Source organism: Takifugu rubripes, chromosome 13 (assembly GCF_901000725.2).
Source record: "Takifugu rubripes chromosome 13, fTakRub1.2, whole genome shotgun sequence".
Taxonomy (NCBI): domain Eukaryota; kingdom Metazoa; phylum Chordata; class Actinopteri; order Tetraodontiformes; family Tetraodontidae; genus Takifugu; species Takifugu rubripes.
This window is the reverse complement of record NC_042297.1, coordinates 6276721-6346900: the sequence shown is the minus strand read 5'-3', so window position 1 is coordinate 6346900 and position 70180 is coordinate 6276721. Positions and strand designations below refer to the sequence as shown.

The following is a 70180-nucleotide window of genomic DNA, read 5'->3' as shown; positions in this document are numbered from 1 at the left end:
CCACTAGAAAACGTCAGAAACGTCATAATGTGACCGCAGCATGTTTTCAGGTGATCATGTTGCATTCACCTCTGTTTTGAAATAAATGTATCTCCTGACCAAAAGTGATGGTTTCCCCACGAGAAAACGTCAAAAACGTCATAATGTGAGCGCAGCATGAGTTTTCAGGTGATCATGTTGAATTTACCTCTGTTTTGAGAAACTTGTATATCCTGTCCAAAAGTGATGGTTTCCCCACGAGAAAACGTCAGAAACGTCATAATGTGACCGCAGCATGAGTTTTCAGGTGATCATGTTGCATTCACCTCTGTTTTGAAATAAATGTATCTCCTGACCAAAAGTGATGGTTTCCCCACGAGAAAACGTCAAAAACGTCATAATGTGAGCGCAGCATGAGTTTTCAGGTGATCATGTTGAATTTACCTCTGTTTTGAGAAACTTGTATATCCTGTCCAAAAGTGATGGTTTCCCCACGAGAAAACGTCAGAAACGTCATAATGTGAGCGCAGCATGAGTTTTCAGGTGATCATGTTGAATTTACCTCTGTTTTGAGAAACTTGTATATCCTGACCAAAAGTGTTGTTTTCCCCACTAGAAAACGTCAGAAATGTCATAATGTGACCGCAGCATGTTTTCAGGTGATCATGTTGCATTCACCTCTGTTTTGAAATAAATGTATATCCTGACCAAAAGTGATGGTTTCCCCACGAGAAAACGTCAGAAACGCCATAATGTGACCGCAGCATGAGTTTTCAGGTGATCATGTTGCATTCACCTCTGTTTTGAAATAAATGTATCTCCTGACCAAAAGTGATGGTTTCCCCACGAGAAAACGTCAAAAACGTCATAATGTGAGCGCAGCATGAGTTTTCAGGTGATCATGTTGAATTTACCTCTGTTTTAAGAAACTTGTATATCCTGACCAAAACTGTTGTTTTCCCCACTAGAAAACGTCAGAAACGTCATAATGTGACCGCAGCATGTTTTCAGGTGATCATGTTGCATTCACCTCTGTTTTGAAATAAATGTATCTCCTGACCAAAAGTGATGGTTTCCCCACGAGAAAACGTCAAAAACGTCATAATGTGAGCGCAGCATGAGTTTTCAGGTGATCATGTTGAATTTACCTCTGTTTTGAGAAACTTGTATATCCTGTCCAAAAGTGATGGTTTCCCCACGAGAAAACGTCAGAAACGTCATAATGTGACCGCAGCATGAGTTTTCAGGTGATCATGTTGCATTCACCTCTGTTTTGAAATAAATGTATCTCCTGACCAAAAGTGATGGTTTCCCCACGAGAAAACGTCAAAAACGTCATAATGTGAGCGCAGCATGAGTTTTCAGGTGATCATGTTGAATTTACCTCTGTTTTGAGAAACTTGTATATCCTGTCCAAAAGTGATGGTTTCCCCACGAGAAAACGTCAGAAACGTCATAATGTGAGCGCAGCATGAGTTTTCAGGTGATCATGTTGAATTTACCTCTGTTTTGAGAAACTTGTATATCCTGACCAAAAGTGTTGTTTTCCCCACTAGAAAACGTCAGAAATGTCATAATGTGACCGCAGCATGTTTTCAGGTGATCATGTTGCATTCACCTCTGTTTTGAAATAAATGTATCTCCTGACCAAAAGTGATGGTTTCCCCACGAGAAAACGTCAAAAACGTCATAATGTGAGCGCAGCATGAGTTTTCAGGTGATCATGTTGAATTTACCTCTGTTTTGAGAAACTTGTATCTCCTGACCAAAAGTGATGGTTTCCCCACGAGAAAACGTCAAAAACGTCATAATGTGAGCGCAGCATGAGTTTTCAGGTGATCATGTTGAATTTACCTCTGTTTTGAGAAACTTGTATATCCTGACCAAAAGTGATGGTTTCCCCACGAGAAAACGTCAGAAACGTCATAATGTGACCGCAGCATGAGTTTTCAGGTGATCATGTTGCATTCACCTCTGTTTTGAAATAAATGTATCTCCTGACCAAAAGTGATGGTTTCCCTACGAGAAAACGTCAAAAACGTCATAATGTGACCGCAGCATGAGTTTTCAGGTGATCATGTTGCATTCACCTCTGTTTTGAAATAAATGTATCTCCTGACCAAAAGTGATGGTTTCCCCACGAGAAAACGTCAAAAACGTCATAATGTGACCGCAGCATGAGTTTTCAGGTGATCATGTTGCATTCACCTCTGTTTTGAAATAAATGTATCTCCTGACCAAAAGTGATGGTTTCCCCACGAGAAAACGTCAAAAACGTCATAATGTGAGCGCAGCATGAGTTTTCAGGTGATCATGTTGAATTTACCTCTGTTTTGAGAAACTTGTATATCCTGACCAAAAGTGATGGTTTCCCCACGAGAAAACGTCAAAAACGTCATAATGTAAGCGCAGCATGAGTTTTCAGATGATCATGTTGCATTCACCTCTGTTTTGAAATAAATGTATATCCTGACCAAAAGTGATGGTTTCCCCACGAGAAAACGTCAGAAACGCCATAATGTGACCGCAGCATGAGTTTTCAGGTGATCATGTTGCATTCACCTCTGTTTTGAGAAACTTGTATAGCCTGACCAAAAGTAATGGTTTCCCCACGAGAAAACGTCAGAAACGTCATAATGTGACCGCAGCATGAGTTTTCAGGTGATCATGTAGCATTCACCTCTGTTTTGAAATAAATGTATCTCCTGACCAAAAGTGATGGTTTCCCCACGAGAAAACGTCAAAAACGTCATAATGTGATCGCAGCATGAGTTTTCAGGTGATCATGTTGAATTTACCTCTGTTTTGAGAAACTTGTATATCCTGACCAAAAGTGATGGTTTCCCCACGAGAAAACGTCAAAAACGTCATAATGTGATCGCAGCATGAGTTTTCAGGTGATCATGTTGAATTTACCTCTGTTTTGAGAAACTTGTATATCCTGACCAAAAGTGATGGTTTCCCCACGAGAAAACGTCAAAAACGTCATAATGTGAGCGCAGCATGAGTTTTCAGGTGATCATGTTGAATTTACCTCTGTTTTGAGAAACTTGTATATCCTGACCAAAAGTGATGGTTTCCCCACGAGAAAACGTCAGAAACGTCATAATGTGACCGCAGCATGAGTTTTCAGGTGATCATGTAGCATTCACCTCTGTTTTGAAATAAATGTATCTCCTGACCAAAAGTGATGGTTTCCCCACGAGAAAACGTCAAAAACGTCATAATGTGAGCGCAGCATGAGTTTTCAGGTGATCATGTTGAATTTACCTCTGTTTTGAGAAACTTGTATATCCTGACCAAAAGTGATGGTTTCCCCACGAGAAAACGTCAGAAACGTCATAATGTGACCGCAGCATGAGTTTTCAGATGATCATGTTGCATTCACCTCTGTTTTGAGATAAATGTGTCTCCTGACCAAAAATGATGTTTTCTCCACGAGAAAACGTCAAAAACGTGAAAAATGTCATAATGTGACCGCAGCATGAGTTTTCAGGTGATCATGTTGCATTCACCTCTGTTTTGAAATAAATGTATCTCCTGACCAAAAGTGATGGTTTCCCCACGAGAAAACGTCAGAAACGTCATAATGTGACCGCAGCATGAGTTTTCAGGTGATCATGTTGCATTCACCTCTGTTTTGAAATAAATGTATCTCCTGACCAAAAGTGATGGTTTCCCCACGAGAAAACGTCAAAAACGTCATAATGTGAGCGCAGCATGAGTTTTCAGGTGATCATGTTGAATTTACCTCTGTTTTGAGAAACTTGTATATCCTGACCAAAAGTGATGGTTTCCCCACGAGAAAACGTCAGAAACGTCATAATGTGACCGCAGCATGAGTTTTCAGGTGATCATGTTGCATTCACCTCTGTTTTGAAATAAATGTATCTCCTGACCAAAAGTGATGGTTTCCCCACAGGAAAACGTCAAAAACGTCATAATGTGACCGCAGCATGAGTTTTCAGGTGATCATGTTGCATTCACCTCTGTTTTGAAATAAATGTATCTCCTGACCAAAAGTGATGGTTTCCCCACGAGAAAACGTCAAAAACGTCATAATGTGAGCGCAGCATGAGTTTTCAGGTGATCATGTTGAATTTACCTCTGTTTTGAGAAACTTGTATATCCTGACCAAAAGTGATGGTTTCCCCACGAGAAAACGTCAAAAACGTCATAATGTGAGCGCAGCATGAGTTTTCAGGTGATCATGTTGAATTTACCTCTGTTTTGAGAAACTTGTATATCCTGACCAAAAGTGATGGTTTCCCCACGAGAAAACGTCAAAAACGTCATAATGTGATCGCAGCATGAGTTTTCAGGTGATCATGTTGAATTTACCTCTGTTTTGAGAAACTTGTATATCCTGACCAAAAGTGATGGTTTCCCCACGAGAAAACGTCAAAAACGTCATAATGTGAGCGCAGCATGAGTTTTCAGGTGATCATGTTGAATTTACCTCTGTTTTGAGAAACTTGTATATCCTGACCAAAAGTGATGGTTTCCCCACGAGAAAACGTCAGAAACGTCATAATGTGACCGCAGCATGAGTTTTCAGGTGATCATGTAGCATTCACCTCTGTTTTGAAATAAATGTATCTCCTGACCAAAAGTGATGGTTTCCCCACGAGAAAACGTCAAAAACGTCATAATGTGAGCGCAGCATGAGTTTTCAGGTGATCATGTTGAATTTACCTCTGTTTTGAGAAACTTGTATATCCTGACCAAAAGTGATGGTTTCCCCACGAGAAAACGTCAGAAACGTCATAATGTGACCTCGGCATGAGTTTTCAGATGATCATGTTGCATTCACCTCTGTTTTGAGATAAATGTGTCTCCTGACCAAAAATGATGTTTTCTCCACGAGAAAACGTCAAAAACGTGAAAAATGTCATAATGTGACTGCAGCATGAGTATTCAGATGATCATGTTGCATTCACCTCTGTTTTGAGATAAATGTGTCTCCTGACCAAAAATGATGTTTTCTCCACGAGAAAACGTCAAAAAAGTCATGTGACTGCGGCATACGTTTTCACATGATCATGTTGCATTCACCTCTGTTTTGAAATAAATGTGTCTCCTGACCAAAAATGATGTTTTCTCCACGAGAAAACGTCAAAAAAGTCATAATGTAACTGCAGCATACGTTTTCACATGATTATGTTGCATTCACCTGTTTTGAAATAAATGTGTCTCCTGACCAAAAATGATGTTTTCTCCACGAGAAAACGTCAAAAAAGTCATAATATGACTGCGGCATATGTTTTCAAATGACCATGTTGCATTCACCTCAGTTTTGAAATAAATGTGTCTCCTGACCAAAAATGATGTTTTCTCCACGAGAAAATGTCAAAAACGTCGTAATGTGACTGCAGCATGAGTTTTCAGATGATCATGTTGCATTCACCTCTGTTTTGAAATAAATGTGTCTCCTGACCAAAAATGATGTTTTCTCCACGAGAAAACGTCCAAAAAGTCATGTGACTGCGGCATACGTTTTCACATGATCATGTTGCATTCACCTCTGTTTTGAAATAAATGTGTCTCCTGACCAAAAATGATGTTTTCTCCACGAGAAAACGTCAAAAAAGTCATGTGACTGCGGCATACGTTTTCACATGATCATGTTGCATTCACCTCTGTTTTGAAATAAATGTGTCTCCTGACCAAAAATGATGTTTTCTCCACGAGAAAACGTCAAAAAAGTCATAACGTGACTGCAGCATACGTTTTCACATGATCATGTTGCATTCACCTCTGTTTTGAAATAAATGTGTCTCCTGATCAAAAGTGATGTTTTCTCCACGAGAAAACGTCAAAAAAGTCATAATGTGACAGCAGCATACGTTTTCACATGATCATGTTGCATTCACCTCTGTTTTGAAATAAATGTGTCTCCTCACCAAAAATGATGTTTTCTCCACGAGAAAATGTCATAATGTGACTGCAGCATACGTTTTCACATGATCATGTTGCATTCACCTCTGTTTTGAAATAAATGTGTCTCCTGACCAAAAGTGATGTTTTCCCCACGAGCAGACGTCAAAAAAGTCATGTGACTGCGGCATACGTTTTCACATGATCATGTTGCATTCACCTCTGTTTTGAAATAAATGTGTCTCCTGACCAAAAGTGATGGTTTCCCCTTGAGCAAACGTCAAAAAAGTCATAATGTGAATCGAGCATACGTTTTCATATGATCATGTTGCAATCACCTTTGCTTTGAAAAAAATGTGTCTCCTGACCAAAAGTGACGTTTTCTCCATGAGCATACGTCAAAAAAGTCTACATATGATTGCAGCATTATTTTTCAAATGATCATTTTGAATTCAGTTTTGTTTTGAGAAAAAGTGTATCCTGACCCAGATTGACGGTTTCTCCATGAGTAAACGTAAACGAACGAAATGTGATTGCAGCATAAGCAATCATATGATCATGTTGGCGAGCGCCTGGTGGCCGGACCTCTGCCCATGGAGTCCGGCCGGGCGCAGCCCGAAGAGGCAACATGGGACCCCCTTCCCGTGGGCTCACCACCTGCAGGAGGGGCCAAGGGGGTCGGGTGCATTGTGTTTTGGGTAGCAGCCGGAGGCAGGGACCTTGGCGGTCTGATTCCCGGCTGCACAAACTGGCTCTAGGGACATGGAATGTCACCTCTCTGGTGGGAAAGGAGCCTGAGTTGGTGCGCGAGGTTGAGAAGTTCCGACTAGATATAGTTGGCCTCACCTCGACGCACGGCAAGGGCTCTGGAACCAGTCTTCTTGAGAGGGGTTGGACTCTCTACCACTCTGGAGTTGCCGATGGTGAGAGGCGACGAGCAGGGGTGGCAATTCTGGTTGCTCCCCAGCTCAGTGCCTGTGTATTGGAGTTTACCCCGGTGGATGAGAGGGTAGCCTCCCTTCGCCTTCGGGTGGGGGGACGGATCCTGACTGTTGTTTGTGCCTATGGTCCAAACAGCAGTTCAGCGTATCCACCCTTTTTGGAGTCCTTAGAGGGAGTGCTGGAGAGTGCCCCTTCTGGGGGCTCCCTCGTCCTCCTGGGTGACTTCAATGCTCACGTTGGCAATGACAGTGTGACCTGGAGAGGTGTGATTGGGAAGAACGGCCCCCCTGATCTGAACCCGAGTGGTGTTTTGTTATTGGACTTCTGTGCTCGTCTCAGATTGTCCATAACGAACACCTTGTTCAGACATAAAGGCGTCCACATGTGCACTTGGCACCAGGACGCCTTAGGCCGCAGATCGATGATCGACTTTGTGGTTGTGTCATCGGATTTGCGGCCGCATGTTCTGGACACTCGGGTGAAGAGAGGGGCGGAGCTGTCAACTGATCACCACCTGGTGGTGAGTTGGCTCCGATGGTGGGGAAGGATGCCGGACAGACCTGGCAGGCCCAAACGTGTTGTGAGGGTCTGCTGGGAACGCCTGGCAGAGTCCCCTGTCAGAAGGAGCTTCAACTCACGCCTCCGGGAGAGCTTTGACCATGTCCCGGGGGAGGCGGGGGACATTGAGTCCGAGTGGACCGTGTTCCGTGCCTCCATTGTTGAGGCAGCTGACCGGTGCTGTGGCCGCAAGGTGGTTGGTGCCTGTTGTGGCGGCAATGCCCGAACCCGCTGGTGGACACCAGCGGTGAGGGATGCCGTCAAGCTGAAGAAGGAGTTGTATCGGGCCTTACTGGCCTGTGGGACTCCTGAGGCAGCAGATGGGTACCGGCGTGCCAAGCGGAGTGCAGCTACGGCGGTTGCCGAGGCAAAGACTCGGGCATGGGAAGAGTTCGGTGAGGCCATGGAGAACGACTTTCGGACGGCCTCGAAAAGGTTCTGGACCACCATCCGGCGTCTGAGGGGGGGGAAGCAGTGCACTGTCAACACTGTGTATAGTGGTGATGGTGTGCTGCTGACCTCAACTCGGGATGTTGTGGATCGGTGGAAGGAATACTTCGAGGACCTCCTCAATCCCACCAACACGCCTTCCAGTGAGGAAGTAGGGCCTGGGGACCTGGAGATGGGCTCTCGTATCTCCGGGGCTGAAGTTGCCGAGGTAGTCAAAAAACTCCTCGGTGGCAAGGCCCCGGGGGTGGATGAGATCCGCCCAGAGTCCCTTAAGGCTCTGGATGTTGTAGGGCTGTCGTGGTTGACTCGACTCTGCAACATCGCGTGGACATCGGGGGCAGTGCCGCTGGATTGGCAGACCGGGGTGGTAGTCCCTCTTTTTAAGAAGGGGGACCGGAGGGTGTGTTCCAACTATAGGGGGATCACACTCCTCAGCCTCCCTGGTAAGGTCTATTCAGGGGTACTGGAGAGGAGGGTCCGCCGGATAGTCGAACCTCGGATTCAGGAGGAGCAATGTGGTTTTCGTCCTGGGCGTGGAACAGTGGACCAGCTCTACACCCTCAGCAGGGTCTTTGAGGGTGCATGGGAGTTTGCCCAACCAGTCCACATGTGTTTTGTGGACTTGGAGAAGGCATTCGACCGTGTCCCTCGGGGGGTCCTCCGAGAGTATGGGGTGTCGGGCCCGCTGATACGGGCTGTCCGCTCCCTGTACGATCGGTGCCAGAGTTTGGTCCGAATTGCTGGCAGTAAGTCGAACTCGTTTCCGGTGAGGGTTGGCCTCCGCCAGGGCTGCCCTTTGTCACCGATTCTGTTCATAATTTTTATGGACAGAATTTCTAGGTGCAGTCATGGTGTTGAGGGGATCCGGTTTGGTGACCTCAGGATCGGGTCTCTGCTTTTTGCGGATGATGTGGTCCTGTTGGCGTCATCGGCCCGTGACCTCCAACTATCACTGGATCGGTTCGCCGCCGCATGTGAAGTGGCTGGGATGAGAATCAGCACCTCCAAATCCGAGGCCATGGTTCTCGACCGGAAAAAGGTGGAGTGCCTTCTCCGGGTAAAGGAGGAGATCCTGCCCCAAGTGGAGGAGTTTAAGTACCTCGGGGTCTTGTTCACGAGTGAGGGAAGAATGGAGCGGGAGATCGACAGGCGGATCGGTGCGGCGTCCGCTGTAATGCGGACTCTGCACCGGTCCGTTGTGGTGAAGAGAGAGCTGAGCCGAAAGGCGAAGCTCTCGATTTACCGGTCGATCTTCGTTCCTACCCTCACCTATGGTCATGAGCTTTGGGTAATGACCGAAAGAACAAGATCACGGGTACAAGCGGCTGAAATGAGCTTCCTCCGTAGGGTGGCTGGGCTCTCCCTTAGAGATAGGGTGAGAAGCTCTGCCATCCGGGAGGAGCTCGGAGTAGAGTCGCTGCTCCTCCGCGTTGAGAGGAGCCAGATGGGGTGGCTTGGGCATCTAGTCAGGATGCCCCCTGGACGCCTCCCTGGTGAGGTGTTCAGGGCATGTCCCTCCGGTAGGAGACCCCCGGGGAGACCCAGGACACGTTGGAGAGACTATGTCTCTCGACTGGCCTGGGAACGCCTGGGGATCCCTCCGGATGAGCTGGAGGAGGTAGCTGGGGAGAGGGAAGTCTGGGCTTCTCTCCTTAGGCTGCTGCCCCCGCGACCCGACCCGGATAAGCGGTAGAGAATGGATGGATGGATGGATGAATGATCATGTTGCATTCACCTTTACTTTGAGAAAAATGTGTATCCTGTCTGATGAGAATTGTCTTTATCTTGTATGTGTTTTACCATATGTTCCTGTCTTCTCTTAGAAGTTAGGCATGGTAGATTCATTGGCAACTATAACAAGGATCAGAGACATTCCATTCACAGGATTGTTGTTTGTTGTTCCATTGTAATCTCAGGAGCCAGTCAGGCAGGGGGTGTTAAACACCCATTATAAACGGGACATCATGGTGGGGTTGGTGATCTTATTTGCATGAAGAATGGGAACTTTGATCGGGCCACCTGGGAAGATAATGAAGAAGGACTGTACCAACACCAAATGGGACTGGAAGAAGAGGACGAGGTCATCCCAGCAGAGGAACTGGATTGGATTGCATGAACATTGAGAATTTGCATGTGTGTTACTATAAAACACTGGGCCAAGGGATAGTTAGGTTGTCAGACTTCGTGCCCTGGCAATTGACTCTTGTTGCTAGGGTTAGGAACTGGCCCGGAGCTCTGTAATATTTGTATCTCGAATTGGTTCTATTGTTGAATACATTTTTAAATTGGCATTTTTCTTCTTTAAGTCTTCATTCAAAGAACACGCGTATTAGCAGCTACATACGAGAGGTATTGCGATCCAACATGTCCCAAAGTGACTTTTTTCCACGAGTAAACGTCAAAAACAGTCAAAATGTGATTGCAGCATAACCGTTCATCCAGTATGATCATGTGGCATTCACTTTTGTTTTGAGAAAAAGTGTATCCTGACCCAAAGTGACGTTTTCTCCACGGGCAAATGTCAAGAAAGTCCAAATGTGATTGAAGCCTTAGTTTTCATATTATCATGTTGCATTCACGTTTGTTTTGAGAAAAAGTGTATCCTGACCCAAAGTGACGTTTTTTCCATGAGCAGACGTCAAAAAAGTCTACATGTGATTGCAGCATTAGTTTTTATTAGATCATGTTACATTCACCTTTGTTTTGAGAAAATGTGCATCCTGACCCAAAGTGACGGTTTCTCCACGAGTAAACGTCAAAAACAGTCAAAATGTGATTGCAGCATTAATTTTCATTAGATCATGTTATATTCACGTTTGTGTAGATTCTCAATCATCCAGGTCATTGTATCCAAGGTAGTTTTCTATGTCAACTGGACTGGGTTTCTTCTCTTGAAGACGTTTCGCCTTTCATCCAGAAGGCTTCTTCAGTTCAGAATTGGATACATTCACGTTTGTTTTGAGAAAAAGTGTATCCTGACCCAAAGTGACGTTTTCTCCACGGGCAAGTGTCAAAAGAGTCAAAATGTGATTGCAGCATAAGTTTTTATATGATCATGTTGCATTCACCTTTACTTTGAGAAAAATCTGTATCCTGACCCAAAGTGACGTTTTCTCCATGAGCAGACGTCAAAAAAGTCTACATGTGATTGCAGCATTAGTTTTTATTAGATCATGTTACATTCACCTTTGTTTTGAGAAAAAGTATCTCCTGACCCAAAGTGACGGTTTCTCCACGAGTAAATGTCAAAAACAGTCAAAATGTGATTGCAGCATTTTTTTTTTTCATATGATCATGTTACATTCACTTTTCCTTTAAAAGATGTGTATCCTGGCCCAAAGTGACGTTTTCTCCATGAGCAAACGTCAAAAAAGTCAAAATGAGATTTGAGTCTTAGTTTTCATATGATCAGGTTGCATTCACCTTTAATTTGAGAAAAATGTGTATCCTGTCCCAAAGTGACGTTTTCTCCACAAGTAAACGTCAGAAACAGTCAAAATGTGATTGCAGCATAAGTTTTCATATGATCATGTTGCATTCACCTTTGCTTTGAAAAAAATGTGTATCCTGACCCAAAGTGACGTTTTCTCCATGAGCATACGTCAAAAAAGTCTACATGTGATTGCAGCATTATTTTTCAAATGATCATGTTGCATTCACTTTTGTTTTGAGAAAAAGTGTATCGTGACCCAAAGTGACGTTTTCACCATGGGCAAATGTCAAGAGTCAAAATGTGATTGCAGCATTTTTTTTTCATATGATCATGTTGCATTCACTTTTGTTTTGAAAAAAAAATCCGCAAAAAATGGCAGAGCAGTCGTTGGCAGTTTCTTTATTTAGCTATTCAGTAATATTTGTTATTGTTAATAAGTTACTCCTTTTAGAAGACAGTAAATATCAAAAGGATGCAACTGTAAGTAGAATTGTAAGTAGAATTGAAGTCCACTCCTATGGTAGATTAGATGAATGGTGACGTTGTGAATGTGTGACTTTTGGAACATATTTTCACATCTTAAGGATTGTGGGACAGTTGTGGTTCTTGTGTGTTTTCAAATACTGTAAATTCTGGACTACAGAGTGCACCTGATTAAAAGCCGCATAATCTAATTTTAGAAAGAAAATCAATTTTGTACTTATACAAGCCGCACCGGATTTTAAGCCACAGGTATCCCACGTAGTATAATGAAAAATTCGCTCAAAAACATTACCGGTATATGTTTTTATTACCGTAAGAAACAAGTCACTGACAACGAGTGACAAACAGGTAATAAACATCATCCACTCTTTTCACTTGTATGTTTATACAGAGACCTTAAATCCATTTTCCATGTAAGAATTTTTAACTTTTAATTTAATCCACTTAGCAACATAAACAAATATATTGTACCGGTAAATGCTTTTTTCCTAACAGTGTCTGTAATGCAGCTACCTTGAAATATGCGTTCGTATCAGCTACACACATACAGTATTGCGTTGCTTATGCTTTTTTACTGAAACAATGAACAATCTAAAACACCACGATGGCCCACCTCTAAAATCTTCTATTTTCATCGCGGTGGTGATTGCTTTTGCCTTCTGTCTGATTTGTACAGCGGAAACACCGCGGCCGCCTACTCTCTGTGTGTTGATCGAGTCTTCCAGAAAGTTTTCATGCTTGGGCCACCTGCTATGTTCACGTCTAAAAGCTTTTGTCATCTTTTTGCTTTGGATCAGTTCTTTATGCGTGCGGCAGCTTGATTTCCTTCTTCAACCACCAGAGTGATCACTTTTAACTTAAAAGTCGCATTATATGCTTTTTTTCTAGTATTTTCCATGTTGATGAGGATTAGTAAAAATGACTGATTCACAGTAGTTCTGATAGTGCGCTTGACTATCATACAATTTGATTGGACCTCTGTCTGGACCTCTCACCAATTTTATTGGTCTACTGTTGCCAGGCAAAATGTTTTTGGCACCACAAAAAAAACATAAATAAGCCGCACCGTAGAATAAGCTTCAGTATTTAAAGTGTAGAAAAAAAGTAGCAGCTTATAGTCCAGAATTTCTGGGATATCAGCATATCTATTGTCAGAGAAAAACTCATTTTACATCAATGAAGGAACCGGTCATGAGCTAGTAGCCAAAGGTATAATACAAACCTCAAAGACAGACTACAGTGATCAACTGAGGAAGGAGACTATTAAAGGCCTTGCCACCACAGACAAAACCTGCCTATGAAGTCAGTTCAGGGTTCTCCCCAACTAGGTACGGCCTCTAAACTATCTTTATGACCCTGATGTAGGCCGAGGACAAAGTAACATATGTAGCTCCTCCCAAACTGGCAACTGGGAGGAAGTAGACCCTGTCAAGAGGCTGTGCAGCAAGCTGCTGACCGACATCAAAAGATAGTAGGAAAGGTTCAGCAGGGAAGAGGCGGCTTTTAATGCAGGACAAATCAACCAGCGTGGCAAAAAGCAACACCCATCCAGATAAGGTGGCAAGTGACTGATTAGGTCCAGCAGCAAACGTAGACAGGGAGATGTGCAAAGGCAGTCTCACAGCCCAAACAGAGAAAAATGGACCACCTGTGACAATATACCACATCGTAACTCACTAGGAGGGAGATGGAAGGAAGCCACATCAGTGTTATCATCGGAACCACTTATGTCATTCTTCCCACACTAAAGAATCTAAACCAGTGGGTTGGAGAAGATCCCATGAGTTCCAGGCTCCAGCATGATTTAGACACATCCTCTTGTGTTGTAAATTAGTCTGTCTTAGGGCCGCCACAGCTGGAGGTACAACCAGGTCTCATGACGACTGACAACCATTCTGGATAAATTCCCCCATCCTCCTATACCTTGACTCCCAAACACAAGTACCTTTGTGAGAGTAGGTCAGCCTCTGGCAAAACCACCTTTAAGAGTGGAAACAACCCACCTAGACCTAGGCCAAGACTGGAAGAATGAAAAGCTTCCCTAGCTCATCTTTCCAAGCTTCTACAACTAATCTCAAGCCAACTTGATTTTGTGCACAACTTTTCTGAAGCTTCTATACATTGTGGAATTTAAAGTTCCATTGGAGTCTGCAGTTGATGAGGCCTCGACACAAGCACAGCATAAACATAGAATTAGCAGCTGAGACCAAGCTGCATGGCTTGCCTACACAGGTGTTCCACATAGAGATTGGATATGATTTGCAGCCACTTTAACAACAAGGCTCCCAAGGAGCACTGGGGTTAGTGGTGAAGGGTTAAAAAAGTCAATGCTAAAGTTAAAACTCTGAGATTGCTAACAGTTAAGGCCCTGTGTATATTACAAATGATCCATGTAAGTATGTACTGGTGTGTCTTTGCTTAGTTTAGGCAATAAATGTTATAAATGTTACGTCTTATTCACTCATCGCCTGACAGCTCATGCTGAGTTTTGAACAACAAATGTGCATTTCGTAAAGTTAATATGTCTGCTAGGCCTCCGTTGCCTCATGTTCATGGAAGAGGCTGGAACAGGCAGAAATTGTTCCAAACACACCACATATGTACAGGATAGGCTGGATCTGGTTGTGAATTTGTGTTACAGTGCATTCCTTTGTGACTATAAAAAACTGGCTGTTAGTACAGAGAGGTACAGTTGGCCTGGTGAGTGTTCAGGTACCTTGGAGACCAGAGACGGTGCAGCGGCTACTTATGTTCCAGTCGACTGACCTTTTGGTTTTGATTTTTCACTAGGTTTTTGCTCTGTGCATCTTTGTTTATTTCATTTTGTTGACTCATTGCCTGCTGTAATTCTGACTCCTTTTTGATCTTATGCTTTTTGAAAAGAACAACCTTCTGGTACTCTGGGTCGCATTTTTTTGGAAAAAATAAACAGGATGTATCTTAAAAACAATAACTAAGAAAAGAAAAACAGATTTCTTTTTCCATCACTATATGTATAAATATTTATCATCATTGAATTGTAGATTATTTTCAAATCATAATCTGAACCAGCCAAACAACACGTGCAAATAAAAATAAGACTGGCTATAACTCATACATAAAGATATAGAGAAAATTCATATCTCAAACAAAAATGTAGGTATTGTGATGAACGAGGGAAAAAACTAAAGCTTTACCGTAATTTCCGGACTACAGAGCGCACCTGATTAAAAGCCGCATAATCTAATTTTAGAAAGAAAATCAATTTTGTACTTATACAAGCTGCACCGGATTTTAAGCCGCAGGTATCCCACGTAGTAATATGAAAAATTAGATCGAATACATTCAGTACCGGTATAAGTTTTTATTACCATAAGAGACGAGTCACTGACTAGTGACAAACAGCCAGGTAAGAAACAACAGCCACTCTTTTCACTTGTATGTTTATACAGAGACCTTAAATCCAATTTTCATCACGTCAGGATTTTTTAACTTTTCTTTTAATTTATTCTTCTTAGCAACATAAATATATTGTACCGGTAAATGCTTTTTTTCTAACGGTGTCTGTAATGCAGCTACCTTGAAATATATGTTTGTATCAGCTACACACAAATTACGTTGTTTGATTTTTTACTCAAACAATGAACAATCTAAAACTCCCCAATGGCCCACCTCTTTGCGAGTTTGCGAGTTCAATGCGAGTTTGCTAAACTCGCGGAGTTTAGCAAACGATTTGTACAGCGGAAACACCACGGCCGCCTGTTCTCTGTGTGTTCACCCAGTCTTCCAGAACCTTTTCAAGCTCGGGCCACCTGCGATGTTTACGTCTAAATGCTTTTGTCGTCTTGGATCAGTTCTTCAGGCGGGCGTCTCCAACTTCTCGCCATTGATTACCGTAATGTATGCCAAGATTGCGCGTGGCAGCTCAATTTCCTTCTTCAACTGCCAGAGTGATCGCTTTTAACTTAAAAGCCGCATCATATGCTTTTCTTCTAGTATTTTCCACGTTGATGAGGGTTAGTAAAAATGAGTGATTCACAATAGTTGTGATAGTGCACCACGAAAAAAAACATAAATAAGCCATCCATCCATCCATCCATCCATTCTCTACCGCTTATCCGGGTCGGGTCGCGGGGGCAGCAGCCTAAGGAGAGAAGCCCAGACTTCCCTCTCCCCAGCTACCTCCTCTAGCTCATCCGGAGGGATCCCCAGGCGTTCCCAGGCCAGCCGAGAGACATAGTCTCTCCAACGTGTCCTGGGTCTCCCCGGGGGTCTCCTACCGGAGGGACATGCCCTGAACACCTCACCAGGGAGGCGTCCAGGGGGCATCCTGACTAGATGCCCAAGCCACCCCATCTGGCTCCTCTCAACGCGGAGGAGCAGCGACTCTACTCCGAGCTCCTCCCGGATGGCAGAGCTTCTCACCCTATCTCTAAGGGAGAGCCCAGCCACCCTACGGAGGAAGCTCATTTCAGCCGCTTGTACCCGTGATCTTGTTCTTTCGGTCATTACCCAAAGCTCATGACCATAGGTGAGGGTAGGAATAAATAAGCCGCACCGTAGAATAAGCCGCAGTGTTTAAAGTGTAGGAAAAAAGTAGCGGCTTATAGTCCGGAGATTACGGTATATAGAATTGTTAAGACACAGAGGTTAAAAAAAGTAGCTGCAATTCAGACCTTATGTCATCTCCCGCCACAGCAAAATCAAGGAAAACAATTTAACACTATACAGTGGGACCTCTACTTACGAACGTCTCTAAATGCGAAATTTTCAGGTTACGAAACGTCTCAACGGGAAAATATTTCCTCGTTACGAAAGAAATTTCAGGATACGAAAGGCAAAAATACACTACTGCTGCTAGTCGCAGCTCGTGGAGTTTAGCAAACGCAAACATGCTTGTAGCTGCTCTGCCGTTGGCTATCGCCTAGCATCTTCCTGTAATCCCATTGGCTAGGAGGGACGTCAATATGTACAAGTTTGTGTGTATCCCAGCATCTTCTTCGGGATTTATTGTGGGTGTTCGTATGTTTGTCCATTAGATGGTGGTGTTACCACAAGTGTTAACGTTCGTTGCTAGTAATGACGGCTAATGTAAAATTAGCCTGTAATAAAGTTCATTTTGTTCCTGGAGAAGCCTTGCACTGAATTCCTACATTTATTGTGCGGTAATCTAATTGTAACATGTATTTGTTACATGTTTTGATGCATTTTTATGATTTATAAAAAAAATTATGTCCGCATCTTTGGGAGCTTGGAACAGATTAGGGCATTTACATGGAAAACGCGTCTCTACTTACATAATTTTCAGGTTACGAAACAACTTCCGGAACCAATTAATCTCGTGAGCAGAGGTCCCACTGTACATTGTAGTATATATAAACATAAGGACATCAAGCCAAGCCCTTAAAGCAGGAGTGGGCATACTACGGCCCACATCCGGCCCGTTTGCCTTTTTCATCTGGTCTGCCAAAGATTGGTACAGAATTGCTCAAAACAACCTTTTCCTGTAATACCTGGTCATTCCACCAAGTAGTGCATTACATACAGTGATCGATTGACTTGATTTTGCCGAGCTACTTTGTTATCATTCTGGTACTGTTCTGAACCCGTCTGAATCAATGAGTGGGCCAAAGAAAAGAAAAGTCGACAGTGAGTGCAAAGTGTTTAGTAAAGAATGGACAGCTAAATACTTTTTCACTGAACTTTTTCACCATGGAATCCCTGAAGGTGAAAACGAGAGGAGAGGATTTGTATGACAGCATGTCGGCGGCCATGGAAAGGCACACGCTACCTTGGAGTACGCCCACCACCATTACCACAGATTGATCGCCAAATCTGAGTGGAAAAAAAATGTCGAATTGTTTAAAAGAATCTAGGTGAAAGAGGCCAACCCTGGGCAGGTAATTTTTTTACACTGCATAATCCACCAGGAAGCACTGTGTAAATCTGTATTGCGGCTTGACCACGTAGTGAAGTCAGTTGTAAAACTTGTATACTTTATTCTAACGAGGGGGCTTCAGCATCGTCATTTTATTAATTTTCTTGAAGAAAGTGACACTGATCACCAGGACTTGCTTTACAACTCCAATGTCCGCTGGTTAAGTTTGGGGAAAGTGTGTCAACGAATGTGGGAGCTCAAACAGGAGCTAATTTTTGGAGCTACTTGAGAGAACTGATATTTTTCCTGAGGAGAGACACAGGATTGGCTTTGTGATTTAGCTTTTGCTGTGGGCATACTGTTATACATGAATGAGCTGAATGTGATGCTACAAAGGAAAGACCAGTTTGTGCATGAAATGTACACAAACGTCAGAGCCTTCAAAAGCAAGCTCTCCCTATTCTCAAAACAAATGTCAAACAAGTCATTCGCTCATTTCCCCACACTGGTTACATTTAAATACAGGAAATCACAGGATGACCTGCATGGAAAATTCTGCCGTTGGTTCACTGATTTTGGAAAAATTGAGAAGTCACTTCAGCTGGTGTCATGACCCTTCACAAAATATGCTGAAACGGTGCCAGAAGAGCAAACTTTTAGTGTGAGGAATACCAACAAAGCACCCCGCAGATCCCAGCTGAGTGATGAACAACTCAGATCTGTTCTGAGAATTGCCACAACAAAACGGACACCGGACTTTGATGCAATGGCAAAAAAGGGTGACCAACAACATTGTTCCCACTAAAAGTTAATGTAAGTAATACCACTGTAATGTCTTTTTTATGTTTATGTTTGATATGTATCCACCTGGTGCTGGCCCGGCCCAAGTGTCAAATTTTTAAAGTCAATGTGGCCCCTGAGCCAAAAAGTTTGCCCGCTCCTGCCTTAAAATAAGAAAGTAAGTGAATAAATTAAAAAACACTAACTTGTCAAAATAACATTGTGGGGGGAAAAAAGGCTTGGCTCCATTGACAAAGTGAAAACTTTGTTCTAAAATGCATTACACATTTCACTAAAGAAAAGGTTTAAAAATGTTCTACATGCTCTAATGTGCTGATACAATCTTAAACCTGAAGCAACTTTGGCAGTAAAAAAGACACTTGCTGCAGTTGCGCGAGACCGTTACTGATTTTGCAGAGGCTGTCAGAAGGTACAGCAACTGAGGAGCAAACTGTTGCTGCTATGAGCCAGGGCCAAACCAGTTCTGGAGGTAATATATCCCACGCTGTATCTGGTCCATGTAGAAGTCTGCATTTCTGGTGAAGTCTTGACAAATGGAGGAGTGAATATCACCCAGAGCACAATAAAGGGCAGTGCCACCCAAACTGATCATGACAGTCACTAGGCAAAGCAAGAAGAGCACCAAGCAGGAGTCTCCCCCGCCAACATCTACAGAGAAACACAGAAGAAAGGATGCGGGTGGTTGGTGTGTATTTAGTTCACTAGTTTCCTTTAAGGTAGGTAATTTAATAGACTTTAAGAAATGTGATCGTATATTGGTTTAGCAAGAAAACTCGCTAACTGCAGTCTCTGAACAATAAATATAACCAACCATGCTCGTAGCTGTCATCAGGTAATTTAAACCGGACACATCTCTTTGAGGAAGCTTTGCTAGATCGGAAGTTCATAGGAGCACAGTCCACAGTTTCATTTTGCCTTTTCAATATGGAGACCAGGCCACACGGAGGAAATATCTAAGAAAAGAGTATTTTTAAACATGGAAATTATTTGTGTTTACAATAAATACAATAAAAATTAGGTGGGATTGTAGCACCAATTCTGCACGCACATTTCTCTATCAAAAGTCAATTTTGGCCAGCTCTGACAATTGTGCCAAATGCAATGAGTGTTGCGCGCATATTTTGGCCCTGACAATTTTTGTTAAGAAAAATAATAAAATAAATGAAATACTACTACTACTACTACTACTACTACTACTAATAAGAATAATAGTAATCGTTTAAAAACAATTGTGGTCCTCGCACCCCACCTTGTCGGTGCTCGGGCCCTAATTACAAGACTATGTGATGTGATGGAACTTTGGCCATGTGGTGCTATTGCAGTAAGTCAAGGAGAAATTTTAATGAATGGAATGTTAGTAATTTCCAACAACATTATACAGTTATCAATCATGCTAAATAATCCTCACATGAGGTCATATTCAGTGAATTTATGATGTGGTATGATTTAAAGTGAACAAATAGTGAACTAATTAAGGCTATTGAGTATATTGTACATTTTCAACTGAAAGCAGTTTAATTGATGATATGAAAAAATATGAAAGAAATGTTAAAATGACATTAGGGCCTTTCTAATCTGTTAAATAAGGGTGGAAAATTACATGAGTTTTAGTTTGTCTTGTCTTTAGTTTGTCTCATATTACAGGAAGCCAGAATTATATTTTAATTAGGAGAGCTACGGCTCAGGTTTCCATCTAAGCTGATTTCTATCTTATCTGAATTAAAGTTGTGCAAGTTGTGATCTTTTCTGCTCACTTTCAGCGCAAACCTTTTTAAAAAAAAGGAACAACAAAACCTTTTCTAAGTTTCTGTTTTCTTTTCTGTGTACAAAAAAACAGGACATTAGATTACTAAATCACAAGAGGGGGTTATGGTGATGAATAAGAATACAGGTAGTAAAACTAGTACCATATATTATTAGGACAAGAAACTCAACAGGAAGCAGTTATGTCAAACATGAAAGGTTTAGGAGGCAACTAAACACAGGGAAGCCCTGTAAAGGAAGATGTACACACCTCCTCTACAGTGATGAGTTTAGCCAAGTCATCCAATGATGAAGCTTCCCTGTCAGCATCTTCCACGTCTTCTACCTCCCCATGCGCTTTTTGCTTTATATGATCATCTGAAGGAAGACTCACCATTTGGTAAACAAAGCCTTGAGAGCTCTCCTGCAACTACAGAAAGAATGTTATAGCTCATGGATCAATATTATATTATGGGAAGTGGAAAATTTGTTGCTTTCCTCCTTTGAGCTCTTTGACTGAAGAAATTAAAACCTACTCTATGTGAGTTTGGCAAGGTCTACCTCTCAAAGAGTAATTGGTCTATTGCTGAACTGCAACATTTTTAGCTAAATCATGTTTAATATTAAAGAAATTGAGTAGTAATAAGCTTGATAAACTCCTAAAAAACTTGTTTATACAGCAAATTCCATGCCAAAGCTAAGACATACATGGATAACAACTCAAATATTTACATAATCTTTCAAAACTGTACACATTCATACATTCTTTTATTATTGTTTTATAGATACAATAAATGGCCAAAATACACTGAAAACATAAAAACAAGAGATTCTGATGTACCTGGCTCTTCTCAGCTAGGGCTTCCTGGTAAAGTTGCTGTTGTGCCACATCTGTCCCACTGACCACAGCCTTCAGTTGCAATACTCTTTGTCTAACCTTCTCTTCTTCAGCTTCTGCCTTCACATTCATCTTCAAAGCATTGACTGTTTTTTTCTCACAACTCTCCTGTGCTTCCCGCTTTGCCAGTCTTTCCTGTGCGAGACAAAGATCTCCTCCCTGCTGCTCTGCAGGTCCGGGCTGCTCCAATGCTACACTTGTGGAGGTGTGAAGTTCATTTCTTACGGCTGAAATGGTGCATCTCTCCACTTCTATGGCTTTTCCTCCCCCTCTGTCAGTCAGCTGGGATCTGTGGATTCCCTCTCTGCCCACTAATTCTCTTTCTGGGTCTTCTCTTTTCTCGACAATGCCAGGGGATTCGATATCAGTGATTTTACATGAAGGTAAAATAGGGTGGTTACTCTCAAAATGACAGGATTCCTTATCTCTGGTTTCCATTCTTCCATCAACATGACCACCTTTATTTAAAAATAGAAACACTAAGTGAGGAGCTAACATTTATCATATTGAACACTCTTAATTCAACTTGAGACGCCATTGCTGATAATATACCAATTTCAGCCTTACTGCTTCAGACTATCTTCACTGTGCTTCACTGTCTTAGTATATCCAATTTTTTCAACATCTCTTTCCCAGTAAAAGATCTGTTAGCTTCTCTAGCTAGTTGTTCAATAAACCTCTCTGGCCCACTTCAGATCTCAGTCAGCTACACACTTACCTGACACACATGGAGACAGTTCACCACCTCCTTCTGTTGCAGACCTCAATATATCCCAAGAGACACACTGAACACAAACAGAACTATACATGCCGTTACTCATATTGTTCACAATAGCTGCATAGTTATTTCATAATAATAAATATATTTAAAAAATCCTTTTTGTGAATGTATGAGAAGAGCACTTATTAAATGTCAGACATGCGCACAACAAAAAGGAAAACAGCTTACCACAGCATCTTTAACTCTCGGTCTAGGAATAGAAAAGAAAAATAGACAGTGAGAGGATGGTAAATTTCTAAACTTATTAGAAGACGCAGAGAAAAAACTGTTTAACTGACGCTCTAATATAAAAAAAAACAAATTTCCTTGACGTTACAACTTCAGCAAGTGCCATGGGTGTGCATATTTAAGTGAAGTGAGCCCCCAACTATAGGATGGCTCAATTAAGTGAGGCAACAGCAAAGGACCATGCTGAAAATCTCTATCAAGGCAGAGATCGCCACAGTCAGGTCTGCAATAATTTCAGTCCAATTTTTATCATTGTAACCCTTTATATGCCACAAAAACAGCAGACTTTCATATGTTCATTTTACAATTTTTACAAAAATAACTGAAAGTGTAATAATTATGATAATATTATTGTTTTTCTATCTTTACAATGAGACAAAATTGCACAGACTGACCGACTGTGTGTCTGGCAGATGTGCTTCAGACTGTCCAGATGTCGCGTTTCCAGCTCAGAAGAAGTAGGTTTACGCTGACTCTCTAGAAGAAACACAAAGACACAGGCAGATCCTCACTCCCAATTTCCACATAAAGCATCTGCGCAGCATCAGGGATCTGGAGCAACCGACAGTGCACACCCCTACCCACTGAAGTGACCCACTACTACTCCTCCTTCGAGGTCATGCAATTCAAAGACATTAGAAAGTAGAAGGGTGACAATTAACTTTGTGGTTGAACTGGCATTCAGACTAAAAACTCTGGTTTTACAGCATGTTGTCTTCTTTCAGTTTTCATCCTTTTGGAAAGGATATCTGGTCTCATATTAAATATTTCCACTTAAATTATCAACTTCTCCTCGCCAATCTTTCCATGGAACCTAGCTTTTACAACTTGTGTAACACAATGCAATGTAATGTTTTTTTTTTTTTTTTTTTTAAATGACCAAAGAATAATAGAGGTGATGTGTTTTTCTTGTGTGGTGTAAGCAGTTCAACGTGAATTGACACGTTGTGGAAGCGCAGTTGCTGAAAAATAGACCTGGAGCATATCTATAATACAGCAGAGCATCTGGAATACTCCAAAAATCTTACTATGTTGCAAATCCTTTTTGTGGAAATTGGAAATTGTGGGATTACTGACGAAGCCCGGAAAGTATTTCGTTTAAATGAAAAATTATCATTAGAAAAACGATTAAATAACAAATGAAGAGAAAATATAAAGCACACATTACACTACTACTATCACAGTAATATTGGTGTGTGTGTGTGTGTGTGTGTGTGTGTGTGTGTGTTACCCCATTGTTCTTGAAGTACATTCAAGTTGTCCAGTAGCCTCTGGTGATAGAGTCTCTCCAGTTGGATGCACCAAAGCGCCCAGTGATCTGAATATCACATGTTAAGAAACAAAAATACAAAAGCAACACATCCTACATCTGGCACACAATTCTCAGTTTCCTTTTCATAAATGTAAAGTTGTAAGACTGTCCAGGCTGCAGTGTCTAATGTTTATCTAATCTAATAATAGATCTAATAAGAAACAATCCTCTGACATGGCTCGGAGCTTTTCCGCTCCCACTCAACAAACTGTTATGCATGTGTGACAGATCTAAGCTTTGTCTACACTTTATCTTCATTCATCCCACCTTTCATCAGATTCTACACATATGTAAAAAAAAATACTTTTTTTTATGTCTTTATGCTTTTCCTACTCATCAAGCTGCTTTGTTTTGTCCCTGATCATTGCAGACTCAGATTTAAGAGACCAAAAAATAACTGAAAACAAAGTATGGAAGATGACAATGGTGATGTGTGGTGCAGAAACAACCTTTAAGCCTTATTTCCAAAAGTCAGTTTACAAAATGAAATTTGTCAGAAATTGTTTGCCAAACAACAAAAGCATCATGCATTGAAGTGCGGGCGTGTGTATAGAACAACCATCAAACAGCAAGACACACCTGCCATTAAATAAGCAGCTTCAATCCACCACACGGAATGAGAAGGATACAGTTTTTCTTAAGAACAAAGGCCTCAGCAATCTGTGGAGAAACAAATATAGATTATTTACGGGAGCATCAACGTACATATGTTACATGAGACAGAGTGGCAGGCAGACAGACAGAAAGAGAGCTGTGCATTTATATGGTGGAAAACCTGCATGACATTGCCAAAGCTGGGATGTAGTATGACGTAGTGTCATGTGACAGTGGACTGTGCAGCTCAACAGAAAAACAAACTTTTTTTTTATAGTGATTACACCACCAGCTACGCCAACATAGAGAAAAAGATATTTATTGTGGTCTTGCTTCAAAGTGCTACACCCTGGATTACCAGTGAGCACTGCAACAGGGCACTTGGCATCCAGGAACTACTGGGGGAGGTCATGGTAGATTGATGGTGAGAAAGACTTCACCAGGGGAGGACAGTCTGATGGTCCTTACCACAGATAGGTGAAGTGAAGCTCCCACCTCAGGGATCTATCTAATCTAACCACAAGTACAATACATGGAATTAACAACTTGGCAGCCCTCCAATAGGTGGGATGGAAGATGGGCAATTCAGAATGGACAACACAGAATCAACTGGAATGACTCTGGTTACAAAGATCATCAGAGAATGTGGTTGTGGCTGGTCTAAAGTGAGGACCCTTTGCTGCCTGCAAGTCCACCAAGGAAAGGTCATCAAGTGTAGAGCGCAAAACCACCTGCTAACTTGCACTGCAGCAATGGGTTAGACAAGGAGGGCTCAGAGCCTGATTGAGCACCACAGAGCTATGGAGGTCACAGTTGCAAAGGGAGAAGAGATCCTTCACCAGCCTACCCAGCAGGAAGTGCTCCACCAGCAGCAGGAGCACCTCTCCCGTGAAGGGCGGTATGTACAGTAAGCAAGCAGCAAACTGTTAACAGATGAAACACTAAAAGGGCAGCCAACTCAATTACCCAAAATTAAGTGGCCGGAAGCCAGCAAAAGGGAGACATACTTCTGGATGCACTTGTAGGCAACACAACCTCCAGACACAGCCCCTTTGATAGCATTATATATGAAGGCAAACAGAAAGTCCAGAGATGCCCCAAAAAAGAACACATTCAGGGAAAATGGAGATGGAAATTCTAAAGCAGGTAAAGGACAGCCACATGTTGCCCAAAGCAAGGAGGAAAGCTGGCCAGCTGGAGAAGGACGGTCTAAACGTTCTCTGGGACAGTTAAGATCCAGGCTAGACAACCTGATGAGAGCAAAACAGACTTTGTGGCAAAACAGTAATAAAATAAAGACACCTGCAAGTATGCATGCAAACTGTTTGAGAAGAAATCCTGGAAACTGGACTGCACCACGAGAGCTGGAGAACTTCAAAAAAGAATCAAGACAACAACAGAGATCTCCCGTTTGGGTCACCAGGACATGTACCTCTTCACCCAGAACCTTCATGAGTTCGACACTACACTAAGTGGGTGGAGATCCAGCAAGCGGTCATGAAAGCAAGATCCACAATGGTACTTGGACCTATGGGCTGAAATACTGTATGTGCCACCAGAAATTTGAATCATTTCGCCAGGTTTCGCGAGGAGGAGCAGCTGGGTTTCTCAGGATCCTCCAATGGTCCAAAAGAAAAATAATTTGCAACACTGAAGTTACATGCACAACTTTCGATAAGGAAATTCTTCGACTATGTTGAATTTATCATACGAACAACAAGTGCCTGGCTATTGTGGAAAGGTGGTTGATGTCACAAGGCTCAGTTACTTGAAAACATTCAATGGTCAATAGGAGCTTTTGCTGCAATATCACTTTTATGATAGATGACTGTATGGTTTAAATACAGATTTGGGTGAATGTTACTGTTTGGTTTTAGTGTTGCTATGATCTGAACCTGTTTATTATTAACCTTATGTGCTGTTGTACTATATTTATGAATATCTACATACATACCTATGTAGAGCTATGAATATACATCTCTATACCTAGGTGTGTCAGTTTGTGCTGCAAACTGACAGATATAATCACACACCCACAACACACATGTGCAGTCATGTTAATAGAGTGAGAAGATACCCAGGCCTCGTAATATAAGGTGCCATGTCAGTTATGCAATGCAGGTAAAGACATTAAAGTGGTTACCTTGTGAATGTACTGTGGAAGGTAAGCGTCATCTCCTCTCTGTGCTAAATCCTCTAAGGACTTCAACAGGTCCTGGCCTGGAACATGTCTGGTGTCACACATTGGCCCTATTATACTAGCAGGCCCTGAAGAGGACAATATTGGTTCCCAGTTTGATGACAGAGTTCCTCTGGAGGAAGCACACTGTGTCCGGGCACTGGTAGAATCCAGGCCGAGGGACAGTGAGGGTCCAGCGGCTGCAGTTGCAAGGGTGTATCCTGCAGTAGCACTGAGGTCGGCGGTGTTAGCTGTTATGGTAAACGTTACTGGGGCTGAAGTAAAAAACTCTCTGATGGACTGTGTGACTGGGGTCAAGTGTTCTGTGATATATGTGGGATCACGTGGGCTGGGAGAGCCCCAGTCTGAGGTCAGTGTTGCAGGGTCTTCAAGCCATGGGGGAAGGCTGTGTTCCACGGGAACAGAACCCATTCTGGAGGATACTGACACATTGTTGAAGGTAAGAGGCTTTACTCTGACAGCACTCTCACACACACAGGCTTGACTGATGGGATACGAGGTTTCTGGAGTGGCCATCGCTATAACAGGAGAGGACAGTTCTGGACTGGTCCCGGGGCTGAATGGATATTGAGTTTCCAAAAGATTAGCTGGAAAGGTAAAGTAAGAAAGATGAGATAATTACTAGGTTGAGGATAACACGCTGAAGCATGATCGCTCTGAAATAACTCTCAACCACACAGATGGCTAAACACCATATTGAAACTATTACTCTGGACAAAGCCATGAGGGGATGGAAGGAATCACAACTGAAACAACCACATTCTGCTTTCTCCAACTTCAGGTTATACATCTCTTTAAATTCTCCCTCTATGTTTTTTATCTTCATATACGATTTATCCTGTTACATGTCAGACTTGAATGTCAGTCATTTGATCAGATTATCATACCAGCCAGCCTATAGATCTACAAAGATTAGGAGCATATTAGCACACTGATTACCTCCTGAACCAACAGATCCCAGATATGCAGATTTCTGAAATCAGAGGGTGTTTACATGTGGCAGATAAAATTGCACAGAAAAATGGCAGTGCAGCAATGTTGAGCTGTGTGTGTTCCGTACCCATTTCGGAATAGGCACAATCTGTCATGATTGGGTCTGGAGACTGACAACAATTTAGAGAGCTTGATCCCTCTGACGCATCAATCTCCTTCTCATCTTCTTCCTTCATCACCTCATCCAGGTCTTCTTCCTCACCATCTATATGCTCTTCTGCATTTCCCTCTTTCTCTTCCTCCTCATCCCTGCCCCTGCCAGTGTTGCCAAAGAGGGCTTTATGGAAGACCTCTTGTTCTCCGGTGTCTCCTTTTTGAAGATGTAGATTTTGGCTAAGTGCGCTTGTCACGTTGATATTTCCAGTTTGGGCAGTGAGAGGCTTGATGGTGGGCGCATTATCATAGCGTTCATCCCTGCCTCCCCAGACTTGAGTCATTACTTCACCTTCCCTCTCAGAATGACCTGGAAATGGAATGCAGTGAAGTAATTTAATGTACTACTCCTCTATGTAATGTTTTTCCATTTTACTGAACTTAAATGAATTCCACACACAACATTTTCTTACCACCATTATCCATCAGGCACCTTTCTCACAAAGTATCACCTTCCAGCCTGAAGTCCTGTCCTATCAATTTAAAAAAAAATAATAATAAAACAATTTTTCTTTAGATCTGCAAAGACTGAGGGAAACAGAGAGAAGGGCAGGTGACTGAGTGACAAACACAGAGAAAGCTACAGCAGCAACAGTACAAACAAGGAGTGCTAAGAGGGAAAGTAACCCAAAACAAGTTTAACATCATTCCCAAGCTGTCAAACCAACGAGACGCCCAATGCTCAAAGGTGTTAAAAAAAAACAAAAAAAAAAACTGATGAGACACCAGACAAAATGTACAGAAGAAAAAGTTCGAAACACTTTTACCAACTTTAAACTTGGCAAATGTTTATCTTTCAAAAGCATTTACCACAATCTATCTGTAAATCACACACTGTGGTGAACATCTACTAGCTTATCTGAATAGCTGATGTAAAATTGTGTGTATTTCAGTGAAAATAACTTAGTCGGGCAATGATAGAGGCAGACAGCCACACAGTTATTAACATGTTAGCTGTGGTGAACAACTTGTGGCTTGGAAATTCATGACCCAAAATACTGAACAGCTGCAACACACACACACGGTAAAACCAGGCAAAATGATACACGGGGTGCAAAAGCTTTAATGGCCCCATTAATTAAACTAGGATTTTTTTTATTTTTTTTTTTAAAAACACTGCTTCGAAAACACACTGTGGTGCAAGTAGACACACTGGTTACTGTACACTAGTCACCACGGCAATAAAGTCATCTATCTAAATCAGTGTACAGCACACATCTACATTGTGCAACAGCCTGCTATTCATCTTTACTGTACTAATGCTCACAGTAGACATAGAGCACAAACACTCAGAACTGCTTTTTGGAGCTATTCTGCACATATACACACTGTTCACAGGGAAAATGTTCATAAATCCTGTAAATGTGGCTCAGCTCTGCAATTCAGGGTTGCAGTCAAAAATAAAAAAAATCAGCTTGTATTTAATTTAAAGTCTCTGTATTATAAGACACATAAAATGCAGTTAGGGATTTAATTTGGCTACAATATGTGGATCTGCATGCTGGTTGGACGAGAAGCAGACACATATGCTGAGAAAGTCAACAGTCCATCACAATTTCCATAATGTATAGCAGGGAAAGTCAGATTCTCTGATCATGTATTTGACTTAGCTAGAACTAGAATACCATCAGGAAAGATGTAAACTACATACAAAAAACCCAAGCCAAGATTAAAAACTAAAGCCTTTTGTGTTATCAATGACAGAGCCTCCACCTGTTATGATTAAACCAGCTTTTCTTGAATGCTGATCAGTTCATAAATATGTTTGTATTGTACTACCACAATACAGACAACCTTTGAAAAGTAAAAGAAAGGTGAATGAACAATAAACACCAGAGCATTGAAACACATAATTAGAAATACCTCATGAACTCCTTGCTAAGGGAGATACGGATCTTACCTATAGGTTGCATAAGCTTTAGGTATTTCTACTTGACAACCCTTACCTATCTCCTAAGAGGGAGACACCAACACCTGGGATGTTTATGTGACATGTCCCAGTTAGGTTACACAGCTATTACTGGACCCAATATCAGTTTTTTGGATCATTGTGATTTTTTTTGTCCATCCTCTTTTTCTTTATGTCTGCATGAAGCTCCACAGGGACATAATTCATATGGTGACATCCAACAAAGACAGATTTGTCATTAAATAAGGCATAGCTGTGTAGAACAGATAAAATATCCGTGTAGATTCTCAATCATCCAGGTCATAGTTATCCAAGGTAGTTTTCTGTGTCAACTGGACTATTTTTGTTCTCTTTTGAAGACGTTCCACCTTTTATCCAGAAGACTTTTCAGTTCTAAACTCGCTGGGGGCAGAGCTTGAAAATATAGCCCTTGTGGACCATTAGCATGCTAATGATCTGGGTGGTCACCTGAGAGTCCTTGGCAGGGTTGTTGGTAGGGTCGTTCATCTAGTTTCAGTTGGTGCGTCTCCCCTCACAGGACCTCACCAACGACTCTCAGTTGACCATGCTAATGGTCCACAAGGGCTATATTTTCAATGTGAAACGTCTTCAAAAACAGTTTAGTTGACACAGAAAACTACCTTGTATAACAGATTACATATGCTGACTATATAAGAGCTAAAGGTTATACTGTAGGTGATCCCGTGTAAACATGGTTTAATGACTAGTTTAGTTACGTATGTTAGCTGGTCGGCTATATATTCTCTAGTTAATGTAAAGGTTGTTTTGATCTAAAAAATTTAAAAAAAGATTTTTATAGAGCTTTTACTACGCCCCGGACAGAAAATAACAGGAACTCCTATTTTTGTCAAGTTGTAAGGCGTGCTACCTTTTCAGGACATGAACCAAATTTTACAAAAAGAAAGGCTAACGTTGAATGGTTAGCTACCGATTAATGAAGCTAGTCACAGATTAATCCAAGGTAGTTTTCTGTGATAATTTGACTGTTTTTCTTCTCTTTTGAATCTAGTCACACAGTAATGTTAACGACGCAGCTACAAAGGCAAGTTATGATGCACAAGCTAACGATAGCTAGTCCAGGAGACACAGCTTGTAAAAACACCAAGAGGGAAAACAACACTTTCATTGTAAATAACATTGACATTAATGGCAATCGTTCGACCTATGACACCTTTACCCTTGAGGCGACAGTGGCGTACTTACGATCTAAAGGGTTTAATGGGCAGCACGACCTGGCATCAGCTCAGACACGACGCTTTTCCTGTTGACAATGTTGACCGTTGGTGAAGCCGTCTGACAGCGGGATGACAGAACTACCGCCGCGGTCGACATACAGCCGTACCCTTCTGGTTAGACACGGTAAGTGCGTCGATTTATAACAAAAAATAAATAAATAAATAAAGTAACCTCAGTGTACAGTGAAAATGGAGATTTTAAAATAATATAAATACAAAAGATAGCGTCAATAACACTCAATATGCTCACTAATGGCTTACTCCAGCGCACACAATATTTAATGCAAAGCTATTTCTATTATAGGAAATGTAGAATATTGTATTGCCTTAGATATTGTAATGTAACAGACGTAGCATGCATACAATAAACAATTCATGAATATTAATTATTCATTTTGTTGTACAAGTCTGAAAATTTTATATTTCCAAGTCCCACATCCCTCAGATTATTCAAAACAGTGTAATTATTTTAATCCTTCAGACATTGGATGCTAGCACACAAAATGTAAAAAATATACAAGATGTGAAACCACACACAAGGATCTACCAATGCACAGATTCTGTTGGTTTCTGAAAATTGCACATTGTGCACAGGTGTACACATCAAAGAGACGAGTGAATGGTGTTATAGTTCAACTCATGCAACTGTTAAATCCAGGTAACAATTATGCATTCGCACTTAAACCCAGCCCTCTCTCTGTGTGTTCTCCAAAATCTCCTCATAAAGCCAGCTCTGTGTGAACTCTTGACTCTTGTCCATCATCTGGAAAAGTTGCAGGTATTCCTCGGGATGAACATGACCTGTCAGTATGTCCTCCTGCATGCCCATCTCTGCTAACAGCTTACTTCCACTATCTGGTGACCACAGGCTGCAAAAGAAAAACACATGAACGCATGGGATGATTGCATGATTTATGGGAAGTGTTACAATTATGTGGATTGACACAAAATGTCCAGCTTTGAGCTGCATGTGATTATCAATGCTTACTTGAGTCTGTCAATTAGCTTGACCTTCCTCTTTGCCAGACACTGTTTGACCATCATCAAGAGAGTGGAAGCATTGGAAGAAGTGAGGCCCGCCGAAAACAGATTGGCATGTGGCCGCAATCGCACCAGACACAAACTATCATTGGGAAACTGTATGGGTGTGTGGTGATGGTGGGGGAGATATATTTTAAAATATGACTTTTATAAACAACTTTTATATCATTTTATCTGTCTTACCTTGCTCTTAGTACTGCGTATTCTCGGTCTTGAAGACATCACAAAGGAATCCCAGCTCTCCTGCAGCACAAACGCAGATTAGACCTGACCTATTCATCAGCAGAAAATATATCTGCACTATTAATTACTACTACCATATTTTCGCGACTATGAGGCGCACTTAAAAGTCTAACGTTTACTCCAAAATGGATGGGGCGCCTTATGTGTGCACCGAGTTCCAAAATCTGGAAATGCTTTTCGGCTTGCCGGCTTTCACAAAAACCATTTCAGATTAAATTTTGTTTATTTTGGATACAGAAGATGAGGACTGATGGATTTGTGGATGAGGATTGATCAAAACATAACCTGAGTACATTGCTAAAGACACACTAGCATGCATGTTTTAAGATAGCATACCGGTATGTTTTACCATGCCCGCGAACTATAATCCAGTGCACCTTACGTATGTGTAAAATACAGAAATGGCACCCGTAACTGAGACTGCGCCTTTTAATACGGTGCGACTTATTGTCACAAAAATACAGTAATTTAGACATGTACTGTATATATGTAATCCTGTGCATTAATTCTGTACCTTGTGCAGCAGTTCAATGTCACAGGCCATCTGCCAGAGGACACTGGAGGCTCTGTAATTCATCATGTCACCTGGCTGTGATGATAGTTTCTGATGGAAGTAATAAGAAATATTGACTAATTCAAATAATGTTTCTCTACATCAACCGCTGTTTTTTTCTTTTACCAGGTATTCTTTCTCACTCATGAAGAGGTTGAGCTCGATTCTTCCATATCTGTAGATGGACAGTCTTTCAAATAAAGCATAAACCATCTTCAACAGCATTCCACGCTCGTTGCTCATGGGAAGCACCCCCACTACCTTTACTGGGATGTCTACAAACAAGCACACACAAAATTATATAACAACACAGTCACAAACTAAGAGTGCTCTACTAATGTGCCCTAATTGTACTTTTATTTGTGTTTAAAATTTGGGAGACAATGACGCATTCTTAGTATGGATCAGCAGTGTGTAGACATGGTTGTTCACCATCAGTCCAGCTTGCTTCTGATATCCCAAGATCAGTGAACAGCTTGTCAGTGAACATGGCAGGTGGTTTAAGGTTTCCACTGCCAATGGGGTCCAATTTAAAGAAGTCACAGTTAACCACTTCCAGCTGACCATCAAGTTGAACTTCCAATGCCTACATTAAAAAAAAGATTGCCATTTAGGACAGAAAAGACTACCAATAATTACCGGTAGTACAAACCTACTTTTAAAACATCATAATACTGTAAATGACTACAGGTGAAGTGTTATTTTACTCATTTGTCAGGAAGAAGTGTTTTTTCTGAGTGAAGGTACTGTCTTCAGTCACCTGTAACTCAGACAGGAAGACCTTGTCTCCTTCCAAAGCCACGACTTTCTGAACTCCAGAATTTAGCAGAGTCCTCGTCAACACCCCAGGACCTAAAGCAAACACAGCTGCTCAGTTTTTGTTTAATGGGGAAAACATGCAAAGCAGAATTCTATATAATTGCAAATCTATCACATCACACAACACTTTTTCTGAAAAACTGACCGAACGCATACCTGGGTTACATTCAAAGATAATTGTGGCGGCATTTTCAGGCAGGAGATGCTGTGTAATTAGTTTGGCCAAATCTGGATTCACAATAAAATGTCTCATCTTCTTACAGGACTGAGCACGACGTACATTATCCTCAAACTCTCCAAGGTCCAGGAAGTCATACCGGCACAGACAACGCTGGCCCTGAACAGAGTTGGTAAATAAAATAGATGTAATTATAAAATAGATCAAATTAATGTGCAAGCTTCTTTTAAATGCTAGGTCATATTTTGAGAAAAATCTATAGACTGTAAATTTGTATTGTAATACAAAACCCGAAGCTATTTAGCTAATTTTATTTTCTTCAGCATAAACACTAAAAACAACCAGAGAAATCTACCTACCTGTATAGCCACAGCAGACAGGTTTCTGTGTGCGAGTGCTGAGGAGGGTGATGTCCAGTGCTGTTGAGAGAATGAACCAAGTATGGGCCGACCAGGCCCAAAAGAAAGGGGGTCCAAGCTGTAGGCCCTTCTATGAAGCACGGGGACCCCAACATCAGCGAGGCAGGACGAAGCTTTGGGAAGCAACATTGGCTTGCACAACCAGGATCTACTTTTGATGCCATGGCTGAAAGCAGACTGCATTAGCTCCACCAACCTGCACATTTTGTTTGACATGATGGAAGTCTGTATCTGTATGTACAATGCAAAGGAGCTATGTGGATATGAGGATCACTACAAAACAAAAGGTAAAAGAACAGGATAATGGTGCCAAATATGTATGTATGTATGTATGTATGTATGTATGTATGTATGTATGTATGTATGTATGTATGTATGAATGAATGGTGTCAAAAAAGACAAAACACAAAAATGTTAACACTTGAAATAAAATCGTACCGACAAAAGGAGTAGAATTTGTGTTTATGAATTTTAATCTGTTTAGGTATAGGTACAGAACTAGAATTTTCCATTTTACAATCTATAAACAGTTTATGGTTTTCCATGCATTTAGATCCAGTATATATTTTTTTTCTCTCTCTGGTGTTAAAAGTGGAGTGCGAACTAACCAAATGCAATACTTTACAATGAATATTAAAGTTATCTGACTAGCTAGCCGGGGGCTAACTGTCGTAATAAATAGAATGCGGTAATATTTCAGGTGTCAAATCTTTAGATACCTTACCTTGAATGATTTCCTGTAAATCTCGCTCGGGAAACATCCGTGATTTAAAGGGTTTTTGTGAAACTGTCTGTTTGATATCCTGCGTGACTTTGAGACCGCTGCATCCCGACTACACATATCGCGACTCTCGCGGCGCTAGTCGCATGTTTATGACGAAAAAAAACGACGATTACGAGAACCAATCAGATCATTAGCATACTATTTTCTGCGACGTCAATATTAAGTACCAAAACAAATAACAGATATTGATTACATCGTAATTTATATATATATATATATATATATAATTTATTTTATTTATTTTTCTTGGGGGGGGGGGGGGGGGGGGGGGGGGTTCCCTGATCAAAACAAGAATTTTGTGTGGAAAAACATTGGCTGAACTCTTATCACGAGTCATTTTATATTGCTTTTGGTTATTTGTTGTTCCGTACCTTGATTATTTCCAGTTTTGTAACTGCACTTTATCCTCAAAATCTTTGGACTTTTCATGTATATTATTTCGATTGAAAAATAACTCACATGTACAAAGGATACACAGATTCTGCTAGCTAAGAAGTGTCATATTTGATATCGATGGCAGTATTTCTTTTATCGAACATATAAACTGTTAGAAGTGGAAAAACAATGCAGGTAATTATCAGTATCCAAAAACAACGTCACTGTCAGAGTGTTAGCCTATTAGCGAATTGTTGCTACGGAAATAGAGTGAAGCGCAGTCAGAACCACCCCTTGATCGGTTCGACTTCATAAAGAGAATATACAGTGGCAGCAGAGGTCAACAGTCGAGAAGATGGCTCGTTTTGAAGCGACTTCCAGCCGTCCGTATCACCTGGTTATCTTTGGAGCGTCTGGGTTTACCGGACAGTTTGTGGTAGAAGAGGTGGCCCGGACTGTGTCCGAAGGACCGCAAGGAACCCTAAAGTGGGCCGTGGCTGGCAGGAGCAAGCAGAAGCTCGAAAAAGTAGTGGAACAGGCTGCTTGTGTGCTCGGTATGTATATAAGTAATTCAGCAATCTCAGCTCAAGTGTTTTGAACATTACAAGACATTTAATTCGATTCATTTTTGTCAGTATATATATATTTATATATTTATTTATTTATATTTATTTATTTTTAATTGCCCTCTCTCCAGTTCAGGATATCTTATCTGTGTTACTATGACCCTAAAACTGCGACTGAACTTCGGAGAAAAATCGAGGTTGCAAATAATTTATTGCATGCGTTCAACTAATGCAAATTTCAATTCAGTATAAAAGCTTGTAGCAAGATGAGGGGAAATAATTTTAATAGTCTTTGCAACTGCGAAATTGTTCATTAAATATGGGCGAAAAGTGGCAGAAATGTTTTAGAGTTTTAAATTACAAAATCGCCTGATGAACTATATCCACCAAATACATTCTATAATATTAAATCAATTCCATATTAATTTATTTTCAACTATGATAAATACAAATCGCCTGCACCCTGTAAATAGGGACTAAAGTAGCAACTACTTAGGGTGATTTCTTGTTTCTCTATTTAGTGATGTGTGTGCAACAGCACAAGTATGGGAAATTCTGCCACTGGAAATCAGGGAGCTATTCTCTGGTATGATAGTGATGTGAATTTTAGTAGGGTTTTAGGCTTTGGCAGTAATGAAACAACTGAGGGAACATAACAAAACTCTGTTCAGTTCCCCTGTTGTGCCAATGCTCACAACCTGATAGCTGTCTTACAGTAATGATTATTTGTGTATGTGTTTTCACTTGCTCGCCCATGCGTGCCTGTCTGTATTCACATGCAGGTAAGCCTGAGCTCAGCTCAGAGGTGGATATCATCGTGGCAGATGTTGCAGAGCCAGACTCATTGGCATCCCTGTGCAAACAAGCTGTGATAATTCTTAATTGTGTTGGGCCTGTAAGTATCACACCACACCACAACATATGTCCATGTACCCCGTGTCTAACGCACATACAAACAGAGGAGCCTTCAGTTATGCAAAGGGAGCTAGTGACTCATAGCGTACAATAAATATAATTGTGTTTACTGCCATGTCACGATGGAATTGGTTTTCAGTGTTGGTTTGCTTCCCATTGTCAATTATGTTTGTGTTTTCCACAGTAAAACATACAATTTAACCTGAAATTAAAGTGTGGTTTGTGTATACAGTACAGGTTCTTTGGTGAACCTGTGGTAAAGGCCTGTGTGGAAAATGGAACCCATCATGTTGACATCAGTGGAGAGCCTCAGGTATATTCGCCAACGATGCATCTTCATTCATGTACATTTGCTGTAAAGAGATCCTACCAACATTATTCATTTAGAATGTGAAGTTGTAGTTACTTATTTAATTTTTTCTAACTTGAATCCAAAAAAAATCTTATTTAAAGATAGTTATTTTGATGTCTAGCTGATTTTAGCAGGCATTCCACTGATTTATGTGTTTTGCTGCATTACAAAACAAGATTTATAGTTGTTATTGAGTTTATTTTTATGTAAGGTTGCATTTAAAGTGTTGCATGGCCTTTATGATGCTTTGAATTATGATCTTTTGCATAAAAAGTATGTTGTTTGCAGTTTCTTGAGGGTATGCAGTTGAATTACAACAGCCAGGCAGCTGAAAACGGGGTGTACATCATAGGAAGTTGTGGGTTTGACTCTATCCCAGCAGACATGGGTGTCCTTTACACCAGGGATCAGTTTAAAGGTATGAACTCAGGCACTGATAATGGAACACAAACAGAGCCATTCAGTCAGTCAGATGCGGCATATTCAGTGTACATAGCCTGTAAAAAATTGTGTTGCTTCTTATCTGTTCATCTGCAGGTATATTGACTACAGTCGAGAGCTTCCTGACCATCAAATCAGGACCCAATGTAAGTAGCTTTACTCAAGGTAATGGAACAAACAGATCATCCAGTTTTGTTCTTTAATCTTCCAAATTTATGTTCCCCTACATTTATTCATGAAACGGAGGAAATTTATCATTTATTCATTCTGTGAAAGTTCTTTGGATTATATCTCTTTCTGTCTGCACTTATAGGGTGGATGTGTCCATGATGGTACATGGCAGTCGGCTGTCTATGGTTTTGCTGACAGTCAGAGTCTCCAGAGTCTCAGGAGGAAGTTTAATCATAATCCTCTTCCTATATTTGGTACAAAGCTCAAACGCAGGTATTGGAAGTTATATTCCAGTATTTTTTAGATATTTTAAAGATATGTTAAAATTTTAAACTGCAAAAAATGTATAAAAATGGTAAATAATAAAAATATCATCACATCTCAAGTTTAAAATGGCATGCTATTGTTTTTATATACAGATTAATTGGATGAAGCAGTATCTTCAGTTGGAATTTTGTAATGTATTTAGTGGAGTTGGCATTTAGTGTGTGTGTGTGTGCGGGGGGGGGTCTTGCTTTTAGGGGTGCATTGTTCTTTAGTAATGAGATCCGGGAGTATACGGTGCCCTTTATTGGCTCTGACCCATCTGTTGTAAAAAGAACTCAGCGCTACCTGATGGAGGAGTATCAGGCCACACCAGTCAGTATTCTATTCTATTCTATTCTATTCTATTCTATTCTATTCTATTCTGTATGCTAAACAAACTGTTAAATTTAGGTTCAGTATGGAGCTTACGCAGGAATCGGAGGCATTGGGAGCATCATTAAGCTGATGTTCGCAGGCATGATGTTCTGGCTTTTGGTCAAGTTCCGTTTTGGACGTAACCTGCTCATTAAGGTAAACCCAAATATGCCTGAGAACAATGTAAACTACAAATAGCACTTGGGGGGGAACATAACTCTACCATGCAGATCATTTTATTGTAACTTAAACCTGTAGCATAGTGTATATATAATAGGGATTTAACAAATAGGCTGGATCTAACGCAGTTCAATACAAAGCAATCTGCTCTTTTTAAGCATTTAGAAACTTGCACCAATAGCAGCCATCTGTGGAGATATGGGTTGGGAGCCACCAAATATTGAACACAGATGTGATATGCCTTCCCATTATGGAACAGATTGGTAAATATGTCAGAATATATGCTGACTAGAAAGATTTTCAATTGGGAAACATGAAAGTATTTAATTGGGCTAATGATCTTTCACTTCGATGATCGACTTTGTGGTTGTGTCATCGGATTTGCGGCCGCATGTTCTGGACACTCGGGTGAAGAGAGGGGCGGAGCTGTCAACTGATCACCACCTGGTGGTGAGTTGGCTCCGATGGTGGGGAAGGATGCCGGACAGACCTGGCAGGCCCAAACGTGTTGTGAGGGTCTGCTGGGAACGCCTGGCAGAGTCCCCTGTCAGAAGGAGCTTCAACTCACGCCTCCGGGAGAGCTTTGACCATGTCCCGGGGGAGGCGGGGGACATTGAGTCCGAGTGGACCGTGTTCCGTGCCTCCATTGTTGAGGCAGCTGACCGGTGCTGTGGCCGCAAGGTGGTTGGTGCCTGTCATGGCGGCAATGCCCGAACCCGCTGGTGGACACCAGCGGTGAGGGATGCCGTCAAGCTGAAGAAGGAGTCGTATCGGGCCTTACTGGCCTGTGGGACTCCTGAGGCAGCAGATGGGTACCGGCGTGCCAAGCGGAGTGCAGCTACGGCGGTTGCCGAGGCAAAGACTCGGGCATGGGAAGAGTTCGGTGAGGCCATGGAGAACGACTTTCGGACGGCCTCGAAAAGGTTCTGGACCACCATCCGGCGTCTGAGGAGGGGGAAGCAGTGCACTGTCAACACTGTGTATAGTGGTGATGGTGTGCTGCTGACCTCAACTCGGGATGTTGTGGATCGGTGGAAGGAATACTTCGAGGACCTCCTCAATCCCACCAACACGCCTTCCAGTGAGGAAGTAGGGCCTGGGGACCTGGAGATGGGCTCTCGTATCTCCGGGGCTGAAGTTGCCGAGGTAGTTAAAAAACTCCTCGGTGGCAAGGCCCCGGGGGTGGATGAGATCCGCCCAGAGTCCCTTAAGGCTCTGGATGTTGTAGGGCTGTCGTATATATTGTCGACTCTGCAACATCGCGTGGACATCGGGGGCAGTGCCGCTGGATTGGCAGACCGGGGTGGTAGTCCCTCTTTTTAAGAAGGGGGACCGGAGGGTGTGTTCCAACTATAGGGGGATCACACTCCTCAGCCTCCCTGGTAAGGTCTATTCAGGGGTACTGGAGAGGAGGGTCCGCCGGATAGTCGAACCTCGGATTCAGGAGGAGCAATGTGGTTTTCGTCCTGGGCGTGGAACAGTGGACCAGCTCTACACCCTCCGCAGGGTCTTCGAGGGTGCATGGGAGTTTGCCCAACCAGTCCACATGTGTTTTGTGGACTTGGAGAAGGCATTCGACCGTGTCCCTCGGGGGGTCCTGTGGGGGGGTCCTCCGAGAGTATGGGGTGTCGGGCCCGCTGATACGGGCTGTCCGCTCCCTGTACGATCGGTGCCAGAGTTTGGTCCGAATTGCTGGCAGTAAGTCGAACTCGTTTCCGGTGAGGGTTGGCCTCCGCCAGGGCTGCCCTTTGTCACCGATTCTGTTCATAATTTTTATGGACAGAATTTCCAGGTGCAGTCATGGTGTTGAGGGGATCCGGTTTGGTGACCTCAGGATCGCGTCTCTGCTTTTTGCAGATGATGTGGTCCTGTTGGCTTCATCGGCCCGTGACCTCCAACTATCACTGGATCGGTTCGCCGCCGCATGTAAAGCGGCTGGGATGAGAATCAGCACCTCCAAATCCGAGGCCATGGTTCTCGACCGGAAAAAGGTGGAGTGCCTTCTCCGGGTAAAGGAGGAGATCCTGCCCCAAGTGGAGGAGTTTAAGTACCTCGGGGTCTTGTTCACGAGTGAGGGAAGAATGGAGCGGGAGATCGACAGGCGGATCGGTGCGGCGTCCACAGTAATGCGGACTCTGCACCGGTCCGTTGTGGTGAAGAGATTTACCGGTCGATCTTCGTTCCTACCCTCACCTATGGTCATGAGCTTTGGGTAATGACCGAAAGAACAAGATCACGGGTACAAGCGGCTGAAATGAGCTTCCTCCAAGAGGATTGGTCCAAGTACAGAACCTTGAGGAACTCCATGGCTAACCCTACTGTATGAGGAGGGAACACCATGTACATGAGCAAACTGGTATCTATCAGATAAATATGATCTAAACCAGTCTAGTGCTGTCCCTTTAATCCCAATCACATGTTCCAGTCTATGTAACAGGATGCTGTGATCAACTGTATCAAAAGTAGCACTGAGATCCAGCAGAACCAGCATAGAGACCAGTCCATGATCTGAAGCTATGAGAAGATCATTAGTAACTTTAAGAAGTGCTGTTTCTGTGCTGTGATGAGCTCTAAAGCCTAACTGAGACATCTCAAACAGGCTGTTCCTCTGCAGGTGCTCCAGTAACTGAGTCACCACCACCTTCTCAAGAACTTTAGGGTTAGCAACGGCTTAATCACTGCCACCTTGTAGGACCGGGGTACATAACCTGTCACTAAAGAACCATTGATCTGGTCCAAGATAGAACTGCCTATCAATGGTAAAACATCCTTCAACAGGTGTGTTGGGATGGGATCTAAAAGACACGTGGTGGTCTTGGATTTCTGAATTAGCGATGACGCCTCAGAAAAATATATAGGGCTGAAGGAGTTTAAGGGCTTGTTGGAGAACCTGTATGTTCCCACGGTCAGCACATCTGGTGATGGTCCAGTTGTTGGGATGGCCTGGTTAGCTTTTTCTCTGATGGCTAGAACTTTAGAATGAAATATTTGGTGACAAATTATATTTTGCATTTCCAACTGAGGCACTATAAACAGAGAAAAATATGTAACCTAGGATTCTCCATGTCTCCTTGCACCTTACATACACATATGACTTGGCTACGACAGCAATTAAAAAAAGGCAGGAAACCGCGATCAAGGATATCATTCGCAAATTCAAAATAAAAGTCACATTTTCAAAATAAATTTTCTATCATCTTTAAATTAAAGAAAAGGGATGAAAATATAAATATTTGTAAAAACAAAATAAACAAGTAAGAAAATAAGGACAATGGGTCCTTTACAGTGAGACTCTGCTTGCTCTGATTTAGATCAGATTGAAAATGAGATTTGATTTGTCTTCTTCTGTCCTCTGTAAGGAATTTAGATGCGCACTATTTGAGATAATGAGCTTGCTATGTGATTATTTTACTTGGAAGACTAGATAAAATTTGAATTCTGTTTCATGAAATGAGCATTCAATGCAACTAAACTAAGTTTCTTAGAAAAGCTTAGAAAAAAAACACATGAAGCTGAGTTTTTAGTTGGTAATTCAAGATTTGAAAACAGACTCACCGGCTGTTACATACCATATTTTCGCGACCATAAGGCGCACCGGATTATAGGGCGCGGGCATGGTAAAACATACTGGTACACTAGCTTAAAACATGCATGCTAGCGTGTATTTAGCAATGTACTCACGTTATTTTTTTGGTCAATCGTCATCCACAAATCCATCAAAGTCCTCATCTTCTGTATCCAAAATGAATCCAAAATGGCTTTTGCGAAAGCCGAAAAGAATTTCCAGATTTTGGAACTCTGTGCACACATAAGGTGCCCGATCCATTTTGGAGAAAATCTAAGACTTTTAAGTGCGCCTTATAGTCACAAAAATACGATGAGCTCCCTGGTGGAGGTAATACCATGCTCACAGCTACAGTAATGTACACATCCCGTGTGCTAAGATTGCTTCTCTCTGTGTTCTCAGTTTCCAGAGTTCTTCTCATTTGGACTGTTCTCCAAAGCAGGACCAAGTAGAAAGCAGGTAGAGTTCTTAAAGCATGATTAATGTCTTTACTCTAAATTTTAAAAAGTGCTGTTTTCTAATATAATACCTGTTCTGTATGTGTTTGTGTGTTTAAGTTGGAGGATTCCTCTTTTCAGTTTGTTTTTTACGGGGAGGGTTACACAGATGGACAGGACCCCTCTCAGGGACAACCAAACAGCAAGATCCGCACTGTGGTTCAGGGACCAGGTAAAGAGAAATAAACATTCATCCGAAGGAATAAAGAATACTCTACAAAAAGAGGTGTCTTAAAGAGGTGTTTGGACACCCTGATAATAAAGAATTACAATAGTCCAGCCTGGAAGTAACAAATGCATTGACTAACTTTTCAGCATCATGTCGCGTTAGTGGCTTCCTGATCTTTGCGATGTTTCTCAGGTGAAAAAAGGCACTTCTAGAGACTATTTTAATGTGTGAGTTGAAGGAGAGATTTTGATCAAAAATTACTCCTAGATTCCTCACAGAGGTACTAGATGTTAATGAGATACCCTCTAGAGTGATCATGTGATCTAATCTATCCCTGAGAGGTTCAGGACCAAACACCATGACCTCAGTTTTTCCTGCGCTAAGGAGGAGGAAATTTGAAGACATCCAGGACTTTATGTCTTTAAGACAGGTCTGGAGCTTCACTAACTTCTCTGTCTCCTCGGGTTTCATGGATAAATAGAGCTGAGTGTAGTCAGCATAACAATGAAAATTTATCCCATGCTGCTGAATAATGTTTCCTAAGGGAAGCATGTGCAAGGTGAAAAGGATTGGTCCAAGTACAGAACCTTGCGGAACTCCATGGCTAACCCTACTGTATGAAGAGGGAACGCAATGGACATGAGCAAACTGGTATCTATCAGATAAATACGATCTAAACCAGTCTAGTGCTGTCCCTTTAATCCCAATCATATGTTCCAATCTATGTAACAGTATTCTGTGATCAACTGTATCAAAAGCAGCACTAAGGTCTAGCAGAACCAGCATAGAAACCAGTCCATGATCTGAAGCTATAAGATCATTAGTAACTTTAATAAATGCTGTTTCTGTACTGTGATGAGCTCTAAAGCCTGACTGAAACACCTCAAACATGCTGTTTCTCTGCAGGTGCTCCAGTAACTGAGTCACCACAACCTTCTCTAGAATTTCAGAGATAAAAGGAAGGTTGGATATTGGCCTATAATTTGCTAGTACGTCCGGATCCAGTGATGGTTTTTTAAGCAACGGCTTAATCACAGTAATAAGCAGACTAATTTAATAACAGCCTTTTCAAAATCGTTGGCAATCAACTGGTTTGATTCATAACCAAAGATGCTTTTATCAGGTCTGTTTAGGATGAGAGATAAAATAAATATAGATTTATAATCAATGTGGAAGAGTGACAATGCAATTTAGTACTTTTTAGTCAATTCAAATCAAGGTTTATTTATATGGCACTTTTCATACAAACTTGTACTACAAACTGCCTTTAAGTTTGGTCTTTGGCCATTATATTATGTTTCCCATGGTTGTTTAAATTTGTACGTTATTACTCAGAATGTGGATATGTGGCCACACCCATCACCATGGTACAGGCCGCTCTGACCCTCCTCAATGAGCCCTCAGCTTTACCCAACAAGTGAGATGTCTCATCTCTGATCATTCTGTTTGATTCATGACTGATTCAACTTGTTTTGAAGCTGACCATCAACTCTGCCCTTTACTTCCAGGGGAGGAGTTTATACCCCAGGAGCTGCTTTTGCAAAAACCACACTCATTGACCGCCTCAAAAAACATGGCATCCAGTTCTCAGTCATATAAATCTTCCTTGCTCAATTTGTCAACCCCCAATTTCCTCAGCGCTTATCAGTTTTTGTAAGAAACATTTGACTTTTCCCAAATTTTGATTTGCCTAGTTAGCCAGCCTCACTCAGCTTTTAATTTACTAATCAACAATTTGCAAAATAAATATGAGACATTTGTAGCAGTATTTCTATCTGATTAAAGCAACAGAAGAGTATTGTTAGAGAACATTAACGTGACTTTGTGCATATATTGGCTGCCTCAGAATAATTGGCAAGTATATGGCAAATGTGTTGGCTGGAGTATCTGTGCATAAGATGAGCTGTGGAATTTGTTTTTGGTGTTTCTTTGTAGAGCCTCATAAATAAATGTATCACGTACATCTGTCATGTCTCTTAATAGATCAACAACTTCCATCCAGGCTTCTCAATAACAACCAATCAAATCGTGAGCTACAGCAGGACCAATGGTTGAAAGTACGAAATCCCTACAGCCCACATCACTGCTAGAATGTGAATAATATATCAACTGATGGAAAAAAGAGCTAGATTTGGAAAATGAAAATATATACGCAATATGAAATCATGGTTAGCTTTTGAACAAGCCTTGAAGGATGGTGCCTTTTTGTATCAACAAACTAGCTAACGCTGGCATTGCAGTCGGTGCATATCAAGCAGCCAAACAAGTTTCTTCACTTGCATATTTATTTTCAAAATTCACTTAGCTGCCTGGAGACTTGTGCCATGCAGGGTGGTTGGATGGCTAATGATGATTTCGTAATTGGAGCAAACGTCGCGAGCTTGTAATTCAAACGATTGGTTGTCGTTGAGGATGGTGCTTGGGCTGACTCCCGGGCTGAGACTCCCAGGCTAAGAAGCCGGAATTTGCCGGCTGGAGGTAGTTTTACCCTGGAACACACCGGTGTATTCAGGTAATTTAGCAGGACTCCTTTCATATTGCAGGTGACCCGTTTCAACTGGATCAGGGTATTCGATCTGAGACTAAAATGCTGCGACAAGCTTTTAACAGTGCTGAAACGACCCAGGACAATGCGCCATTTTCGTGCAGTGAAAGGGGCTTAAGTGTGGAATTTGCTTCTGGATATAAGTTCCAAAGCAGGCATCTGAACCAAAACCTTCCACAAAGTGTCAAAAACGCCCATCAGAAAGTTCCAACTGAAGTTAACATATCCAAAGTTGTAAAGTCCAAAAGGAGAGATCAGGAAAGTTAAGGCGAGGAGCACTTGTTCCTCCATCATAGATTTCAGAAATGCTCAAGTTGCCCATGGAACAACTGCTTTTTCACCTCTGTACATCTTTTTATGCTGCTTCTTTACTATTGCAATCTTTTTGCAATGGTTTTGTTCCACTTTGCAGCCGAAGAGCAGAGAAAGTGTTGGTTATTTTCTTCTATGTATCCTGATGAAATAAAGACCTGCATATAAGCAAAATTCAAAAATTTATTAATAAAAATACTTTCTGAGTACAGTAAACCTCTTGTGTACAAAACATGATTTTAACTTTGCTGCTCAAAAAGTCACATTTATAATAATTTGTTAATATACTGGGGTGCTGGTCCGAGAAATGGTCTGCACCTCACCACTCATTTTCCATTAAATATTCCACTTTTGTTCACACTGTCTCCTGATTGAGTAGCTGGTGAGAGTAGATCACATCTTCACATTGGTATTTCTGTGCAATAGCCATGATGGAGTCATTGCATCGAATTGTGCTTAAAATCTGTAGCAGTTCAACCACAGCAGACCTAAAGAAGACAGTGAAGGACATTTGTCTGCGTTAGTCATTGTAAACTTTACAAAGTGACTTCCGAGCAAATTCTTACTGTGTCAATGTTCTTTGGCCTGTTATTGAAAAAAAATGACTACATTTTGCATTAGATTATTTGCATTAATTATATGATTTGGCTGGTTGAACTCTTGGAATTCAGTAATTTGCTTGGAATTCTTGCCTGTAATGCACTGTTTGGTTACTGTCACATGTCCCCTCAAAATGGACTTCATTGACTTTCCTACAAGTATGTAACATTTGCTCAATTCTAATCTTTACGGCGAAAACAAAAATGACTTATTACCTTGTATTTGGGTCTTCTAGAGAATGTTGTTTGAAGATAGTGTGAATTTTCTGAACAAGATGGTTTCTGAAATTCTGAAGCTGAGGCAAACATTCGGTCTCTCCTTTGAGCCATGAAAGCGGCAGACTGTCTACTACCTAGAAAATAGGTAAACAGCAGATAAAGGAAAGTGACCCAAAAAAAACAAGGAAACATTTCCTCTGGTTTTTAAAAATAAGGGTACACACCTTTCTGCAAGCCTGGACAGCATTGCCATGCAGGGTCTGGCTGCACAGAGTAATCATAAGGTATCGGTTCAGCAGTTTGTCCAACATAAGTTCCTTTAAAGCTGACTCAGGCAGCAGCAAATCCCATTTTCCTATATTAACAAACAGCTAATATAAACACATAACAACTCAGATTAACACGGGACAAACTCACAATATAGTGATAGTGATATAGTGAAGTGAGCATTGTGGAGAAATAACACAGAAATAATCAAGAGATTAAGCAAAAAGTCTGAGAAATCTTCAGATCTGGAAATACCAAAAATATTTTTAATGGGAATTTTAAAGATAACTGTACTTTTATAGCTTTCCAGAACTGCTGATCCCTGAAATGACACTGAGGCGAGGAAGGGTCATCAAGAACCCTAAAAGAAAAATGTGTATTAAATTAATTTGATGATTTAATGTTTTATAGTTTCATAGATTTATGGTATATTTAACGAAGGCTACATAGATGAGTATTATACCATAATGGTATAACTATTATACTATTCTTCACTGATTTTTTTTGAAGTTTTCATCAATATTAACAAGCAAAAAGAAACAGACTTTTTGGGGTAAAGAGGAATGAAGACATCTTCGTCCACAGTGCTCCTCAGCCGGGAGATTACAGCCTCTACGAATGCCTGTATGGGACATAAATACACATATAAACCAACATATGACAATGTGATTAGAAATTTTAAGTCTTCATTAAATAGCATGTGCATCAGCCTGTAGCAAACAGTTATCTGATAATGGTGTATTTATCCTATGTTTTCATGCCATTTCTCCTTTCTGAATGTTACAAATAATAAATCGGGCTCTGAGCTGCATTGCACGAAAAGGGTGGGAAAGGCACGGTGTTGACTTCACTTTGACTGGTTTGCTCTGTTTCCTGTCAAAGATGGAGAAGTCTTCTTTCAGTTTGTGACAGAACCCAAACAAACAGACTGACTGATGGCTAGATTCAGGATCCCATGCCAGCTCCACATAAGCTAAAAAAAAAAAAGGGTTAGGAATTACCATTTGAGGGGACATAATAGCTGACAGTAAGACAGTAAGTGTAAACATTCAGAAATCTATAATGACAGTTAGTCACAGATGTTTATTACCTGTTATTTTGGGTAGGACAGTCTTTTCTACAACATCAGACAGAGTCTGTCTGTCTGAGTGCTCCAACTCTTCATGGCCATAACCATGGCAAAAGGTCTCTACTGCTGTGAACCAAGGCAGCTTTTCAAAAGCCTCACTGTCATCCTAAAACGCATAAAATGACATCAGCCACATGATTCCCTAGGGTGCACGGAACCAGGTGGAGTTTCTTCCCATGTATACCTTTAGGGGGTTCCACACAAGCAGCTGATGTCTAATGATAGGGCTCAACAACTTTGGCAGACAAAAAGAAATGTATGCACTGTGGTACGAGTCAGTGTAAGAACCCCTCCACTCTTCAAAGTGGGACAGAATCTTCTTCACATCATAGAACTCATCCTGGACACTAGAGAACACTGCCTGGGACCTAAGCAGGATATCATCTTGAGGGCGAGGAGTGGACATAGATTATGAAGTATGCCATAGCATCAAAAGATTAAATTGCAGACAATGATGCCTTTTATTAAAGCAGTTAACAGGTAAAATTCCTCACCTTTCATCTTTTGTAGCTGCTCATCCTCTTCTTCTGAAACCTCTGTGTCCTCAAGTACTCGAACAACTTTATTACATTCAACCCCAGTTTCTATCTCCCTGAAACATGTCAAATGACCACAAAATGTGTGCGTCCATACAGTGTCGGGCCCATTTTGTGATTACTGAAAGTTGGTTTTAAAGATGAAGCTTTTTAATACTCACCATTGGGTTTCTGTTCCATTGTTTCTATTCCCACTCTGTTCATCTGTACTGACTAAAGCATTGGGATTAATTATTACAGTAAATAAACAGCCTACACAATAGTTTAACCACAAAAACATACACAGATAAATGAATACAGGTGTTACTCACAGCTCAAGTGCTGCAGGCAGTCAGCCTGCTCCGTGACCTTATGCCGTCTTCGATTCAACAACGCCCCCCACTGTTCAGACAGCAGGACATGCAATTCCAATTCCAGGGCATTAATCTCAACAACCTTTAAACATTCAAAAACATATTTCCGATTTATTTTGGCAGGACATAAATTGACTTATATAATTCAACCACGCAATAATTCACAGAATGTGTTATCATTGGTATTAAAGTATAAGCCATGTCTATAATCATTATAAACAGAATTCAGACTTTAGAATATACTTTCTGAACAGATTTGCGAATCCTGACCTTCTCCTGTAGACACTCAGTCAGGGTGTGGACAAAGAGCGCTAGGGACCTAAAAAAATGCAAACGTTTCTCAAAGGAAATTTCCACCAGAGTCTCTACAGAATTCTGGGCCCACTCAATATCAGCCTCCAATTTCCTCAATTCTGTTTGCCGTGTCCTGTGAACCTCTGTAAGGGAGTCTAGTCTACAGAAGAAAAAGGATATATTGGACCACTGTTTAATTTATGACCATGACCATTTAATTTATGACTGTATTTTCACGACCATAAGGCGCACTGTATTAAAAGGCGTAGTCTCAGTTATGGGTGCTATTTCTGTATTTAAAACATACATAAGACGCACCGTATTATTAGGCGCATGCTGAAACATACAGTAAAAAATGACAACGGAAGTAAAACAGTGAGTTTCGACACATTTATTGAACAAAATATTTATTCTTCCGCCACAAAACCATCAAAGTTTTCATCTTCTGCATCTAAATGAAACAGCTGCACTATTTCAATGTCCAACATCCCGAATTCCTCTTCTTAATCATCTGAATCGGACTCACCAACCGGTTCCGGTTCAGCGTTGATTTTGTGAAAGCTCTTACAATACATGAAGACGGTATCATAGCCCATGCCTCTACAATCCACCCGCATATGGTGGCATAACTTGCCCGCCGCTGCCTCATAGTCTTTGTGAAGGAGTGTTTGCCTTCCGTCATCCAGCGCTCTGTCCGTTTCCGTGGCAGCCGAGAACCACGGTGAACGGGTCTCGTGACCCGTTGTGCGTATCGCCACCGTGCTGGTCCCTTTTTCTCCACTTTGTGGGTCAAAGGAATGTCAAAAGTCAGAGGGATCTCATCCATGTTGGTGATGTGGCTGGGCGCGGTTATCTTGTCGTGGCAGTAGGTGCGGAAGATGGCCGCCCTCTCCTGGTAATCTCCTGGACAGTCGCTGCGCAACAGTTGTCCTTGCGCGTATGGAGAGATGCCGCCTCCTCACAAAGCGAAAACACTAAGATTGCTCGATTGCCATGTTCAGCCACATATTCGATGGCCTGCAGTTTAAAGTAAGCCTCATTCATACGCGTCTCGCTTGACCGGCGCCATTTTAGGGGATCCTTACGCGTAGGTGTGCCGCTAATCGATTGGCGGAGTGTTCACCGTAGCGCACCCACCAAAGGCACACAGCAGATGTTGGAACTCAGTCCACACACAAGGCGCACCATATTATAAGACGCACCGTCGATTTTTGAGAAAATCTCAGTGTTTTAGGTGCGCCTTATAGTCATGAAAATACGGTATATCTGTCTGTAACTGTTAGCGTAATAAAACTGAAGAGACATACCTTTCAACTATCTTCTTCTTTATCACAGATACAATAGGAGGAAAAGTCTTTGGAATTCTGACTTCTTTTGATCTCTTCTTTTGCCTTGACCTGCTGGTACTACCGCTGCTGGATGTACTCGATTCACTCACAGCTGAGCTCTGACAGGGATGAGGAAAATTTGGCTGAATTTACAGTAAATGGAAGAAAAATAAGTGAATAGAAAAAAAAAAATCAGCCTTGAAAGAGTGTTAAGCCCATCTCAATCCAATCCTACCAGCACTCTCAGATGTCTCTTGACTCCTTTCCCAAGTTGTGTCTCTTCCCATAGTTGTTGCTCTCTCTCATCACTGCTTGACAAACTGTCATCACTCCCTTCTCATTTAAACACAAATATAAATAAACAATTCAAAAAACTTTCTCAACTTTCTATTTTTCACTGCCATACCAAGTTTCGCTAAGATCCTCTGCCTGATGTTCTTTAGTCTTGGGGCAAATGCAATCCTTCGCTCATGATCATCTTGCTCATCATCATCACCAATCCTGTCTTCATCACTCCCTCTGATGTAGTCATTAGAGATACTACCACCAGAATTGTGGCCTTCTCGACCCAGGGGAATGAAATCCATTTGTGCTCGCATGGCACAGTGTTGCCTCGGTGCTTCTTGGATATCTTGTGCACTTGAGACAATCACTTTAAAGATAAATTGACAAAATAAATGCAGATCACCACTAATCAATTTTACTTTAGTAATTTGTGCATACAACTGAAAAATGCACCAGAAGAAGAGCGGCTAGAATCTGAACTGAGTGAAGATACACCATCACTTTCAGAGCCACCATCATCATCATTATCAGAACTCTTATCCTCATGATGACTATACAGCAGAGTATGAGCTGAAGACTGACTGTCACTGAAGCCTTTCCTGAGGAAGGTCGACTGAGAGACATTGCAATCTGTTGTAAGAGAGGAGTGGAAGAGAGCAAACAAAGACATCTGTCAGACAGTCAGATGCATGAATCTTAACTAACATGGATTTACATGCAATGCATATACAGTGTACACATACAGTAAAATTAAAATATGTATAATGGCAACACCACAGCTATCACGTAGAGCCATGAACTGGTCACCTGTGCTGTAGCTAGTCCAGGAAGTTGAATTATCGTTTTTCCGAACTTGGAACAACACTTCTTTATCAGACGATTTTTTTACTTTAAATTCTGGTTCCTCCACTGAAACACAAGAACATCAGAAATCAACTAAAAAAAGTCACCAACAAACTACGTTTACACACTGAACAGCGTTTATGTAGTCTGTGACTTGAAGCTGTTTGTGACAATACTGTTGATACAAAAACTAAATTTAACGTGTTTTGCGTGGTGATTTTTTTAAAATAATAAACCAAATAAATAAGATTGTTTCTGAACTGTAATAAAGTACATATTCCATCTTTACTCTATGAAAACTTATTTTATGCACCCTTCAAGGTGGAACATACTGACGTTATAACCATTACCTTCTTTGTCACCAGAAAAACTAAGAACTATATTTGTTTTCGTCTCAGTTCCATCTTTGACTTTTTCCCTCCTTTCTCTTTCTTCTGCCCCGATAAAGGCCTCGCCGTCGTTTTCAGCACTATTGTGCAGCTTCGGAGGCTTCTCTTGCCTGTTAGCGCTACAGGAGATTCCCCGGCTCTGGGTCTTTAGCTGAGCCGGCTCGGATTTTTCCTCTTCATCTACGTTATTTTCCTGCTTGTCCTCTTCTTCGCTAGATGCTTCTTTTCTCTGCCGAAAATTCCTTCGAGTCGTTTTATTGAACATAATTGTGGACTCTAGCATTTAGCAGCAAAATTAGCTTACGTCGTCTTCATCTTCTTCTGTTTATTGGCGGGTTGCACAACTCGTTCCTTATTCACTACTCACCACATAGGGGAGTTGGATAGAGTGAACTACGTTGCGCTTTGAATTGAAATTCTCTTTCGTACACTACGCCGGCGCACGTTAAATGACGTCATAGCGTCGCATAATAAATACGAATTTTATTTTATTTTTAACTGCAAATTTACTAGCAGCCCCGCTCTCCACATAATGTCATATGCTTCTTTCACATCAAAGAAAACTGCACCTCCAATTTTTTTTATTGACTTGAGCTTTCCTTACCTCATCCTCTAAACACACAGCTGGATCTATTGTTTGACTTCTTTTCCTAAAACCATTTTGATATGGGGCAGTCATGTGTTTGTTTTCTATTAAATATATTAATCTGTCATTTATCATTCTTTCCATCAGTTTACAAATATGTGACGTCAATGAAGGGGGTCGATAGCTGCCTGGTTCACTTGCATCTTTAGCTGGCTTTTTTAAGAATATAATTACTGCTTCTTTCCAGCTCTTTGGCATTTTACATTCCTTCCACACTCTGTTATATAAACGTAGCAGCATAACAAGACCTCTTTCGCTCAAATATTTAATCATAGAATAACTGATTTCATCTTCCCCTGGTTAGTTTGCCCAATATAAGCTCATCTTGTTAGGAGTCCCGAGTGTTTTTCCTCTCCCCCTCCCTTTCTGTGTCTTGCCTGTTTCCCTTGTTTGTCTGTTTTCAGGCTGGGCCGAGCGGTTTCCTGCCTCTCCTCCGTGGGGCGAGCAAGGCACACCTGAAGACAATCTCCTGTCATTATCCACACCTGCCATTCGCTTTAAAAGCCTGTTCATCTCTCCACTCTTTGCTGATTCGTTGTTTAACCCCCTGTGGTACAGCCTGGCTCCTAAAATGCTGTTTGCAAGTTTGTTTCTTCGAACCTGTTACCTGTCTGGAACTAATCGTTCGTCTTTCCCGCAGATCGTCTCTTGGATGCCTGCTCGCGCCGCCCAGCCTGCTCCAGTCTGACTGTGTTTGTCTCTCACCTGCACCCTTTGGCTCTGTTCAGAACTTGGACCTCAGTAATCTTGTTTTAGAACTTCACCCTATCGTGTGTGTCTGCATTTGGGGTCTCAATTCGTGTCCACAGATCATAACACATCTATAGTAAAAGGGGCATTTTCATCCCCACCTAAATTCACTTCCCTCCTTAACACTTCTCTATACTCTGCTTTAATTATGTCTGTGCCTTTTCCTTCCTCTGACAAATTATTTGAACTATGTACTTTAACAAAGGAATCTGCTATCAGCTCTGCCTTTTCTTTGTCCGTCATTGCTGTGACACCATCCTCCACCAAAAAACAGGGTAGCTCCAGTCTCTATCTTTTTAATCATCCCCCATACCTCTATTTTTTTTTTTTTAATTTCTTATTGAATCACAGTATTGTCTCCAGTAAGTTCTTATTGTTCTTCACAGTGCTGCCTGAGCATTCTTGAATCAAATGTTACAAATTGTATGTGTCTAAATGTCTTATTTCTGTTTCCCACTGCCTCCCTGCACTTCTCATCCTGCCACGGCATTGCCTTCTTTCTCCCATGACCTTTGCTCTTTGGAATAACTTTTGCGGCAGCTGCTTAGATTATTTTTTTTAGAATCGAGCATCTCTATGCTTAGTTCTTTGCTTAGTCTATCCCTTTCCTCCATAAATGTCTCCCAATTTGCTTTTTTAATGATCCATTTGCCTCCCATACTCTGAACTTTATGTTGCATCATACAGGATAATGATCACTCCCTATCATTCCTCTCTGCTGCACTGAAAATCTCATTAAGGTGCAATGCTGCTCAACACCGGTGTTAAGTCCTTTACGGACTCTTTTCTTGTATTCATATTAACTCTTATATATCTACCATCATTTAAATACACTATATTTTTCTCATCCATATAGTCTTCAATGACTTGGCCATTATGATTTGTCTGATCACTTCCCCATAGCGTACTGTGCCCATTAAAATCGCCACACTGTCCCTCTATCCCTTCAAGTCTCTTGAACGCTAGTCTTCTGCTCGGATTATAATTTACAATGACCAGTTCTTTTCTTTCAGCCTCAACTTTTACCACCACATACTTTTCCTCCCTACCTATACCAACGACTGTGTATGGAACTCCTTCCTTCACAAATGTGATGCACCCACCACCTGCCCCCTGTACTCTATCTAATTGCCTCATACCCATACAAAACAAAATTAGGTGATGATTTTAACCACTACTACGATGATGATTTTAACCACTACTACGCATACAATATCTGGTTTCTCACTTCTATTACCTCCAAAGTTCTTGAAATCCTGTCTATTTGCAACATTTGAACTTAGTCCAACATTTGAACTTAGTCTGTAGTCCATTGCAGGATAAGCATGATTAATATGATCACCCCACACACAGCTTCCTGACTTGACTGCACTCTGACTTCATCCTTTACTTCTTCCAATTTTATGCCTCGATAGGCTGCTGAGCGGACGTAGTGCAACTCGTGTTTCTGTGATGGATCATGTAGTGACACTGCTCTCACCACCCGATCTGCAGTAAGACAGGCCACCAGGATACCAAGATTTCTGTCCATATCAGACAGACACACTCACTTAATCCGAGAATTGCCTTCTGTGTCAAGGGAAACGTTTACATAAATATTTTGCAATATATTTTATGTAAAATAATTTTGGTGATATGTAGGTGAATCAATCTCTGAGCCATTCTCTACCTGTTCTCTTTCTCAAGAATTTTGGATTGAAGTTGAAGTTGCTATGTAGTATGTAGATTAGCAATATGATTCCCCCATCTTTTAACACTTTGACAACAATTTCAGAAAAAATTCTCTTGTTTCTAGACTGCAATACAGACTCAAAATCTATGAACTATGCTCTCAAAGTCAAATGTCTTAATGGCAAGTTTCACGTTCATAAATTACTCAGACTAAATCTAACATAAATTTATTTTGTATTGAGCTACAATATCTTAATGCCTCTGTCTAGCTAATAACAAATAAGCTTTGTTGGATCGCAATACCTCACATGTGTCACTGCTAATCCACGTGTTCTTTGAATGAAGACTTCAAGAAGAAAAATGCCAATTTCAAAATGTATTTAGCAATAGAACCAATTCAAGATACAAATATTACAGAGCTCCGGGCCAGTTCATAACCCTACAATAACAGAGTCAATTGCCAGGGCATGAAGTCTGACAACCTAATTATCCCTCGACCCAATCTTAAATAAATTATTTATGCTAATTCAGTCCAATCAAGTCCTTCTTCTTGGATGACCTCGTCCTCTTCTTCCAGTCCCATTGGATACTGGTACAGTCCTTGTTCTCCGTTGTCTTCTCAGATGGATAGATCAAAGTTAACATTCTTCCTGCAGATAAGCTTCAACACCACCATGCTGTCCCGTTTTACGATGGGTGTTTTAACACCTTCAGCCTGACTTCCTCCTGTGATTACAACTTTCTAAACAACAATCCTGTCAAGGAAGGGTCACTGATCTTTATTACACTTGCTAATGATTCTACCATTCCTAACTTCTAAAGTACTTCTTAGAGAAGACAGGAACATATGACAGAACACATGATAACAAGATAAACACAAATTCTCTTCAGCTTTTAAAATGTCTCAAATAATTAATAAAATTAGATGTATTCATTTACCTTAAATTGTGATATATAACAATTGATCAGGGAATACATTGTTTCTGCTTTTCCTCATACAGTTTATTCTTGGTATATGTTGTTTGCTGTTTCTTGTTTATACGCATTAAAATTGCAGATGTTTCCTTTCATTTTTCCCCCTGTATTATTTTATGTTAATATCTATGTAGTATGTACAGTAGATTAGCAATATGTTACTCAACATGTTTTTGGGATACACAGATCCAATGTTTTGTATATAAAATATGTTAATAAAGAAAAGCCAAAAAAGGTAACACTATATAAGTAACTTGCCATGCCGGAAATAGCCTAAGTCGCAAAACTCACACCGAGTTTAACACAACAATAATATCCAAGGTAGTTTTCTCTGTCAACTGGACTGGGTTTCTTCTCTTGAAGACGTTTCGCCTTCTATCCAGAAGGCTTCTTCAGTTCTGAAATCGCTGGGGAGAGAGCTTGAAAATATATAGCCCCTGTGGACCATTTGCATGCTAATGATCTGGGTGGTCACCTGAGAGTCGTTAGCAGGGTCGTTGGTCGGGTCGTTCACCTAGTTTCTGTTGAGGTGTCTCCCCTTTGTCTGCTGGGTCACATGGTGGTGAGTCACCAGGTCTCCTGGAATGGTGTGAATGTTTGTTTTGCTGTTGGAAGGAGTGGAGGACTGCATTGTATGTGGGTGATAGGAAGTGCCTCAGGCCACCACCTCTGTTCAAGGATGGTTTCTCCAATTTAACATGGATAGCTTCCTTGACCCTGGCACTGTACAGCATAAACAAGGAGGAATGCAAGGAACTGTACATTGGGGAAACCAAACAACCTCTCCACAGAAGAATGGCACAACACAGACGTGCCACCTCTTCGGGTCAGGATTCAGCAGTCCACTTACACTTAAAGGAGAGTGGGCACACCTTCGAGGACAGCCAAGTAAGGATACTGGCCAGAGAAGACCGCTGGTTTGAAAGGGGGGTCAAGGAAGCTATCCATGTTAAATTGGAGAAACCATCCTTGAACAGAGGTGGTGGCCTGAGGCACTTCCTATCACCCACATACAATGCAGTCCTCCACTCCTTCCAACAGCAAAACAAACATTCACACCATTCCAGGAGACCTGGTGACTCACCACCATGTGACCCAGCAGACAAAGGGGAGACACCTCAACAGAAACTAGGTGAACGACCCGACCAACGACCCTGCTAACGACTCTCAGGTGACCACCCGGATCATTAGCATGCAAATGGTCCACAGGGGCTATATATTTTCAAGCTCTCTCCCCAGCGATTTCAGAACTGAAGAAGCCTTCTGGATAGAAGGCGAAACGTCTTCAAGAGAAGAAACCCAGTCCAGTTGACAGAGAAAACTACCTTGGATACAATGACCTGGATGACTGAGAATTTACACAGACACAACAATAATAGTTTGTGAATAACTACGGTGGGGCAAAAAAGTATTTAGTCAGTCACCAATTGTGCAAGTTCTCCCACTTAAAAAGATGAGAGAGGCCTGTAATTTTCATCATAGGTACACTTCAACTATGAGAGATAAAATGAGAAAAAAAATCCAGAAAATCACATTGTCAGATTTTTAAAGAATTTATTTGCAAATTATGGTGGAAAATAAGTATTTGGTCAATAACAAAAGTTCATCTCAATACTTTGTTATATACCCTTTGTTGGCAATGACAGAGGTCAAACGTTTTCTGTAAGTCTTCACGAGGCTTTCACACACTGTTGCTGGTATTTTGGCCCATTCCTCCATGCAGATCTCCTCTAGAGCAGTGATGCTGCTTGCTGATGGAAGGAGGTTTTCACTCAAAATCTCACGATACATGGCCCCATTCATTCTTTCCTTTACACGGATCAGTCGTCCTGGTCCCTTTGCAGAAAAACAGCCCCAAAGCATGATGTTTCCACTCCCATGCTTCACAGTAGGTATGGTGTTCTTTGGATGCAACTCAGCATTCTTTCTCCTCCAAACACGACAAGTTGAGTTTTTACCAAAAAGTTCTATTTTGGTTTCATCTGACCATATGACATTCTCCCAATTCTCTTCTGGATCATCCGAATGCTCTCTAGCAAACTTCAGACGGGCCTGGACATGTACTGGCTTAAGCATGGGGACACGTCTGGCACTGTAGGATTTGAGTCCCTGGCGGCGTAGTGTGTTACTGATGGTAGCCTTTGTTACTTTGGTCCCAGCTCTCTGCAGGTCATTCACTAGGTCCCCCCGTGTGGTTCTGGGATTTTTGCTCACCGTTCTTGTCATTTTGACCCCACGGGGTGAGATCTTGCGTGGAGCCCCAGATCGAGGGAGATTATCAGTGGTCTTGTATGTCTTCCATTTTCTAATAATTGCTCCCACAGTTGATTTCTTCACACCAAGCTGCTTACCTATTGCAGATTCAGTATTCCCAGCCTGGTGCAGGTCTACAATTTTGTTTCTGGTGTCCTTTGACAGCTCTGACTATGACTATGACTATGGTCTTGGCCATAGTGTTAAACAAACAGGTTCAAACAGGTGCCATTAATACAGGTAACGAGTGGAGGACAGAGGAGCCTCTTAAAGAAGAAGTTACAGGTCTGTGAGAGCCAGAAATCTTGCTTGTTTGTAGGTGACCAAATACTTATTTTACTGAGGAATTTACCAATTAATTCATTAAAAATCCTACAATGTGATTTCCTGGATTCTTTCCCCCCATTTTGTCTCTCATAGTTGAGGTATACCTATGATGAAAATTACAGGCCTCGCTCATCTTTTTAAGTGGGAGAACTTGCACAATTGGTGACCCGCTCTATACTTTTTGCCCCACTGTACATGTAAATACAACCATTTCAGTATATTTTAGATTGAATATCTTTTCAACCTTATGAATTAAAATGTATCTGTCAAAAGATTAACTCTTTAATCCTGTCTTTGATCATGATACCAATAAATTCTAATAACTGAAAGGATGCAGGAATGGGCATTTTTCTAGTGTTTATTGATGTAAATACAACCTAAAACGTTTCATAGCCCCACCCACCTTTATATCAAAGATATGATCAGTATTACACCAAAATATTATTTATATTCATGCATTTCTTTATTGTCCAGTGTTTTAAGTCTTGCTATGTGTTCAATTCATAGAAGCCTACCCTGAAAGCCTTGTCATAAATACACTGCTCCAAAAAAATAGAGGAACACTTTTTAATCAGAGTATAGCAACCTATCAGTCAAACTTCTGGGATATTGATCTGGTCAGTTGGTCAGTAAGTAGCAGAGGGGGTTGTTAATCAGTTTCTGTTGCTTTGTTGTTAATGAAATCAACAACAGGTGCATCAGAGGGGCAACAATGAGATGGCCCCCAAAACAGGAATGGTTTTCCAGGTTGAGGCCACTGACACTTTTTTCCCTTCTCATCTCTTTTGGCTGATTTTATACTGACTGAGTTTCTATTGCTGTAGTTATTCATTTGGCTTGGATCAACACCTCTGTTGATAGTATGGTGCGGTACCTGGGCACTACAGAGGTTGCACAAGTAGTCTAACTCCTCCAGGATGGCACATCAATACGTGCCATTGCAAGAAGGTTTGCTGTGTCTCCCAGCACAGTCTCAAGAGCATGGAGGAGATTCCAAGAGACACGTAGTTACTCCAGGTGAGCTGGACAGGGCCGTAGAAGGTCCTTAAACCCTCAGCAGGATCGGTATTTGCTCCTTTGTGCAAGGAGGAACAGGATTAGCACTGCCAGAGCCCTACAAAATTACCTCCAGCAGGCCACTGGTGTGAATGTTTCTGACCAAACAATCAGAAACAGGCTCCATGAGGGTGGCCTGAGGGCCCAATGTCTTGTAGTAGGCCCTGTGCTCACTGCCCGGCACCGTAGAGCTCGATTGGCATTTGCCATAGACCACCAGAATTGGCAACCACGCCACTGGCGCCCTCTTCACCGATGAGAGCAGGTTCAACCTGAGCACATGCGACAGACATGAAAGGGTTTGGAGATGCTGTGGAGAACGTTATGCCGCCTGCAACATCATTCAGCATGACCGGTTTGGTGGTGGGTCAGTGATGGTCTGGGGAGGCATATCCCAGGAAGGGCACACAGACTGTAATGGAAATTGAGTGCAAAAGAAAGGAAAAGAAATGGAAATTTGGAATGGGGTGGTGGAGATTGGGTGAGCACGTGAGCCTGTCTGGCACCTCATGCAGTCACAGGAAACAAAGGCACCCTGGTGTTCAAAGGAGACCTGCATCAAACGGCTGAGGAGGGGGATCTTCTCAGCCATTCAGCTTCTGGCGCCAGCCAGATAGGTGCTAGCACATGTTGTGCAGGTGCCGAGCACATGCTGCGCAAGCGCCCTGTGTCCCGCCTTGGAGGCGGGCCTTCAGCTATATAAGATCAGAACTGTGTACGCATGTATCCTGACCGACTGACTGAATAAACCGTCTCCTACGCAGTAACTTAGACTCATCGGTTACTTCTCAAAACGGCTAAATTCCGCAACAAGACCTCTACAGGTTAGATAATGGCACCCTGACTGCTATTAGGTATCGGGATGAAATCCTTGGACCCATTGTCAGAACCTATGCTGGTGCAGTGGGATCTGGGTTCCTCCTGGTCCATGACAATGCCCCACCTCATGTGGCTAGAGTATGCAGGCAGTTCCTGGAGGATAAGGAATTGATACCATTGACTGGCCCCCACGTTCACCTGACCTAAACCCAATAGAACACCTCTGGGACATTATGTTTAGGTCCATCCAGCTGAGGTTGACCCTCAGACTGTCCAGGAGCTCAGTGATGCCCTGGTCCAGATCTGGGAGGAGATACCCCAGGACACCATTCGTCGTCTCATTACGAGCATGCCCCGATGTTGTCAGGCATGCGTACAAGCACGTGGGGGCCACACAAACTACTGAGAATCATTTTGAGTTGCTACAATGACATTTTGGCAAAATGGACCAATCTGCTACATCATTTTTTCACTTTCATTTTTGGGCTGTCTTTGATTTCCCTCCTCTATAGGGTGATCATTTTCATTTCTATCAAATTATGTCGCATCTTTTTGTTACTAATACATCAGCTACTTTTTATCAGGAAAGATATTCAAGATCATTTCCCCCGTTTAGATCTGATGTGTTTTCGAAGAGTTCCTCTAATTTTTTTGAGCAGTGTAGATACATTTATAATATTATAGCCCTGTTTTACTATATTTACGGACTGGCGATACGATAGAGGCGTAAACTATTATGTAATTTTAATATTAAACCCTGATAGTCTGAATAATGTTTGGCCTCCGATTCCTTCTGCAGCCGCTGGGTTCTCCTATCAACGCCCTAATCTACTCAGCGTCGCTCCTCCGTGACTCTCCTCCCACATTCGCTCTCAGGACGGTCACACGCAGACACGCGTTCGCGCGAATACGCAAACGCAGAGACTCACACTCGTCGTCAGCCATGTTGTTGGGGTGACGGTCGGAGCTGTCAGCAACAGGTTCTCTGCGAAACGACGATCCCAAACTTTGACGTTTCCCCTCCAAATTGGACTCCTTTGGAACAAAAAAATTATCCAGTGTGTCCAAGGAACCTTCACCAAGTTGTGGATACCTGGAAGGTTTCCAGAAGCCTCGGACGTCACGGTTTTATCGTCGCGGCAAATGAGGTATGCAAGCGAAACTGCCCAACTGAGCTCCGATAAGTTTGTCATTGTTTGAGTAGTTTCCCTACACAATCTATAGCTTTTACTCACGTTTTAGACGTGCGTACAATATCGCCCTTTGACCTTGTTTTCGACGCAGCCGTAAACCAAAATAGTATTTTGAAGATGATGTTGCTCATATACTCGTCATCAAAACAATCTGGAAACGGGGGTCAGATTAGCACATTCAGTTAATGTGTTGATACTTATTCATGATGGTTGTGAGCTGTAAAAGCACATTTGCAGTAAACAGATTTGGTAATTCATCTCGCTTAAAACTAGTAATGCAGGTTGCGGGCATTTCTCAGCCTGACTGTTGACAAGTAATCAGGGAATGTTACTCTATCAGTTTATCTAAGAGGCCTCCGAAACACCTACTTTAAATTAGTAAAATTATTTCATCCACATTTAGGCTGTAGTTCTATGGTCCTCCAATAGACTCCTTATTCAGAAAACATTTTTATTATTTTAATGATGTAAATAAAGTCACGATTTAAACCTTTAAACCAACTGTAGAAAGCTCAACAGTCATTTGCCATGCCAGTTTATTTACATATATCCTATATATATATATATATATATATATATATATATATATATATATATATATATGACACAAAATATATATGATGCAAAATAAAAGAAATGTAAAATTCCATTAGCTGGTTGCATCATAATTAGTTTAATTAATTAGTTGCAACCATGCAATTTTATATTAATCTTTTACATATTTAAAGTTCAACAACAGACTGTGGTTTTGACTGGCAAACCTGCTTGACCTATATTATAGGTCAATCAACCCTGACATATATTATATGTCAATCACCCATATTTAAATATATTTGAAGTATATTTTTACAATCAGGAGTGGAGAGGGCAATACAGTCCTGGACAGAGTTGTTGTTATTGGTGTGAGCTCATCTTGTGACTTGTTAGCAGAAAAATTATTTCCGTAACAGGGGTAAGTGCCTCGATATGACACCTCACAGTTTTTTTTAAGAATATAGATTCAATTGCAGCCGCATAAATAAATGGACTGAGTAAGAGATCATTCAAAACACTCAAGGAATTAAGAAGTGTGTGACATAGAGACTGAGACATTAACCAAATGGTCAGTTGAGAGTTTCCAGAGGATGATCCATCCATGCCTGGCCATTATTTGCAAGTCAAACAGAATATTAGTTTAAAATTCAGATGCACAGAATGACCACAAGAGTTGTGGATGATGGCCAAAGCTGAGTTCCGAGACAGGTCAGCTGTTTATCCAACACTGTTCTGTATTGTAAATACTAATGGAAGAATACAGATCTAAAGCAGATCAGGCCTGGCAGATAGATGTGGAAATGTATAAGTGTGATGTCTGTGTAAGTGTGCTATTTGGATTAACATTCATCTTAAGTGGGAAATTTATTCTAAAACTTGAACTCCATTCAAGGATGGAGAATATCTGGAAAAACCTGAATACGTACTCCAATATTGACCACTGATTCTGCCACTGACACTTAAACATTAACATTAACATTACTTAAACAAATCATATAGTTTCAGATTAATCTATTTTTCATACTTATGAACAGGGTGTAAAGTGGCTGCCTTTAAGTAAATTTCTGCCTTTAAGTAAATTCCATTTATATATATATATATATATATATATATATATATATATATATATTAGTTGCGAAAAGGCAGTTCCCTTTTTCAGAGCAGTAAAAAAAAGTTGCAGTAAAACATGGTTGAGTTGATATTATAACTCTTGCATCCTGGAGCGTCTTGTAATGTTGCAGCTGAAGTTATGTATTTTGCAACCCTGGCCTTAATTCATTCTGTCATGACGCACAGACCACACTTGTACTCAATAATAAAAGGCACTTCTACTGTATAACAGTATCAAAACTGCATATCTGGCTTTTATTTACATACTTATTCTCACTAAATACTGATACTATAAGTACCGTACCATGAATTTTAATTAGAAGGCGCTACATATTGTGGTTTTGACTGGCAAACCTGCTTCAAAATGAACATTGACATACTGGATGGATTGTTACGTTAGATTACAAGAAATGATGATAGAAGTTAAAGATATCATGAAATCATATTTAATGTGCCTGAACCATGTACTGTATGACAGCAGTTTTAGCCGAGTGCAATAAAATAGTAAAATCTGAAAATACTTGAAGATATATGGGAAAAAATCATGAGATAATGGTAAAAAAATTGTTATTTCAGAAATTGTGCTTATACTTGCTCTTTTCTTACTTTAAGGTTTGTCATTGAACATTTTTATCATTTAATTTAGAATAAATGAAGTAAATAAATAAATTACTAAAGGGCAGATTCACTGCTCTTTATTGTGTAATCAGGACTACATGTCAAAGCTGGGAAGATTAAAAGTGACTATTGTCACACCTGAGGAGAGCTTCTGGGAGTGTGACAGAAAGCAAGTATTAAATAAGCCCTCCCTGAATGCCCTCTGACCCCGTGAGAGTGCACTGGCCAAGTCTCTTTTTCCTATTTTTCTTCTTTCCTTTCTCCTTATTTCTCCTTCACAAGATGCATGCTGTATCAGCAGGCCAGTTGGCAGCTTGCTACTCTGTTTCCATTAGTCACTCCATGGTGGTTATTGTTGTTTTACATTTACTTTTTTTATTTTATTTTGAACCTGTGAGTGCAAATAAAAACAATTAAGTAAATGTGAGGGATAGACAATAAATAAGAACAGACAAATAGTTCCACGTGCATTTTTTGCAGGCCTTATACATCTTCAAAAAGGAGTAGGGAGCAGTATATAATTATTTGATCCTACTCCTTGCTGATTTACTTGTGTCAACGGTAAAACAATCTGTGCAAATTTGATACCCTCTGTCCTTAGACCCTTGAACTGGGTCAGAAAAAACCTTTAGGGAAAATAAGAAACCTTAAAGAGAACCACATATGAGGGATCCTTCTCCTTGCAATAGGTGCCACATATGCAGAAAATGTCACCATTATCTTTAGTAAAATGTTAACATTTGTAATAATCACAGTGATAGTGAAGGTGACATTGAAGGTAAGGCACATGGCATCAACAAAGACAATAGAAACATTAGGCGCAGTTGATCAATTGCAACAACAACAGCAGTAATGGAATTCCAACAGGTATTTATTTAAAATAAACTATACTTGTATTTGAAGTGATACACATTTGGACTTTGTTAAAGCTCTGTATTCAGACTGTTCAGAGTTTGACCCCAGTGAAATAGAAATAGAGATCTGTTTCTTAGTTGAGTGAATTTTCCTCTTAAATACCCTGCCTCTCTTTCCTGAAAGATTTTCTGAATGTTGAATGATCATTAGTTATTTCTTGCTGTGTACATAAATATTGCTGTTGCACAGTGTCATGAAGCTGAAGTAGTTTGGATTTTATAAATAGGTAGGGTTTTAAAAAGCTAATTTACATGTTAGTCCAAACCTCAATGCAATAGGTTAAATATGATAATGTTAGTGAGCAGTGTTTTGCTTTATTTTCCTGAGAAATCAGCATTGTCCCTCAGCCAAAACATGCAATCACTTCCTGACAACTGTTGTTGGACAAGGAAATGCTTATGTTTGTGGGTTACAGGCAGGAACTCTCAAACTGAAAAGCTTGGAATTTCTTTCTCCTTTTGTTCCACTGACTACATCACATAACTTTGACTGAATGTTTGACCAGATATGAGTGAGGAGGAGGTCAGGTGTTTGGCATCTTAATGCTGAAGTTCAGTCCAAATGAACAGAATTCAGTTTCCTGTCACAAATGGGACACAATAAGAGAGACAAGAGAGAATGTACATTTAGCTCATCTTTTTCAGTTGTTAATAATTGCTTGAATTTTGATCATTATATTATTGCGTATGTACTTTAGAGTACTTACATGTGTCTACTGGAAGCTCCTTTTCATGTCATCAGAAGCACATAGCTGATTTGTGGTAGCTGCAAGCTCAGCTTAAACAGCCCCATAGTTATAAATAAGTTATATTCTTCTCCAACAAGACTATCATGATAAAACTGTTTGGACAACAGCAGGTAACATTCATCTGTGAACATGTGCAGTTGTATTGAACATTATTCATTCATCATTCATCACAATCGGGCAAAAGACATTGCAGCTTTATACATATATATTAAAGAACCATCTAACCAACTTGGAAGGAATGTAAAGAACTTTTGTGACAAACAAGGCTTTAATCCAGCACTGGTGAAGATGGCTGTACACACAATGTTACTCCCAGGGCAGCTTGAACAGTATTGGTGTTTTGCCAATACAAAGTCAGTGTGGCTGGCACTGAAATATCCCAGTGGTTTAAGCTAAAGAATGTAGCCAGAGTTCTAAAGAAAACAGGAGATTCCCTGTTTGACTCTGCTGACTGAACAAAAAGCTATCTCTCCTCTGTGTCTCATGCCTCTCTACTGTGATACGACTGTCTTGTTTTAGATACAGTATTAACTAGTGATTGGACAGTAACTCTCTCTCTCTATTTCTCACAGATGGCTACAAACAGTAGCTGAGAACACTGCCAAGAGTTTTCTGTACCTCAACATGCAAATATGAATGGTAAGAATGCTGCATGTTCTGTGAATGGGTGTGTAAAACGGGCAGTGGGTGTGGTTGAACATGTTTTTTATTTGTTTTTCCATTTGGGAGATCATTTCCTGTAGCATTCTGCATTGTAGGTGTGCACAGATGTCAGATTTCAGTCTAATAGTGGTACCGTGCAGCTCGGTAATTGATATTTGTAAGGTTAGTAGCTGTTACTGTCTGATGTGTTTCAGTCTACATCTACATCTCAAAGACTTCATTTAGAAGTCAGTGCCAGTGTTTTACAAACTGGCTACTCTTAAAAAACCTCCCTGCTTATTGTTTCTGAACTGGCCTTTCATTTTCTTTGGAGTGTTTTTCACATTTTTTTCTTTTTTAATGCAAGGTGGTCTAAGTATCTGGGCAATCTCTCCAGAGGAGAGGAACAAACATGACCAGAAGTTTGACACACTCTCCCCATCTATGGGCTATGTCTCAGGTCCACACCGCACACATTATCAGAACATTATCACATTATCTAACATTATCACATCCTTCACTTGTTAGAGAAATGCACAGTAGTTGAGGTTCTTCTCTTCTCATTTATAGGGGAGCAGGCAAGAAAGTTTTTCCTCCAATCTGGCCTTTCTGCCTCAGTTTTGGCAGAGATATGGTAATATGCGCAGACACAGACCTTAGTGTAGTTCCCGTCAAGACCAGTAACAGAATTGTTTTTAATGCCTCTTTTCACCGCTGCCTCCTAGGTCTCTGGCTGATATGAATAAAGATGGAAAGGTGGACCGGTTAGAGTTTTCCATTGCCATGAAGCTCATCAAGCTGAAACTCCAGGGTACATCACTTCCATCAGCACTACCAATCATCATGAAGCAGCCTCCTGTACCTGCCCCCACCATAAATAATCCCATCCCATCCATGACTAACCCATCCTATGGTAAATAATTTATTATTCTTTATTTTTAACTATTGATTAGATACCCAATTCTCCATCTACCAAAATTACTTTTGTCAGTAATTGACATTGTACTTGACTACAGCATGTATTTGTGTTGTAGGAATGGGCACTGTGCCTAACATGTCCATGATGCCTGGGAAAAACATCACCATGTTGACTCCGATTCCCATGTCCGCTGCTGGACACGCTACTTTGACACCGATGTCAGGCCTCACCACTTTGGTTACTACAGCAACAGGCCTGAGTCCTCTAATACCTGCTGTTCCCACACACCCTCTATTGCCCACAGTTGGAAATGCTACACTGCCTGGCAGTGGCACCATGGGAATTCTACAACCATTTCCAGCTGGAACTCTAACAACTGGTAACTGGCTTCTTAAGTTTAGGAGTAATATCTTGTGTCAAAGTAAGTCATTTTGAATTTATTTAAGATGAAAATAAACTGAAGGAATAAAGTATTAAATGTATTCCAACTGGGTTTTACAGGTTGTTTTTTTTTTAGGGTTTTTCCAGCATCCTCTTATTACAACTCTCCCTTTCAGTGTTTATTTTTGAAACTATAAAAATCTATATGTTAACAGCCATAGTGGAATTTAGATTGACATTACAGAACAAGAATAGAGGAGATATTTGCAGGAGACTGTAATGGATGCTGTATTTTCAGGCCTACCACTAGGACTCTCTCCACCTGGTGTGAATAAAGCACCAGCCCTCCTGGACCTTGGTTCTAGCAGGTAACATTTAGGTGTAGATACATTTGAAAGCTATTTCATTTGCTTCCTAATCTTAAGCAGTTTGTGTTCATTTAAAGTTTAAACACGTGTTGATCTACCTGAAGGTTGAATAATCAAGGTGCGTGTTTATATTGGCTCTGTTCATCTGTTAGTTTGGCTTCTTCATCCCATTCTACAATGTCCCCCATCATCGCTGGTCCCAGTGATTGGCCTGTGCCACATGCCTCCCGACTTAAATACAGACAGCAGTTCAACAGCTTGGATAAACACATGACTGGATACCTCACTGGTATGACTTGTGTGCATCTGTTTGCATGACATCACTTTTTATAGTTCATTAAAAATATCCAGCAACCTTGAAGTAGAATCGAGCATCAAATAATTTCAACCCATTTGAGTTAAATGACGTAAAATGTGGTGTTCAGACCCAGAAACACTTTGTCACACTCATTCATTGCCAAGACACACACTTGGTCAAGTATGTATTTTTCCTTATGTTGTGTTAAGCCTCGATGGACCTGTTTTTCTGTTTTTTTAAAATAAATAGCTGTGATACAGTTAAACATACAGACTTCAATCATCTATCACAGCGTGACTTTGTACTTAACAGCCAGTCAGCAATATTATCAAGTTGTAAGACATTTTTTAGATGTTATTGTCACACTTACATAGATTGGAATTTTATATTAAATTAATATTATAAGACAAAACAATAGAACAAAATAGAAAATAGTTTTGGTATAAAACCTGAAACATGTTTATTTGTTACTATTCTTATCAGCCATGTGAATGTATTACTGCTATACACAGACAATTATTCCTATGTGGATTTATCTATCCAAAAACTATGGCTAACCTTTAGCTAATTATGGCCCTGTCTATACTCTGCAGAATAAAATCTGTATCTAATAAAATTGTATAAAATTCCTAATACTATTATATACTCTTATACTATTATCATTTAAATAAAATACAGATGTTCTGACAGTTTACATTGTTCTCAGGTCAGCAAGTGAGAGCTGCTATGGCAACCACAATGCTCAGTCAGACACAGCTGGCTTCTATCTGGTAGGATTCATTGTGTTTCTATCATATTGCATGTTAAGTTATTTTGATCACAATTGTGTTTCCCAGATTTCTTATAGTCACTCCCAAGACTCTTTCTAGCTGCAGTGTATTTAAAAGTAAATTCAGTTTCATGCCTCCTGCAGGAATTTAGCTGATGTCGATAAAGACGGCAAGTTAAAAGCTGAAGAGTTTATTCTGGCAATGCATCTTGTAGACTTGGTAAAGTCTGGACAAGCACTGCCACTTACACTGCCAACTGATCTGGTTCCACCCTCACAAAGGTAAGTTGACACATTTGAGCTTTTTATACCCAGTATATTTGAATTGTTTTGTACATTTTAAATATATGTAATATATAATAATATATATAATTATGTTTTTATTTCATATTTGAATGTGTAATGTGTATATTGAATTAATTTGAGTTTCTATTCATCTGCATTCCAGAACTGCAGTGAATGGATCTGTCTCGGCTTTGATTGATGACCTGGACATAGAATCTTCACAAAATGCCAAAGCCAACTGTCAGTACTCGCACAAAACAAAACAAAATGTAGTGTTCTGGCATGTTACATCATATTTAGACTTCTTCCGTGTATTCTTGTTTGTTTTATTATTATTGCCTTTATTTAACCAGGTTACTCACATCAAGATCAACGATCTATTATAAGGGAGACCTGGCCAAGAGGGCTGCAACACAACAGCTACATTAATAACATTAGATTAACATTAAATCTTGCTCACAAAATACTTGCCTAGAGACAAGGTAGACTGCAATGATTTCACCAGCACTTTAAACTCATTCAATGTAACTTGAAGTTGAAGTTCAGATTGTACTTTATTCCAAATGTTAGGTACCAATCATCACCACCAATTTCTGTTTCACACAAAAAGAAAAACAAGACTTGTTTCTAAATTTATATATGTATAGGTGTGTGTGTGTGTGTGTGTGTGTGTGTGTGTGTGTGTGTGTGTGTGTGTGTGTGTGTGTGTGTGTGTGTGTGTGTGTGTGTGTGTGTGTGTGTGTGTGTGCGTGCGCGCGCGTGTGTGTGTGTGTGTGTGTGTGTAAAAAAAAAAAATAAAAAAAATCCTCCTTCCTTCAGACTCGGGTCCTCTACCAAAGGCCTGGGAGTCTGAGGATTCTGCAAAGGATGTTAGCTGTTCCTTGGACTGCTCTCTTCTGGACAGAGATCTCTGATGTGGTTCCTTGTATCTGTTGGATCCATCTACTCAGCTTGGGTGTTACTGCCCCTAGTCTCCCTATCACTACTGGGATCACTGTTGCCTTCATGCCGCACATTCTCTCTATCTTCTCCTTCAGCCCTCGGTACTTCTCCAGCTTCTCGTGTTCCTTCTTGATGCACCTGATGTTGCTATCACTTGGGATTGCTACATCTATCACCACCACTGTCTTCCGGTGTTTATCCATCACCACTATGTCAGGCTGGTTGGCCACCACCATCTTCGTCTGGATCTGGAAGTCCCACGGGATCTTGGCCTGCTTGTTCTCCAGCACTTTCAGGGGTGTCTCCCACCTGGACCCTGGGACCTCCAGTACATACTCAGTGCAGATGTTCCTGTACACTATGCCAGCCACCTGGTTATGCCGCTCCATGTATGCCTTGCCTGCTAGCATTTTGCACCCTGCTGTGATGTGCTGGACTGTCTCAGGGGCATCTCCATACATTCTGA

General features: G+C 41.1%; 5 protein-coding genes and 1 long non-coding RNA gene across 16 annotated transcripts in view; 3 read left to right on the top strand and 3 right to left on the bottom strand.

Annotated features, from left to right (window-relative positions):
• Positions 1-18428: 18428 nt before the first annotated feature.
• cnsta (consortin, connexin sorting protein a) lies at positions 18429-30571 on the bottom strand. Of its 3 annotated transcripts, XM_011609630.2 has the most exons (13): positions 30416-30571; positions 27696-27755; positions 27197-27592; positions 26080-26723; positions 23972-24002; positions 23262-23348; positions 22426-22507; positions 21971-21992; positions 21740-21806; positions 20965-21479; positions 20395-20553; positions 19192-19333; positions 18429-19028 (listed from the first exon to the last, which is right to left on the bottom strand). In XM_011609630.2, the coding sequence occupies exons 2-13, from the start codon at positions 27706-27708 to the stop codon at positions 18820-18822; spliced, it is 2367 nt and encodes a 788-aa protein (XP_011607932.1). In that variant the 5' UTR covers positions 27709-27755; positions 30416-30571; the 3' UTR covers positions 18429-18819. The 3 variants fall into 3 exon arrangements, with proteins under 3 accessions (XP_011607932.1, XP_011607934.1, XP_011607933.1); XM_011609632.2 differs by lacking the exons at positions 27696-27755; positions 30416-30571 and adding an exon at positions 27076-27109 and having other exon boundaries at positions 27197-27338; XM_011609631.2 differs by lacking the exons at positions 27696-27755; positions 30416-30571 and having other exon boundaries at positions 27076-27339.
• Positions 30572-30743: 172 nt separating this feature from the next.
• Positions 30744-34582, bottom strand: tfb2m (transcription factor B2, mitochondrial). Its single transcript, XM_003969502.3, has 10 exons — positions 34425-34582; positions 33641-33973; positions 33260-33440; positions 33045-33136; positions 32717-32870; positions 32411-32559; positions 32246-32335; positions 31672-31731; positions 31436-31584; positions 30744-31316 (listed from the first exon to the last, which is right to left on the bottom strand). Exons 2-10 carry the CDS (start codon positions 33914-33916, stop codon positions 31127-31129), a joined length of 1341 nt encoding a protein of 446 aa, XP_003969551.2. The 5' UTR covers positions 33917-33973; positions 34425-34582; the 3' UTR covers positions 30744-31126.
• Positions 34583-35214: 632 nt separating this feature from the next.
• Positions 35215-44357, top strand: LOC101069677 (saccharopine dehydrogenase-like oxidoreductase). Its single transcript, XM_003969469.3, has 12 exons — positions 35215-35413; positions 36208-36320; positions 36573-36653; positions 36981-37110; positions 37230-37279; positions 37447-37577; positions 37826-37943; positions 38022-38141; positions 42133-42189; positions 42288-42399; positions 43732-43813; positions 43905-44357. The coding sequence occupies exons 1-12, from the start codon at positions 35215-35217 to the stop codon at positions 43993-43995; spliced, it is 1284 nt and encodes a 427-aa protein (XP_003969518.1). The 3' UTR covers positions 43996-44357.
• gcfc2 (GC-rich sequence DNA-binding factor 2) lies at positions 44162-51913 on the bottom strand. Of its 8 annotated transcripts, XM_029845935.1 has the most exons (19): positions 51457-51913; positions 51071-51172; positions 50702-50893; positions 50385-50630; positions 50214-50314; positions 49958-50121; positions 48627-48810; positions 48315-48438; positions 48165-48216; positions 47962-48059; positions 47652-47851; positions 47429-47573; positions 47190-47311; positions 46884-46960; positions 46633-46699; positions 46296-46442; positions 46069-46205; positions 45577-45741; positions 44162-45411 (listed from the first exon to the last, which is right to left on the bottom strand). In XM_029845935.1, exons 1-18 carry the CDS (start codon positions 51776-51778, stop codon positions 45609-45611), a joined length of 2613 nt encoding a protein of 870 aa, XP_029701795.1. In that variant the 5' UTR covers positions 51779-51913; the 3' UTR covers positions 44162-45411; positions 45577-45608. The 8 variants fall into 8 exon arrangements, with proteins under 8 accessions (XP_029701795.1, XP_029701794.1, XP_029701798.1 ...); XM_029845934.1 differs by lacking the exon at positions 44162-45411 and having other exon boundaries at positions 45419-45741; XM_029845938.1 differs by lacking the exon at positions 44162-45411 and having other exon boundaries at positions 45419-45741; positions 49958-50097.
• A 184-nt stretch (positions 51914-52097) lies between these two features.
• On the top strand, positions 52098-53868 carry LOC115251950 (uncharacterized). The gene is made up of 2 exons (XR_003890433.1): positions 52098-52693; positions 52782-53868. It is a non-coding gene; the product is annotated as an uncharacterized lncRNA (long non-coding RNA).
• Positions 53869-60861: 6993 nt separating this feature from the next.
• Positions 60862-70180, top strand: part of itsn2b (intersectin 2b) — a 41245-nt gene continuing 31926 nt past the window's right edge. Inside the window, exons 1-11 of one of the 2 annotated variants that reach the window (XM_029845721.1) lie at positions 60862-61140; positions 65683-65749; positions 66120-66212; positions 66323-66386; positions 66478-66665; positions 66787-67050; positions 67351-67420; positions 67573-67709; positions 68425-68488; positions 68632-68769; positions 68936-69012. In XM_029845721.1, the coding sequence (XP_029701581.1) occupies positions 65743-65749; positions 66120-66212; positions 66323-66386; positions 66478-66665; positions 66787-67050; positions 67351-67420; positions 67573-67709; positions 68425-68488; positions 68632-68769; positions 68936-69012 (1102 nt within the window). In that variant the 5' untranslated portion in view covers positions 60862-61140; positions 65683-65742. The remainder of the gene's footprint in view (positions 61141-65682; positions 65750-66119; positions 66213-66322; positions 66387-66477; positions 66666-66786; positions 67051-67350; positions 67421-67572; positions 67710-68424; positions 68489-68631; positions 68770-68935; positions 69013-70180) is intronic. The other variant, XM_029845722.1, reaches the window with a different exon arrangement.

Excerpts from the sequence above, each read along its gene's own strand:
- cnsta (XM_011609630.2), bottom strand. Across the intron at positions 24,003-26,079 it reads TTCCACAGTACATTCACAAG|ATTGCTGAGGCCTTTGTTCT; the intron begins GTAACCACTTTA and ends GTTTCTCCACAG. Across the intron at positions 19,029-19,191 it reads TGATGACAGCTACGAGCATG|ATGTTGGCGGGGGAGACTCC; the intron begins GTTGGTTATATT and ends GTTTCTCTGTAG.
- tfb2m (XM_003969502.3), bottom strand. The coding sequence starts at position 33,916 with ATGTCAAACAAAATGTGCAGGTTGGTGGAGCTAATGCAGTCTGCTTTC. Across the intron at positions 33,137-33,259 it reads TATCTTTGAATGTAACCCAG|GTCCTGGGGTGTTGACGAGG; the intron begins GTATGCGTTCGG and ends TGTTTGCTTTAG. Across the intron at positions 31,732-32,245 it reads ACATTGAACTGCTGCACAAG|GAGAGCTGGGATTCCTTTGT; the intron begins GTACAGAATTAA and ends TTTGTGCTGCAG.
- LOC101069677 (XM_003969469.3), top strand. The coding sequence starts at position 35,215 with ATGGCTCGTTTTGAAGCGACTTCCAGCCGTCCGTATCACCTGGTTATC. Across the intron at positions 37,280-37,446 it reads CCATCAAATCAGGACCCAAT|GGTGGATGTGTCCATGATGG; the intron begins GTAAGTAGCTTT and ends CTGCACTTATAG. Across the intron at positions 38,142-42,132 it reads GACGTAACCTGCTCATTAAG|TTTCCAGAGTTCTTCTCATT; the intron begins GTAAACCCAAAT and ends CTGTGTTCTCAG.
- gcfc2 (XM_029845935.1), bottom strand. The coding sequence starts at position 51,778 with ATGCTAGAGTCCACAATTATGTTCAATAAAACGACTCGAAGGAATTTT. Across the intron at positions 47,574-47,651 it reads TTGTGTGGAACCCCCTAAAG|GATGACAGTGAGGCTTTTGA; the intron begins GTATACATGGGA and ends TATGCGTTTTAG. Across the intron at positions 46,206-46,295 it reads CTGTCCAGGCTTGCAGAAAG|GTAGTAGACAGTCTGCCGCT; the intron begins GTGTGTACCCTT and ends CCTATTTTCTAG.